This window comes from Notechis scutatus, chromosome 2, assembly GCF_049901735.1.
Source record: "Notechis scutatus isolate UNSWTSFEM ecotype Mainland chromosome 2, rNotScu1.2, whole genome shotgun sequence".
NCBI lineage: Eukaryota > Metazoa > Chordata > Lepidosauria > Squamata > Elapidae > Notechis > Notechis scutatus.
Window position 1 is genome coordinate 107,704,467 of NC_142010.1, and position 72,089 is coordinate 107,776,555.

A 72,089-nucleotide genomic window follows, 5' to 3' on the forward strand; every position below is an offset into this window, starting at 1 on the left:
TATTTATTAAAGTTATAGTCACTCCACTCAGCCATTGAAGGGTAGGCAGGCAGGATGGATAACCAAAGGCCAGTATTATCCAAACCCTGAAGAGACCCAGGAAGCAAAATAGTTGGATGACAAGATTCAAGTATTATTTTTCATTCAAGATAAACAAGGAATCAATTGCAATTCCACTGTTTTCTTGTTGCTTCATTTTATGATATAGTATGTCAATCAGTTTATTTACATTCCATTTCCAGAATGGACCTGCTTTAATTAAGCAATATATACACACCATAATTGGTGAGATGTAGGTAACAGTAAGTTATAGTAGAATTAACACCTTCCATTGAATACCATAAACGCAGGAATTCATAGGTTGTTGATAGCTGAATGTGAATGGTAGTAAGGAAAGAATCAAAGGTGAATTTAGATAAGAATTGAGGGAGCCTTGGTGCTCTCTGAGTCCACTTGTTTTCTTGCAGACATTTCATTACCCAAACTAGGTAACATCATCAGTGCTACACTGATAATGTTACCAGACGCATAGCACTGATCATGTAGCACTGATGATATTACCTAATTTGGGTAATGAAATGTCTGCAAGAAAACAAGTGGACTCAGAGGGTTCCTCATTTATGTGGAGCTTGTGCAATATGGGTGGTAATACAGCATCTATGCTTGTTGTTCTTTGCTAGAAGGGATTTCTAAGAAACTATGAACAAATTCAATTAATTAATATATTGACCATCATCTTATCAATGGAAACAACTACAAAGAGTTGTATTGTTGAAAGTAAGATAATTAGGAAATTTTAGGAACTTCTTGGAGTGGGAAGTTAAAAATACCTTCTAGAAAAAGACAGTAACAAGCCACTTCTGAAATGTTTTGCCAAGAGAATAACATAGATGTGTCTGTTTAGTAACTATGAGTCAAAACTCATTTTGAGAGAGATTTTATGTTAAGCCAAGTTATTTTCTGCATCCTCTAAAGAAATAAACAGTCTCTTATTTCAAGCCTGTAACTATTTACTAAACATACTGTATTTATTAAATTATTTATTACACATAAAGATGGCACCCATCTTTAAGCATTTTGTGTAGTAACAAAAAATAGAATAAACATAGCAGAAAAAGACGACTGATTGAAAGCATAGCAAAGGCACCATTAAAAAATCCACTAAAATCTAAAGATAAAATACACATACTGGCTTCCTCTAACATCCGGATCGTGGCACATGGAGAAACAACAAAATCTTCTGGGTTTTCCAAAACACTGCATAGGATTTGGGTTTTAAAGCTAACCACGTGGACCTTGAATTGCACCATCTAATCTTCCTCTTCCTCCTACTGCAGAAAAAGCTGTTGGGGGTAGAAGCCAAAGAATGGAGCATTACAGTGACCATGGATGGCAGAACTACGTCATGCCTAGAGTTGGAGGGTTCAGCTAGCTAGAGGTACCTGGGTGTCACCGGGTCATTTCAAGTCCAGTCTTTACCAAGGAATTTTACTGGGTGACTGGGGCAGGCATCCTTGAGTCCAAACTGCCCCCTGCCCCCAGCTTGTTTGGGAAAGCTGGAGGACACAATGTTATAGATGCTACTTTTAGCTTTTTGAGCAAAGACAGCATGTGAAAGTAAACACTGTAATTAGGGTAATCTGTTTCTGGGTTGGAATCTGGGCTTATACGTTTTTCTATCTGTGATCTAAAGCACCTTTGTGGGGTGGGGAGAGGAAATGGTGTGAGGGGGGAGGTGTGTGTGCTTAGATGCAATTTTTGCAATCAACGGACACTGACACACACATGTGAAGCTCCATTTGTGCAAGCAGTGGCCATGCCTGCCACTCACACAAGTGGAGCTTTATGCGTGCACAAATGGAGCTACACATATACGTGCTTGCTTGCCACCTGTGTGGCCCATTTCCGAATGGATTGTGGTCCAGTACTGGATCACGGCCCAGGGATTGGGGACCCCTGATCTAAAGGCATGCTCCTGGCTCTACTTGCTCTTTTTTTTTTAAAAGAGTTTTTATTTTTTAAAAACAAACATACACATATAAAATATAAAAACATAAAACCACCTTCCATTTTATATACATACAGTGTATCAGTTGGTTACAAATCTTTTGTGCTATCCTTTTGTAGTCATTACTCACAGTTTATATCAATTTTCACATTTTCAAACTAACATATGCTTATATATTTATCAGTTATTAATCATCCATGACTAACTATTTATTCCATCATTTTATACGAGATATTCCAAATTTTATCTTAAAAGTTATGTTATACTTTCAACCAATGGTTATATATGTCTATATTATATTTTATATCAATCTATTGAATTTCTATCACAGGATTATCTAGTCTATTATATTACCATGTCTTTTTGTCCAACCATTGATAAAACAAATCCCATATCATATGGGAAAACAATTTTAGATCTTCTTGTTCTCTAATTTCAAATGTCAATTTACTCATTTCAGCACAGTCCATAATTTTCTTAATAACTTCCTCCTGCATAGGTATTTTATCATTTTTCCAATTCTTAGCAAATACAATCCTAGCCGCCGTTAAAACATTTACAATCAAATATTTCAGCTCTTTGTTGTATATTTCTGGTATAATTCCCAATAAAAAGATCTCTGGTTTAAAGTCTATATGTTGTTTTATCATTTTTTCCAAACATGTGTGGATTTTAGTCCAATATTTCTTTGTGTCCGAGCATGTCCACCACATATGGTAATATGAACCAGGTATCTGATGACATTTCCAACATTTATCCGATTTATTCTTGAACATTCTCACAAGTCTCGTCGGGGGTAGATGCCACCTGTAAAACATCTTATACAGATTTTCTTTATATGCAGCTGACATTGTCATTTTATAATTTTGAGACCACAATTTTTGCCATTTTTCTAAATCAATCCCATATCCAATTTTTTCCCCCACAAGCAGTCATCGTTTCTTTAACTTGTTCCTCCTCCAATTTAAATTCTAATAAGTGTCCATAAAGTTTTTAAATTACCTTTTCACCAGTACCCATCAAAATTTTATCTAAATCAGTCAACTTATCTTAAATACCTTCTGTTTTAACATCTTTGTCAAGTCTAGACTGTATTTGCAAATATGAAAACCAGTTCATTTTTACACCTTGTTCTTCCAACGCTTGCATAGATTTAAGTTCACCCTTTTCATTCAATATCTCACCATATCTGTTTGTTCCTTTTTATATATTATTGGATAAGAAAAAGCTTCAATGGTAGATATCCATAATGGAATTTTTAAATAGTATTGTCTTTTTATCTTCTCCCAGTTCAAAAACAATGCCTTCTCGAATGTAATGTCTTCTAAAATACCCCTGTGTTTTAGTTCCCTGTGTTTTAGTACCCTGTGTTTTAGTACCAAAGGAAGGCATGCCATACCAACAGCAAGTCATGCCCTTCTAAGGTCAATAGTCTATTGTTCCTTAATGTTATCCATTCCTTTACTCACATCAGATTTGTCGCCTGGTAATACAACTCCCAGTTGGGCAAGGCAAACCCTCCTCTTATTCTTGTATCTTGTAACAGTTTTAGTTTTATTCTTGCTTTTTTGCCCTGCCAAATATATTTCAGCATAATTCTATTTAAGTCTTCAAAAACCTCTTTCCCTAGTTGGATTGGAATTGTCTGGAATAGATATAAAATTCTAGGCAATACATTCATCTTAATTGTAGATATTCTCCCAATCAATAATAATTGTAAATTTTCCCATTTTCTCAAATCTATTGCAATCTGCTGTTTGAGTTTAAGATAATTATCCTCCTTCAGTGTGCTACATCTTGGTGTAAGGTATATCCCTAAATACTTAACCTTGTTTGTGACCTATATTTCTAAAACTTCTTTCAACTCTTTCTTTCGTCTTGCTAACATATTCTTTGTTAATATCTTTGCTTTACCTTTATTTATTTTCAAACTTGCTACTTTTCCATATTCTTCTATTTTTTCTATTAATTTAGGTTAATCGTAATCAATTTTCTTTTATCCATATTAAGCTTTGTGAGGGGGTTTTATTGCTCTAGTACAGGGGTCACCAATCTTTTGGACCTCAGGGACCACCAAACTCATAATTTTAGATCCCAGGGACCACTAACTGGTTCTGTGGGTGTGGCCTAATTTGTGGGTGTGGCTTGGTGTTCATGTGACTGGCTGGACATGGCTTGTATGTAAATATTATAAATATTTATATAAATATTGATTTTTTTATTTAAAAAGTGCAACTTTTACCCCAAATCAGGCAAAGCAGGCAGGCAGATTGAGTTGCTCACAGAATCACAGATTCATTCAGAAATCTATCTATCTGCCATTGGCTAGCTCAGTCTGTCACATAAAATTTGCTTGCAAGCAAACTCACAAAATTAACTCACAACACACCATGCATGTAAATACTGATTTTTTTTTATAAAAAAAGAGCAACTTTTACCCAAAATCAGGCAAAGCAGGCAGATTGAGTTGCTCACAGAATAATTCAGTGATCTATCTATCTGCCATCGGCTAGCTCATTCTCTCAAATTTGCTTGCCATGAGTCTGCACTGAATTTGCTTGCCATGAGTCTGCACTGAATTTGCTTGCAAGCAAACCTTCAGTCCTAAGGTTCAGCTGTACTTAAAAGCAGAGCCGAAGATCTAAAGACTATCTAGAAAGCAAGAAATCCAACTATTTCCTGCTTCCTAGCTAATCTAACTCTCCCTGCACAGCAGAACAGATGATGGTCAGAAAAAGGAAAAATAGAAATTTAGCAGGCAAGTTTACTGGGTAAGGAGTGAGTGGGGGGGAGGGTTCCTGCGGGCCATGTGGGTGGCGTAGCCTTGTGTTTCTGCACAACCTGGATTAATTGCTTTGGGGGGGTGCTCTGGGAGTGAGATTTCTCTGCGGCCCATCAAAATTTTCTCATAGCCCACCAGTGGGCTGTGGCCCACCAGTTGGTGGCCGCTGCTCTAGTAGGTCTTAATTCTCGTTGCTCTCTGGGTACACCACCTACTGCACCTTCTTTTTCTTTTTCAATTACTGCTATACACTCCTCTTGGAATTCAATTAATGACTCTTCCTTTCTTGCTTCTTCCTCCTTTCCTCTGAAATATTCTAAGTAGAATAGCTCAGCTTTTTCAACTGTGTCAATTCTGTGTCTTTGTTCCTGCCAGGTGAACAAGAGGCCTTCTGGAATCAGCCATCTGTAGTTTACAGCTTTTTAAAGTAACTCTTTGGTAAAAAAATAAGTATTCTCTTTTCATCTCTCTTACTCTTCTTGGTACCTGTTTCAGCACCACGATTTCTTTATCTTTATACTTTAAAGTTTTCTCTCTTGCCACCTGCAGTATCTATGCCTTGATAATCTTTTTAGTGAATCTGATATGAACTTCTCTTGGTAGACTGTTTCTCATTGAATATCTTGTGTAGACACGAAACACTTCATCCATCCCCTCCACCATCTTCTCTTTAGTTATCTCTAATGCTTCTGCCAGTATTTCTGTCATTATTTCAGCAAGATTTTCACCTTTTCCTTCTTCTACATTTTGAAATCTTAAGTAGAATTCTGACCTATCAATTTCCCATCCTAATGGTTCGCACCTGCCCTTCTAGACATTGCCCAATCAAATATCAATATCTCCAATTTTTTTGTCCCTTTGTGTATCTTCTTCTTCAATTTTTTAAAATCTGTCCTCATATTTTATCATCTGTTGAATATTTTCTACTTTCTCATCTGTCTTTTCAGTTCTTTGCTCAATATTCTCCACTCTCTTTTCTCCCTTCTGAATTCCTTGCATAATCATCTGTAATGTCACTTCCTTCTCTTTCTCCTGTTGTAAGATTGTCTGTATTGACTGTTGTCCTCCAGATGATGAAGAGGCTATTTGTATTGAGGAAGCTGGGGCTGTTGTCTTTCTGCTCATCTTGTAGTGCTTATCTGTAGAGAAAGAGAGAGAAAAAAGAGGAAAGGAAAAAGGAAAAAGAGGAAAAAAGGAGCGCAGGCAGGCAATTGCCACTCCAAAAAATAAAAAGGGAAAAACAAAAATCTTCAGGCACTTATGTACCTTAATCCAATTACTTCTCTTAATAAGAGAGAGAGAGAAAAGGAAGAGGACAAAAAAAGATAAAAAATTTAAATTCTAGTTCCTGGAATAGAAGATTGAGATCCAAATATAAAAATCTACCTGGGTGGGGGGAGTAAAAAAGGAGGTGAAAAATAACCTAGTGTGAAGCCAGTCACATCACTGCGACTGAGTATCCAAGGCTCTTTAATAAATCAACTCAAAGTTTCTAGTTCCAGTATTTTCAAGGTCCCTTCAATCTTCTTTGTTTCAACTTCAACTCCAGGCTATAATTATTTATAGTTTCACAGATGGGCACCTGCATAAACAATCTGCCATGCTCATCCCACTATCTTTTCCAGTGCAAAGCTCAGAGTCCTTGAGTATAGCACAAGTACATGAACAAACAGAAGAGAAAAAAGAAGCAATATATCCAAGCCTCTAGATGGCAGCACTACTTTTTTTCCTCCACTTTCACTCCCCCCTCATGTATTTAATACCAGGAACAAAAAAAGAAAATGAAATTCTTCCTTTTTTTAAAAAAAAAAATCTCAAATAAAAAAGAAGAGTCTTAATCAAAACACTTTCAAAAAATTGTTAAGAAAATAAAAACAAAAATAGAAAATTTAAAAGAAACCAGTCCATTTTAAAATTCAGAAGCTTTACCAATTCAAAGTTTCAATAAAAAGGGGAAAAAAACTTTCATTTTAACACGCTTAATTTTGCCGCTTAAACTCTTTTCTCTTCACTTTTAATTTCTCTTTAAATCTTTCAGGGTGTTCTCTTCAAGCAATAATAAGTAAAAATTCATCTCACCAAACTGACATACTTTCTTTCAATCTCTTCCATTCCACAGCAGTCCCAGCTTCAGCAGCTTGAATGGCTGCCTCTCCACCTCCGGCAAAAGGGCTTTTCCTGGATCAACCAGGGACTTTGTGATGTCCCTGGGATTGACAGGACATGCCCTTATCAATCACCATCTCTATGGGACAGTTTAGGTCCGCCGGGACCATCCAGCAGTGGAGGTATCGACGGCAATCTTGGAAGATCAAGATCACGCATCGTACCACCGCGACACCAGCTCTGCCCCCCTCTACTTGCTCTTAAGTCCATTCTCCCCTCTATCATTTTTAGCCAGGGGTGGGATTCTACTGGTTCTATCCAGTTCTATAGAACCCTTGTTAACTTTCTATGTAGTTTGGAGAACCAGTAGTTAGAAGCAATCTCCGTTTGTTTTTTTCCACCCTTATTGCATTCTTGGCAGAAAGCCTAGACTTGCTGTCTCTGGAGCTTATGAGGCTTGGCTTTCTTAAAGGGGAAGGGTTATTTTAAGATTTTTACAGTGCTTTTGGGAGGAAATACTTTCCTGGACAATCAGCACTTTGAAGAAATAATTGAATAATGAAGAAGAGCTTTTAGTGACAGGGAACTGTTGCAGCAGATCCTGTTTCCAAATCAGGACACAAGACCACGAAAGGTTGGAGAATACAGGTTTTTATTTGTGCACAAGGTTCAGAGCATTAGAATGGCAAATTCTGAACCCCTGGCTCTTCCTGAGGCGTCACTTTTATACATTTCATAACCTCAGCCTAGCCCGGGGCGTTTCTTATGTTAAACTATACCAAAAAGGAGAAGTACATATCTGTTATTTTCCAGACCCATCCTTATTCACTGAAACATGCTTACTTCCAGTTCCTCAGTTCAGCAATTTTGTGGTTTTGCACAATATTTCTATAAGAAGCAAGGTAAGGGGTCAGAGGATTTCTGGTAAATGCATATTTTGTTTTTGACCTTCCAAGTTGCTTCATTCCCCCCTTTGAAACTTCACTTAAATCAGGGTCGTCTGGGTCGTCCTGATTACTGTGGAGTTTCACACATGGGGACAAGCTCTTCACAAGTTTTCAATTTCTCATATTCCCATAATGCCATAGCCCTAGCAGTAGCCTTCCTCTCTACTAACATAGAAAGACTGTTGGAGATTGTTCTGACAAAGATTAATGCTGTTGCAAAAGTAGGCAATTACAAATCCTTCTCAGATGAGTTTAAGTTGGAAAAATGAACTTTCTTTAAACAATACAATTTATAGTTTGTTCCCCTTGCGAAGCATATCTGCGGTTTAGGTATTCTATCGAGACAGGGAAGTTCAACCAAACTGAACAGGAAACTCCTAGCTAGGCAGCTGAGCAAGAAACATGTTGTGGTTTCTTCAACTCAGATAAGCACTTTAAACATATCAGCTTTTAAAATTGGAGACTCCTCTAGGTCATCCAGTCCAACCCCCTTTTTGATACATATAATTCTTTAAAAGAATTCAAAAGAACATCTTTCCACCACACACACTATCCCTAACACATTAACATCTGTTTTACTTGTTCTTATTTTCAGCTGTACATAGAGGGTCAGCTTCCGGAGTGACACCAGTAAGGCCTCTTCTGCCCTGTATGTTGCCTGCCCGTTGCCGGTAGGGCAGTTATAGGGGGCGCTTCTTCAAGCGTACCACTCATTAGACTCACCCATGAATCCCCTAATTGACTTAAATCTCCTATATTATTTCTCAAACTAGTACTTATGACAGGGGGTCAAAAGTACTAGTGTTTCCAAACATCATTTCAAAAGGAGATAACCTAATTCCTTTTATTACTTTTGATTCTTTAAACTTTGATAGTACTATATCTCTTAGAAAGGGAATCAAACAGGAAAGAAACATTAGAACCCAGAATCCTAATACAGCAGACTTTATTTAACCCTTCACCAACCCAATTTGCTACTCTCCAAAAATTTTATTAGGGCTAGCTGGTTTTGCACAATGTTATTTTCCACACTTTTCCTTTGCTAGGTTCCCAAGACTGCAGTCATCGCCTTTAAGTATGTAGTCAAATGTAATTGTATGTCCATTAGCTCCCAGAGTGCCATCCTCCATCTACGGGTAGGCCCCTTCAGAGTTTCAAGCACCCAGGGGCATCACTAGTATCTAGGGATTCAAAGGCTCTTTGCTTTCCAAGCCTGAATTCATTCCCTCGAGAGGGATTCCCCTATGTTGCTTTATGAATCTCATTACACAGGGTCCAAACCACCCAGTGGGGAGGCTAGTATAGGCATATTTTTCACATTCCCTATACATAACTTCTGGGGTAGTCCAGGTTCTATAATTTGCTTCATGATTCTTACAATAGCACACTTCACTACTAGTCAAACATTATTCTTTTTTATTAGAACTTCATTCAGTCCAGTCCCATTGGGCAAAACAAAATAGCCACCCACAAACCAAATTTGTTGGATTCCATTAATCTCCCATATTTGATTCCACACACACGTATGCAAAACACACAAACGTCTTGTTGAAGCTATTTTAGACAATTTCTTCCTCCCTTCATCCTGTTGCATGGTGTTAAGGTTCTTTCAACACCTAGCTGACTTGCAGTAAGTTATACTTATATATCTGCAAAAAATGCTTTCCCCTGTAATAAGTTGCATAATAAATAAGCTTATTTATTTATTTATTTATTTATTTATTTTATTTTATTTGTCAATTGTTTACAAGATAATAAGTATAAGTATACATAGTTATGAATACATGAAATGAGTACATATAAGAAAAATAAAAGAAAAATAAAAGAAACAATAGGACAGGGGCGGTAGGCATGTTGGTGCGCTTATGCACGCCCCCTAGAGACCTCTTAGGAAAGGGGTGAGGTCAATAGTAGACAGTCTAAGGGTAAAGTTTTTGGGGTTTGGGGAAGAAACTACAGAGTCGGGTAGAGTATTCCAGACATTGACCACTCTGTTGCTGAAGTCGTATTTCCTGCAATCAAGTTTGGTGCGGTTAACCTTGAGTTTGTATCTATTGTGTGCTCTTGTGTTGTTATGGTTGAAGCTGAAGTATTCATTGACAGGTAGGACATTGCAATGTATGATTTTATATACCATACTTAAATCAGACCGAAGATGTCGTAATTCAAGGTTTTCTAGTTCTAGAATTTCAAGTCTGGTGGCATAAGGTATTCTACAACGAGTAGAGGAGTGGAGAACTCTTCTTGTGAAATATTTCTGGACTTTCTCAATTGTGCTAATATCAGATACGTAATGTGGATTCCAGACTGATGAGCTGTATTCGAGTATTGGTCTAGCAAATGTTTTGTATGCTCTAGTTAGTAGTGTGATATTACCAGAGAAAAAGCTACGTAGGATTAGGTTAACAACTCTTAATGCCTTTTTGGCTATGTAGTTGCAGTGGGCTCTAGCACTTAGATCATTAGAGGTGAGTATTCCAAGGTCCTTTACAGAGCTTGGATCATCAACAAGATCTTGACTATTCAGCTTGTATTTTATTTTCTGATTTTTTTTGCCAATATGTAAGACAGAGCATTTATTTGTTGACATTTGAAGTTGCCATTTGTTTGACCATTCTTATACATAGTCAAGATCTTTTTGAAGTGTAGCAGTATTGTCTGTGGTATTGAACAGCTTTACATCATCAGCGAAAAGAATGCAGTTGCTCTTAATATGATCACAGAGGTCATTTATGTAGAGTATGAAGAGAGTTGGTCCTAGAACACTGCCTTGGGGGACACCACTGTTGACAGGTACAGAATTTGATAGGACACTCCCAATTTTGACGATTTGTTGTCTGTTTGACAGGAATGCTTCTATCCAGTTATGCAGTTGTCCAGTGATACCATAGGATTTTATTTTTAGGAGTAGTTTGTCATGTGCCACTGAATCAAAGGCTTTACAGAAGTCTATGTAGATTGCGTCTATTGCTTTGCCCTGATCGAGTTGTGTTGTCCATATGTTTTTGCAGTGTAAGAGTTGCAGATTACAGGATAGTTTTTTTCTGAAACCAAATTGTTTATTGGAGAGTAGGTTGTTTGTCTCTAAGTGGAGGATGATGAATTGGTTAATAATTGATTCCATGACTTTACAGGTGACGCAGCATAAGGAGATTGGTCTGTAATTTTCAACTAGGCTGGGGTCTCCCTTTTTGAAGATGGGGATGACTGTGGCTTGTGACCATAGGTTAGGCAAGGAGCTGGTCCTGAAAGATTTTTCAAAGATTATGCTTAGAGGTTTGGCTATGGCAGTGGATAGCTTTTTTAAGAAGTAGGCACATATTCCATCCGGTCCAATAGATAGAGATGGTTTTAGATTGCGTAGTGCTTTTTCAACATTGTCTTCTGTAAAATCGATATGTATTAGATCATTGTAATTATCTGTGGTTCAGTTAGGAAATACCGGGCATGATGCATTGCTGTTTACAAATACTGAGCCGAAGAATGTGTTAAAGATGTTGGCCTTAATGGTGTTGTCATTGCAGTCTTTACCATTAGGTCCTATCAGGGATGGGATGGACCTTGAGTCTTTTAGTTTGTTGTTTACAAAATTGTAAAAAGCACGGGTGGAATTGGTGCATAGAAGGTTTTCCTCTTGTTTAATGTGATAATTGGTGCATTCAGTCTTTATCTGGTGGCATAAATTTTTGTATCGGCTTTTGAAATTGGCAATGTGATCAGATTTGTTTTTCCACCAGAGTGATCTCTTTTTGGATTGAAGTTTCCTTATTGTTATGGGTAATCTGTTTTTTTGTTTTGTTTTGGGAGTTGTTGTTGGTACATATAGTTTGATGACTCTTTTGACTTAAAGTAAAAATATGTTGTAATGGTCTTCAACAGTATTGCATCCAGTGAATAGAGATTGACAATCAAGGGATGAGAGATCGTTGTCTATAAGATCATAGTTGCCTTTTTTGAAGTTATAATTGGGAATCATTGTTGTGATTTTTGTGTGGGCGTATGTTGAGACAAAAGTCAATCATATTTTGGTCACTGCTGGAAAAGGGTTCTTTAGTTTGTATTCCGTAAATTAAATTCAAACTATTGCAGAAGATGAGATCGAGGCAGTTGTTTAGTCTAGTGTTGTTGGTTACTAGTTGTTCCAGTCCCAGATTTGTAACAGCATTGTGGAAGGTTGTGTGTATGGTTTCAGTTGTACATTCATTTAGGGTCCAGTCAATATGAGGTAGATTGAAATCACCAAGAAAGATAAAAGGGTATGGGCAGGATGCTGCCCATGTTAGTAGTATATTTAGCTTGTTTACATGTTCGATGTCATAATCAGGTGCTCTGTAACATAGTAAGAATTGAATTGTGATATTTAAGGATAGTTCACAGATGATGGTCTCAGGAAGAGCAAGCTCCTGGGTAACTTGGATATTTTTTAGATGTAAGGACTTTTTATAGAAGACAGCAACACCACCTCCTCTACGAATTTCATGATCTGATCGGTAAACATGATAGTCTCTTACTGTGGTAATGGAGTCAGGGAGAGATGCGTTGAGCCATGTTTCACAGATAAATATAATGTTGAATTTAGCCATATTTAGTAGGAGGAAAAATTCAGGTATTTTATTCGCAAGGCTTCTTGCATTGAGTAGCTTGCATTTAAGGCCAGCAGTAGTTGGAATTGAGGTAGTTAGGGACGTGCATGCCTAGTCTTGGGTGATGGTAGATTGGTTGAGGTAGGGTTGTGGTTGAAGGTTAAAGCTGAGTTGCGGGTTGTGTGACTTACTTTTGATACAGTCAGCATGGTAGTCAATGTACAGGTCCTTCTCTCCATTGTCTAGATGTTTTTTGAGTTCAGTGCAGAGTACACGGGAGCGGGCATGTTGCTGTATGGTTAGGTCAGGGCGACAAAAGAGGTTCTTATGGTTGGTGTTGGTTTTGGAGAGTGAATTTATATTTCTACTAGTTATATTGTAAGCTCAGCATTTTTCCTACATGCTTATCTTTTGCTTTACAAATTAATATTCATCTCCCAACTCTGGCTATCGATGCTGGAGTTAGCTTTTCCCATTTAGTAGGGGCTAGCTGCAATCACACCATTGGTCATGGTTTTGGTCGTGTTGCTTTTTCAAGGTTCCTAAATTGTTCACGTGTTCGTAGGCCACTTTGGTCGCATACAAAGTTTCTCTCCTTCCCTTCTATTGAAAGTCCTCACTCAATGTAATTTCCCAACTTCCACCATCCAAACATTCAGTATTTACACCAGTCTCAAGACAGTTATAAGATCAGGTGAATTTAGCAGTGGGATTTGTTCTGTGGTTGTTATTTTATGTTGGGGAAATACATCGGCAACTACTCAGTCCCAAAAAGAAAAGGAATGTACAGTTTGTTCCCTCCAGGATTTTATCAAAACCCACTATCCTGCCTTAAATTTGTGTACAACAAAGTCCAAGGTGATAGTTGTGCAAGGACCCCTTTCTGTCTTAGAAGAGAGACTGGGACAATTCAAAATATATTTTCTCACAATTTTGTCTGTTAGCTCAGTTCTAGACAAACCCCCCTTCCCACAGTATGGGATCCCCAACAACATCTCATCTCTCCTTCCACTACTTTGGCACTTTCATCTATAAAGTAGTGCTACACAATCATGTTGGTCCCCTTCGCTCATTCCCCCTCTCACCAAGAATTGAGCAAGGTTGCTTATGGAGAGGACCAAATTAGGGTCTTCTGTGAGGATTCCCTCATACTTTAGGATACGAGAATTGGTTAACCATCCAGGAGCTCGTTGCGGCAGGTTGGGTTGTAACCACCAAAACCCTCTCCCCAAATGTGGGGTTTCTTCTGTCTCATACTAAGAGAGCTGTGGCGGCAATAGCTTGAATACATACTGGCCATTCCAGTATTACAGGGTCCATTAAATTGGATAGGAAGGCTACTGGTTTTAAGAGACTTCCCCATATATTTTTTTCAATTGCCTAACAGGCCCTAAAACTTTCTGAAGTCTCTCTTAGTTCCTCAATTCTAGCAGGAGTTATTTTTCTACTCCCTGCACTAATCAAGTGTCCAAGATATTTGAGCCCTCTCTCTACATACTATAATTTCAAATTTGATGTGGCATGGGTTGATTTTTTTTTTTTTTTTTGAAATTTGAATTCTGGCTAATGTGGCATCCCAGAGGGAGTATGCTTCAAGATGTCCAGGATGTCCCAGTATCCACTAAAAATTCAATTTCGCAATTTCTTGGTCCCACTTGCAATTTTATCCAGTGCCCTTGGTGGAACCTCAGATGCAATGACTCCTGACATATTTTATTTTTCTATCATCTAATTTTCTCTGTTCCTCCCCCTCTTTCTAACTTTAGTAAATCACACACATTTCTCCATGAGAGCCTTCTCATGTCCTCATACATGCAATTTCTTTATATGAAAGTACTCCCCTGTTAATCTGGGATGGGGGTCAACACACAGATATTTACACCAATGTTTATTTCTTTCATCATCAACGTACTCACACATTTATACTGTAAACAGACTGTTTGCATAACCAATTTCTCACACAAAAATTTCATTTCATTCTTTCATCCTTCCTCCAAGCAAATCAATCTTTACTTACAATTCTTTTCTGAGAGCTTTTTCACACAAGTCAATGAGCTCCATTTCTCTCTCTTTCTCTCTCTCTCTCTTTTTTTACTGTTGAGGGTCTCATCCTCCAGGTTTGGAAATGATTACACACAGACACATTCACACACACAACATTTCCAGACCCGGGGAGGTTTTGTCCCTTTAAATCTCCACTTGTTTTGTTCTTTAGCAATGGGTTGTTGCCACTTCCCCTTTTCTTGAGTCAGGACTCCAAGAGCCATATTAGTCTTTGAGTCCACATACAAATTGAAAGATTTCTCATGGTTGGGAAGTACCATAACAGGAGCGTGAGATGTTAATTATTTTTAAGTCTAAAAAACCTGTTTTTGTTCACAGGTCCAAACAAAGGGTTCCCTTTCTCCCCCCTTTGTGGACTCATAGAGTGATTTGGATAGCAGGGCAAAATTTTCACAATAGCCTGCTGCTTAAAAAAACTCCTGTTGGTTGGTTCTGCAATTCAGCACACAACTTCCCTTTTCTCATGTCCTATAGCTCTGTGGCCCTAACTTATAGTATAACCTAAGTATTTAACTTGAGGCTTCACTAATTGGGCTTTCTTTCTTATTGCGTTAGTGAACTTCTCACTTTTACTTGATGTTACACTCATTGTGAAGCACGAGATTTTTACTACCTGTCTCTGCCCTGGGTGTTCTGTCCCTTATCTTTCTAGTTTGGATCTCCCAGACGACGCTGGCTTATTTTTAAAGATCAAGATCTATAGAGACCTTCTTTCATACCCCATTTGCACCTGGCCAGGGCTCTCATGAGCAAGTTTGAACTCCACTTTTCTTTTTAAAGACAACTTTTACTGTTTAACGTGTCCCCATGGGCTCCCTGGAGAACACGGCCCTAATCTTACCAGTTTCAGATAGAAACTCCTATGCCTGTTTCCAAATATAACACTAACCTTACCTATTTCTCAGTCCTTAAGGAGTTTCACATATTTTCTTCTTTAGCCAAAAGTATTTTACTTTCTGCTGGGGGCTCAGGACCCAACCTACATTTGCTTGTTTCCCCCAGATGATCCCACCTGTATTGTGGTTCCTCAATTATGTATTTTGCCATTTTTCAATGCACAAATTTATCATCCTGTTTTTACTTAAACTTTTAGTCCAGGGGAGTAGGTTTTCCTCACTCCACTGGCTCAATAACTACTCTAAAGGGTATTTTCACGCCCTTACGTGTTAGAGTCACCCCTAAGGGTTCGCTCTACCTCCTGCAGCAAGAAAGTTAGCTGCAACAACTACAAGAATTCCACATTCTTGTCAAGATTCCCTAACCTGTGTAACTGCCCCTCCTATAACCTTGCCTTTCCCGGCTTCCTCCCAGGGGTCTTCGGAGGCCCCTCTGAAAATGCCCTCCTCTTCCACCTGGTCCCTCTTCCTTATTCCTTTCAGGACATTCACCCTTCCAATGTCCTTCCTTTTTATAAAGGGCGCATTGGTTGCATCCTAACCCTGGTCTGCCGCCCCTCGGCAGACTAATTCCCCTACCCTTAGGGGTCCACATCATAGCTGCCGCCATTAGCTCAACTTTTCATTGCATTTTTTTTTGTCTTTCTTTCACTCCTCCTCCTTGTCCCTATTCACAAAGGCTTTCCTTTCCACTTCCATGAGCTCACTCATGGGTTTACCTAGGGCCCCCTCAAGTCGTTGCAACTTACGACGTATATCTGGGGCACTCTGCGAGATGAATGCCATGGTTAGCATTCAAGCATTTGCCGGGTCAGTGGGATCAATGGGAGTGTACATACAGTAAGCATCAATAAGACGGGCATAAAATGCTTCGGGGCTTTCAGTGTGCCTATGGGAGGCCACCCCAACCCAAATGTTGGCCACTCTCCCTCACAGAACACCTGCAGTTTATGCCTGCTCCACTCAAGGCCATAATCCTGAGATTCATACACTTCCTTGAAATGTTTTAACATACACCCCAATGGGGTTAGGGGCACACTTTCTCCACCTCCCATGAGCCACCCAGGTCACCAGACAAGACAATCGGGAAAGGGATTGGAGAGGAGGGTATGGGGTCCCTCCTCCTCGGAAAACACCAGGGATTTACACACAATCACGTCCGACCCAGGGAGCCGGATACACACAATCTCCAATGGGAACTGCGGACGCCACTCGTTTTCTACTGGCCCACGATGCTGGACACTCACAGTCACCAATGGGAACCACAGTAACTGTTAGGGATAACATTGGTTACCTAACTTAGTTTGGCTAAATATAATATATGTTTGTTAGTTTAAATGTGTGTGTCACTTTAAACTGTAAGCCAAGTATTTGGGTGCGGTTGTAAATCGCCATAAGAGGGAGCAAGAGAGCTCACTGTTCGCCGGCTTTTACTGGAATGCTGACAGAGAAGGATTGATGGTGATTACTGCGTGCGTTTGCTGAGAGAAGAAAAGAAGGTTTGAATTTGCTTCATATCTCTGACTGCAAAAGAGATACATCATTGGACTGATTGTTTGTGAGTTGAACGACCTATTTTCTACACTGGACTTTGCAAACTGAATAACCCTCGGACTGTCTGAACTTAGTGTATGACATATGGACTGCTTTGACTATGCTATAACTCTTGCTGGAATAAAAAACTATTTAATTGCACAGTGTATCTGTCTTACTGATTGTAAAGCTACAACAACGCTTTATCTCACACACACTCTCTGTCTGCTAGACTGCCGTTGCACGTTCTGCTAGGGTGTTGTATCCCTAACACTGGTTATGGGCCCAGGTGCACAGTCAGTCTAACCAGTATAACAGGCTTGTGAGTGAGAGTTTGTGTAGCAACACAATATTGTAAACAGAAAGCTGTGTTTTCATTAATATAGTTTTACATCCAGATAAATGATGGCAGGAGTCAATGTACAAAGTTTGTCTCTCATATCCAAGCTGGATGGAACAAACTATGTTTCATGGTCCATGAAATGTAGCCTACTTCTAAGAAGAGAAGGTTTGTGGGATTTAATACAAAACCCACCAGAAGTAGATGCATGGGATCCGGAGGATGAGGATGATGCCCAGAAGATAAAAGAATATCAAGTGAAGAATGAGCAAGCTCTCTGCATAATAGGACTGACTCTCTCTGACCAACAGCTTGTCCATATACGTGGGGAAGAGACAGCTGCGAAATGTTGGGAGAACCTAAGGAAGATTTATGTTCGGGACAGTGTAGGAGCACATATAAATCTTACACGGAAACTGTTCAGAACACATCTTCAGAAGGATGGAGACATGCTAAATCATATAAACTCAATGAAGAGAATTTTTCAAGAACTGCATGAAAAGGAACTTATCTTCACTGAACTGCACCAAGTTTATATCATTTTGTCTTCATTAGACCAGAGCTACGATGATTACGTAACTTCGCTTGAAGTGTTGCCAAAAGATAGTTTATCTTTAACTGACATTACTGGCAGATTAATTGAAGAAGCCAGGAGACGGCATGAAAGGGATCAACTCAGAAGTGAACCATCACAATGTGAAGAAGAGAAAATATCTCCGTCAGCGTATACAATTAGAAAATGTTTTAATTGTGGAGCAAAAGGACATTTGGCTAGATTCTGCAAGAAAGCAAAAAGCCAAAGAGCCAGCCAGAATGCTAAAAAGCATCAAAAGAATAAAGAAAGCATAGAGTTAGCCATGTATAGCAATGAAACTGTGAATAGTAATTTATGGGTGATAGATAGTGGAGCATCTCACTGCATAACAAACGATAAGAAAAAATTTGTTAAGATGTCCACAAGTTCACAGCAAATATCGTTAGCTAATGGATGGAAACTTAAGGCTAAAGGTGAAGGTATAGCATATTGCAATAGCATAAGAGAAAATGTAAAAATGTTATATGTACCACAACTTAAGTTTAATTTACTTTCGGTTAGAGTTTTGGTTAAACTAGGTTATGTAATTACCTTTAGGGAGACAATTGCATAATTGAAAAGAAGATAAGAAAGTGACTGCAACTTTAAGAGGTGAATTGTATGTGTTAAATGATAGTTTAGAGGTGGCTAACACAGTTTATGATAATGTTAAACCTCACAATGAGTGCATACATCTGTTACACAGACGTTTGGGGCATATAAATTTTAAAATGCTTAAACAAACTGTAGAACAATCTAAGGGTATAAAACTGAAACCTTGCAGTAAGTATTTGCAATGCAATGTATGTAGTGAAGAGAAAAGCAAGGTGATATCAGCAAATAGAGTAAATGGATTTAAAACCAAGGAGCCTTTAGAGGTAGTATTTGCTGATATTATAGGTCCTAAAAAACCAAGTGTGGGAGGTGCTCGATATATTCTTAGTATAATGGACCATTATTCTAGATATGGTTTCTGTTATCTAATGAAAAGTAAAACTGAAACTTATCAAAATTTCTTTAATTGGCTTAAATTCGCTGAAAGGAAAACTAAAAGGAAGTTAGTTACACTTATTACTGATAACGGTACGGAATTTACAAACAATAAATTCCAAGATAAGCTGAAGTTGGCAGGTGTAGAACATAAGAAGTCTGCACCATATAGGCCACAACATAATGCCTTTATAGAGAGACGAGGCCAAACGTTACAGGCAATGGCTCGTACGATGATCTCAGATTCAGGATTACCTGATAATTTGTGGGGAGAAGCAATAATGTGTGGGAATCATATACTGAATAATGTGGTTAATTCTACAACTGGTGAATTACCATTCACACGGTGGCATGGCAGAAAACCTGACCTAAGCTACTTGCACACATTTGGAGCACCAGCATGGGTGCATATCCCTACACAACTGAGAAAGAAAGGGCAACATAGGGCAAAAAGATGGATTTTTGTAAGATATGAATCTAACCATAGATCATACAGATTCTGGGAACAAGGTACATCTAGAATTTACTGTAGCGCTAGTGCACAATTCCTAGAACATGTAGGATGGGATAAACTGGAACAAGATTCAAGTAAGGAAGTAATTATAGAATCCTACAAAAGGCCAGAGAAAACCAGTAATAAGAAGAGAGCAATTAAAGAGGAAGTAAAGGAAGAGCATATAGGACCAGAGCAGGAAGAAATACCAGAACAGGAAGAAGTAGATAATCAGGAGCAGGTAGAATATGTAAGTCCACCTGTAAGCCCTGTAATACCTAGACGTTCTACACGTGTAACCAGACCACCTGATAGGTATCAAGCCAGTATAGTTTGCCAAGTGAGTAAAGTTCCTACTAGTATAGATGAACTTAGGATGTATCCTGCAAAGGATCGGGAGAATTGGCAAAAGGCAATGGAAAAGGAATTAAATTCATTAAAGGAAATGAAGGTTTATGAAGAAACCAAATTACCTCCAGGTGAAAAGTCCATTGGTTGCAAATGGATATTTAAGTTAAAAACTGGTAAGAATGGGACTGTTACCCATAAGGCAAGGTTGGTAGCTCAAGGATATAATCAAACGGCATCTGATTATGATGAGGTATTTGCACCAAATTTAAAGGCTACAACTTTAAGAGCAGTGTTAGTGTGGGCAGCTAAGAAGAATTATATAGTTAACCATTTAGATGTGGAAACTGCCTATCTGCATGCACCATTGCAGCACACTATATATTTAAGAAAACCAGTAGGTATTAAAGATGGTAAAAATAATAATGACTATTGGAAACTGAAAAAGAGTCTCTATGGATTGAAACAATCTGGTTATGAATGGAACCAATATATTGTAAAAGAGCTAAACAATATTGGATTTAAGGCAGGTTTAGCTGATCCATGTTTATTTAAGAAAGAGACAAATGGAAAGGTATCATTATTATTGTTGTTTACAGATGATATTGCTTTAATAACTAAGACTAATAATGAAGCTAGTGAGATAATATCATTATTAAGTAAGAGAATAAAATTAAAGCATTTAGGAGAAATCAGACAGTATTTAGGATTGAAAATAGACAAAACCAATAGTGGGTTTAAGATATCACAAGTGGATAAAATATACCAATTGCTCAAAATGTATAAAATGGAACTGTGTAAACCGGCAAAGACTCCAATGAGTCAGGAATTTTGTCGTACTGATGCTCAGAGTTCAAAATTTGATAAGACTATTTATCAGTCATTAATAGGAAGCTTATCATATATAAGTAATTGGTCAAGGCCAGATATTGCATATGGAGTTAATCAACTGGCAAGATTTAGTGCTGAACCAAATGAACGTCACTGGCAAGCGCTAAAGCGTATATTAAGGTATCTTAAGAAGACAATGAATTATGCATTGTATTTAGAGCCAAAAGATGATTTGATTTTGAGTGCATATGCTGATGCAAGTTTTGCAACAGATATAAAAACAAGAAAATCAACTTCTGGTATGGCTATACTATTAGGTAAAACACTGATTGGTTGGAGGTCTATTAGACAGCAACATATTAGTATGTTCACAATGAAGGCAGAATTTTCATGTTTATCATTACTATGTACTGATATAATTCTGTATAAACAGTTATTATTAGATATGGGAGTAACTGTTAAGAATGCCATTGTTGTGTATGAGGACAACCAAGCAGCCATACGGTTGGCTACAAATATTGCTGTAAAGACTAGATCTAAGCACACTGACCTTAGATATTTGAATGTTAGACAATCTGTGAAAAATAGTCTGATAAGATTGGAATACTGCATAACTGAAGAAAATATTGCAGATGGATTTACAAAAGCCCAAGGTGCAGTGAGGCACAAGGAGAATTGTGAAAATTATGGGTTGAAATTGTAAATAAAGATATATATTATGATGTTACCCAAAAGGGGAGAATGTTAGGGATAACATTGGTTACCTAACTTAGTTTGGCTAAATATAATATATGTTTGTTAGTTTAAATGTGTGTGTCACTTTAAACTGTAAGCCAAGTATTTGGGTGCGGTTGTAAATCGCCATAAGAGGGAGCAAGAGAGCTCACTGTTCGCCGGCTTTTACTGGAATGCTGACAGAGAAGGATTGATGGTGATTACTGCGTGCGTTTGCTGAGAGAAGAAAAGAAGGTTTGAATTTGCTTCATATCTCTGACTGGAAAAGAGATACATCATTGGACTGATTGTTTGTGAGTTGAACGACCTATTTTCTACACTGGACTTTGCAAACTGAATAACCCTCGGACTGTCTGAACTTAGTGTATGACATATGGACTGCTTTGACTATGCTATAACTCTTGCTGGAATAAAAAACTATTTAATTGCACAGTGTATCTGTCTTACTGATTGTAAAGCTACAACAACGCTTTATCTCACACACACGCTCTGTCTGCTAGACTGCCGTTGCACGTTCTGCTAGGGTGTCGTATCCCTAACAGTAACGATTCACGTAAGTCACTCCTGACAGATCCTCCCACCTTTACCTAAGAGAGGGTGATCAGTCCTCTCCTCCATCCCTGCTTACAGGGAGGGATTATTTTCCCAAATTCAATACTTGCCTGCAGGCGTCTCCCTTCTCCACCGGACGGCCCGAAGATGTCCTGGTCTCCTCACCTTTCACCTGTGGTTCTTGGGGGTGTCAACCGCCGTTGCCAGAACAGGGTAGTCTCGGGAAGTCCCTCGGATTCAAAGGACTGATGGTGCATGGGATGTTCCCTTCAACTCATCCAGTCGCTGGCACCCGGGGTGGACCCTCCAGCGGGCCTCAGGGCCCCTTGTGTCCTGGCGGAGTAGCCATAAATGTTGCAGCAGATCCTGTTTCCAAATCAGGACACAAGACCACGAAAGGTTGGAGAATACAGGTTTTTGTTTGTGCACAAGGTTCAGAGCATTAGAATGGCAAATTCTGAACCCCTGGCTCTTCCTGAGGCGTCACTTTTATACATTTCATAACCTCAGCCTAGCCCAGGGCGTTTCTTATGTTAAACTATACCAAAAAGGAGAAGTACATATCTGTTATTTTCCAGACCCATCCTTATTCACTGAAACATGCTTACTTCCAGTTCCTTAGTTCAGCAATTTCGTGGTTTTGCACAATATTTCTATAAGAAGCAAGGTAAGGGGTCAAAGGATTTCTGGTAAATGCATATTTTGTTTTTGACCTTCCAAGCCGCTTCAGAACCAAGATGAGTGACATTCAGCAAGGCTTCTTGGCTAGCTAGAAGGATTGACATTCAAGCGTGTGTTTTCATACCCTTTCTGAGTTTTGCTCTAAAACTGGTTTTTGGTGAAGCTTAATTCTGTGCTTGGTGAAGTTTAATCCTGTGTTTATTGATGGGATAGTTTTCCCTATTCAGCTTCAACAAGCAACAGCTACTGTTGTGATTTAATTATTTGTATTGTGTTTGAATTTTTTCTTGCCTCATGATTTCTTTTTCTATTTGGGAAGTGGGTCTTCCTTCACTGCCTTAATACTATCTGGCACTGTCCTTTTGGGGGATATTTCCAAGAGGCAGGATGCAAGCTTGGCACTGATTTTTTTTACTGCCTTTCTGGGGGGCATGTGACCTTTCCTTAAATCTGGGTGATTTCCTTAGGATATCTTGTGAGGTGAGTGAGATCAGCTGGTATTTTAAATGGTGCAAATGGATCTAAGGATTACTTTTCCTGGGTCTGCTTTTTCTGGAGAGCTTAAATGACCTCTCTGCTAAAGGGTTTCACTTTATGAGCAAGAGCTGGCTGTTTGATAGTTATCACTGCATTTTAAATATTTTAATTCCTCAAGATGCTCTGGCACCCTGCCTGATTTGTAACTCCAGCTTGCAGGTATTTTTAAACTAATGATTGGTATTTAGGGCAGCTTTTTGCAAGCAAAGAAGCTTTTTGTATTTTTGTACAGGTAATCCTTGACTTACAACAGTTCATTTAGTGACCATTCAAAGTTACAATGGCACTAAAAAGTGACTTATGACCATTTTTCACTTATGACCATTGCAGCATAACTGCAACTGTTGTTCTTGGTTCTGATCTGGTTCAATAGCTTGTGATCCAATGTAAGAAGGATGGTGAGGAACAAAGAGTGAAAGGGTGCAGAAATATTCATCCAGAATTGAAAGTTGGGCTCCTGGGGAGAAGGAACATCTTTGGGACTGAAACTCATGTACTGTAGATACAATAAGAAGCATCAGTTGGGTCTAGGAAGGGTCACCAATCTGAAATGTTAAAGGCTGCATGATTCTGCAGCCCTCAGTAGGGTGGTTTCTCTCTCTCTCTCTCTCTCTCTCTCTCTCTCTCTCTCTCTCTCTCTCTCTCTCTCTCTCTCTCTCTCTCCTTCCTTCCTTCCTTCCTTCCTTCCTGCTATTGCCTTTCTTCTGGGCTGTTCTTATTCTATGATACTGTAGAACTGGGGTTGCTCTGAGCATCCTCTTGTTTCTAAGCTGCCTCATTTGTTTCTGTTGATTGCATGTATTTTTTTTAAGACCCTGCACAAAGATTAAAAAGCACAGTCCCTGCCTGCAGGCTTATTCTCTGATAGGCAAAGTACAATAGAACAGGGCCAAACTGGGAGAATCCCACCACTGGGTGTGTGTGTATGTGTGTGTTTCAGGTGGGCTTCCTAGCTTTAGAAGGAGATAGGGAAAGAGGAAGGGACAGAAAGAGAGAGAGAGAAAGAGGGAGAGAGGGAGGGGCAGAGAGAAAGAGAGGGGGATACAGAAAGAGAGAGAGAAAGAGAGGGAAAGAGATAGAGGGGGGAGAGAGAGAAAGTGAGAGAAAAAGAAGGAAGGAAGATACAAAAAGAAAAGAAAGAGAAAAGGGAAAGAAAGAAAAAGGGAGAGAGAAAGGAAGTGAAAGGAAGGAAGGGGGATGGAAGGCAGGGGCAGAAAGAAAGGGAAAGAAAAAAAGAAAGGAAGGAAGGAAGGAAGGAAGGAAGGAAGGAAGGAAGGAAGGAAGGAAGGAAGGAAGGAAGGAAGGAAGAGGGAGAGAGGAGAAAGTAAATGAGATATATGGATGGATAGATAAATACATGGAAGGAGGGAGGGAGGGAGAGAGGAAAAAAGGAAAGGAAGGAAGGACATAAACCCTGGCTTCAGAAGACTTTGAAGCAGCACAGCAATCTAGGGCTGGCCTACAAGGGTCATCTAATCCAACCCCCTGCTCCAGCAGGAGATCCTTACAGAATCAAAGAATAGCAGGGTTAGAAGTGTGTGTGTGTGTGTGTGTGTGTGTGTGTGTGTGTGTGTCAAACATCAAAAACAGGCCAAGTAGTTCTGTGGAGGTCAGTCATAAATTAGAACACTTGCTAAGCAACTGGCCATTAAGCAAGGACCTGGTCATTTGGTTTGCCAGTCACATGGCCACCTGCCCAGGCCTCGCCCTGCCCTCTCCAGGGCTCCCCAGGCCTTGGAAACTGGCAAAAAACACTGGTTAAGCAACTGGCCATTAAGTGAGAACCTGGTCATTAAGCGAGGACCATTTACATTTGGTTTGCCAGTCACATGGCCACCTGCCCAGGCCTCGCCCTGCCCTCTCCAGGGCTCACCAGGCCTTGGAAACTGGCAAAAAACACTTGCTAAGCAACTGGACATTAAGCAAGGATCTGGTCATTACGTGAGGACTACTTACATTTGGTTTGCCAGTGACATGGCCACCTGGCCACGCCCACGCCAGTCACATGATCACCTAGCCATGCCCAGTCAGCAAGCCACTCCCACCCCAGTCACATGACCACCAAGCCACACCCACAAATTAGGCCACACCCACAGAACCGGTTGTTAAGAAATTTGAATCCCACCCCTGCTTGTAGCACTTTGAGGATCAGGTGGCAGGGAGCCCATTCTTTCCCAACAGAAAACATAGTACATAAGGTACTGATCAGATAATTCTTGCATTATTTTAAAGAGTTAATTTTTTAGAAACATAAGTACAGCATATCATTTGGAAACTTGTCCGATTTGTTTGCATTTGTCTCCAGGTGCAATTGTTCTTACAAGTCCCAAACTGAAAAGGAAAATGAAAGCAAATGTAGACAACATTTTATTTCACTCCTGCGCAACTCCTTGCTTTGTGAGTTCACTGGACTTCATAGGTATAGGCTGTTTGTCAGCAGTAGTGGAATCTAATTTTCCCCCTTACTACCAAGAAACTGGAGTGTGACTAATCAGGTAAAACTTTCTGTTACTAAAGAATCCCAGTTCTGCAAGTATTTCTTGGAATTGCTGGTGCCTTGTCGCTTGCTCTATCTTCTTGCTCTATTAAATGCATGCAGTGAAATCTTTACTGGCACTATTTTTAAACAACAGTTTGCTGGTATGTGAGTATGTGGCTGAATGTTTTGTATTTGCTTGTAGAAATTGAGAAGACCTGGGTATGGGGTCCTCACAGTGGGCCATCTGTTTCTAATCTCATTAGACAAGTGAATTCATTTGGCCCTGAAGATATCAGGGCCCTGGGCCATATGGGACTTGAAAAGTAATAATCAGTTCCTTGAATTTTACCTGGTTGCTGACTGGCAGCCATTAACTTAGAAATAAGCTACTAAGATCTTCCTGAAGAACAGCCGTTAAATAGGAATTCTCTGAGGGCCAAACCAGCAGAAGTTCCATAATTTTCACATTAAAAAGCAGCTACAGGTTTGATGATCACCTACCTGTACTTTTTTTTCAGCACTGAATGTTTATATTTGGTAGATTGCAGACATTTGGGTCAAGGATATGTTAGATATTTACATAAAGTAACTTATAAATTTCATTTGTTCAGTTGCACTTTCCTGGATCTGGCATGTCAGTTCTTGCTATGGTTTGGGTCTTCAAACAACTTCCTTAAGGAGATGCCAAAGCCTAAACTTTTGCAACTGTTGCCCATGTCCATGCTTGAGAACAGCTTGGATTAAATGTTTAATTCTGTTTCCAAGATGTTTGCATTTTATTCCCACAACAGTGGTCTTGTGAGGTAGACTGGTCTAAGACAGAGGGAAATTACTCAGCGAAAATCATGCAGTGAATTATACCATGGTTGAGAATGGACTTGAATCCAGACTGTAATCCAGCACTTTCATAGTCATAATTCTGCTTCCTGATATAAAATCTCTTTGCATGTTTTCCCCAATAGCAGGCTGAGATCCAAAGGAGATGTTTGCTAACTGTTACTTAGCTTGTTTATCTCATACGTATTATTTCACTGTGGGTAAAGTCCTTCACCCAGCTGATTACTGTGATAGGAATGCCCTTTATCATCTGATCACTGGTTACTGCCCTCTATGCACATTTAATATATTGATAGAGTAGAAAACCAACCTCCCTCCTCCCTCTCTATCCCCTTCCCCTCCCTCCCTCCCTCCCTTTCTTCCCTTTTTCCCTTTCTGATCCAAATATATAAAAATGATTTTAAAATATGCTTATCTTTTATTGGGCCATTGGCAGAAGCATCAGACAGAAAGGTATCAAGTATGCGGGAGTCAATGTAGGAGATACCTAGATTGTGTAATCACCCATAATATGCCTTTACCAAGCTATGACACAAGGCAGGAAAGCACAGCAATTACCAAATTCTACCTAGTCAAAAATCTTTACTTGCAAACAGATAAAACAGATAATTACAATTAAACCCAATACAACAATCATCTGGGGCAGTGGCTTATAATATGTTAGAGTACAGCTATATCCATATTTACTAAGGTGATATAAGCCCCACCACACACTAGTCAAATAAAAAGGTCTCTTTATGTTTTTAAAAGATCTTCAACCCTTGTGGACCCTTATATTACACCTTACATTGCATTGTCTATATATTATACATACATACATGTTGTGACTCGGAGGTTTGAGCCTGCTCTGTTAGAGGACACAGACTTGGATAATGAGGAAGAGGAGGATTTGGCTCTGAGGTTTGAGCCTGCTTTGCTAGAGGACACAGACTTGGACAATGAGGAAGAGGAGGATTTGGCTCTGAGGTTTGAGCCTGCTTTGTTAGAGGATTTGGAATTACCTTCCTCCCCAGAACTTTCCTCTTCGGCAAGATCTTCCTCCCTGGTTGTGCCTCAGGTGTTGGCAGATAACCAGGAGGACGTATCAGAGCCTCTGGCTCAGAATGATGGTTTGATGCGAGGCAAAGATGCAGGCAAAACCGTGAGATGCAACGCAGAAAGAAAGGACAAATCAGAGACTGAGATGAGAGACTGACACGCCCCACAGGGAATAAAAGTGGGTGTGTTAGCTCTGGTTTTTTGTTCAGGACAACGTGTTAATTTGTGAGAGCAGCTCCGATGGATTCTGTGTGTGTGGCGACAGCCTGTGATTTATGTTCTTGCTTTATTATCGGACTTGGCAGGCAGCTTGTGTGAGACTGCCAAGGACTTGCCTGGTTAAAGGAATTTAATCCTGTCATTACTGGTCTTGTCTGCTTGTGTATATTCCTTTGGAAACTTGGACTTCTCACTTTGTTGGCACAGGTGAGACAGAACACATACATACATACATACATACATACATACATACATACATACATACATACACACATACCGTGTTTCTCATATAATAAGGCCGGGTCTTTTTTTTTTTTTTGAGTCCCGAAAAAATGGCTAGGCCATCTTAATTCCCCCCCCCCCTTGCATCTTCGGGCGGGTGGGAGGCGACGGGGCACTTCGTATCGGGGTCAACGCAGGCAGCACCATATCCGGGTGTGCAACAAAAGTACTTCCTAACGGCAAGCCCCCCCCATTCCCCCCCCCATTTCGCATGTTTTAATATAGGGCTTAATTTGGGGGGAGGGGCTTAATTTCATTTCATGCCTATAAAACATGCTGGGACTTCCTATTGGGGAGGCCGTATTGTTGGAGAAACAGGGTACATACATACATACATACATACATACATACATACATACATACATACCAGTGTGTATACACACACACACACACATATATGTATGTATGTATGTGTATATGTATATATACATTTTATTAAAATTAAATTTGTGTATCAGTGGTTGCATGACCTCTGTAGATGCTATATGCTAAATAAATAAATAAATAAATTAAACCCTTATGGAATGTGAAATGAAGGAGGAAGCTTGTCCCAAAGGTGCTTTTTGAAAAGGCAACTGAGCTTTGATTTTCCTTGAAAACATTTCACTTCTCATCCTAGAAGCTTCTTCAATTCTGACTGAATGGTGGAGAATGGAAGGTTTTATATTCCTTGTAGTCATCTGGTCGTTATCACTCTTTCTGAGAGTCATTGAGTCTACATATCTGTGCCCTCAGAATCACCTGCATAGTACAAATGGGTGTGGAGCCTTCTTGGAACTGCTGAAATAAGTGTGTTGTAAACAGGAAATAGGGATTGTTGTATCCCTCCTGTTTACAACACAGTCATTCAATCACTATGCTCCACACAATGAATAAACTCTCTCCCTATTTTTGACTCTGATTGATTGATAGGAATCAATTTAGGTATAGTGAAAAATCCAATGATATTTGTGGCATGTGAATTTTCTGGCCAGGCTGAATGCTTTTGACCTGGTGTGAGTGGGCAGAAAAAAAGGGGGGAAATGAGAAGTTCAGATATGGCCTTAACAGAATAACAAAATTGGAAGGGACCTTGGAGGTCTTCTAGTCCAACCTGTTCAAGCAGGAAACCTTATTAACATTTCAGACAAACGGTTGTCCAATCTCTTCTTTAAAACTTCCAGTGTTGGTGCACCCACAACTTCTGGAGGCAAGTTGTTCCACTGATTAATTGTTTTGTCAGGAAATTTCTCCTTAGTTCTAGGTTGGTTCTCTCCTTGATTAGTTTCCTTCCGTTGTTTCTTGTCCTGCCCTCAGGTGCTTTGGAGAATAGGTTGACTCCCTCTTCTTTGTGGCAGCCCCTTAGATATTGGAATAGTGCTATCATATCCCTAATGCTTCTTTTCTTTAAACTAGATGTACCCAATTCCTACCCAAATGTTCTTCATATGCTTTAGCCTCCAGTTCCCTTATTATCTGGTTTGTTCTTCTCTGCACTTGCTAGAGTCTCAACATATTTTTTATATTGTGGCAACCAAAACTGGATATTTCCAGTGTGGAATTACCAAGTTATTATAAAGTAGTAATAACACATCACGTGGTCTTGATTCTGTCCGTCTATTAATGCAGTCTAGGACTATGTTGTTGTTTTTTTGGAAGCTGCAGCATACTGCTAGCTCATATTTAAGTGATTGTGCACTAGGCCTTGAAGTACAGAAGCTCTATCCTGGGGGCAAAGTTGCTTTGGTTGCTAACTAGGATTGTTGTGGGGCAGATGGAAGAAGCATTCTAATTGTCCAAACATAATAAATGGGTATTGAAGTTTAAAGTCCAGGAGGGAACTTCACTCCCTCAATTGCTGGTGCTTTGACATATAAAGTGTGTGTGTGTGAGAGAGAGAGAGGTGGGGAGAGAGAAGGAAAATAGAGAGGCATGTCACATTTCAGTCTTTGCCCCTCTGAGGCATCAAGGCAGCAGGTGCCTTAGGAGAGTCATATGGGAAATCAGTGGCTAGAGAGAGAGAGAGTGCTTCAGGCCGTTGGAGTGTGCAGGTGCTGTTTCCTGCTTCCAGAGGAAGAAAAAGGTTGAAGATGTCACCTGGAGGCTTCTAGGGACAAGAGAAGTGACAAACAGACAAAGGGATGTTCTTCACCCAACACCCAATGTGGATGGGGACAAAGAGTCATGGTTGCCTGCAGATAGATAACCGGACACCTTGGAAAAGTCCCACACAGGGACAGAAGACTGAGAGGGAGGTGCATTACACAACTTCAGTTGTGGAGGGATATCTGTCAAGATCCAAAACAAAAACAAAGAATGATTTCATGTGCGCACCAACACCAGTCAATTCCCTTATCTTCTTATCTTTCCCTTCTTATCTTTCTGAGTGAAAAGCTGAGGGAGAGGGAAAAGGGAGGGGGAAAGGCGGGGAGATGGTTGCTAAGGGCAGATTGAATATTTGCTAACAATATAGCTCTGGGAGAAAGGTAAAGTTAGGAGAGTTTTGACATTTTGCTGCAATACTTTCACTTTGGTTTAATTCTGATAATAAATTGCTGTGTGTGCATGAAGTTAGCTGTAAAAGTACCCTTAGTCACGCAACAATCTTGGCTACATACATGCAGTAATTGGGTTAGTGGGAAAAATATTCTGCAATACTATTTGCTGCAGTTATCTAATTTTAATATAGATTGAAAATGTATATTTTAATTAAAAGGTGATAGATAACACATGTGTTATCTATCACCTTTTAATTAAAATATACATTTTCCCCTGGGAAACAAGCATAGTAATTTTAAATGCAAACTCTGCAGAAAATTCATTATCTTACTGCATCTATATTTCCTGTAAATGTCAGAAATCTCTGGAAAACATTCTCTCTCCCTTTTGCACTGAATGTCTTCCATCAGTTGAAGGTCACCAACTTAACTCAAATCAGAAGACTAACAGTGATAGAGAAGGGGAATAAAGTGTTATAAAATAATACAATAAAATTAATTACATTTGCCAACATGTCATATCCAAATCCAGGAAAGAGATTAAAGTCACAAGAATCATCCAAAGAACCACAGTGAATGTAACTGTAAATCACTGAAACAATAAAGTGATCTTTGAAAGAAAACTGGAAAAATAAATAAAGTGATCTTAAAAAAGAAGAAAGGATCTTAAAAAAAAATAGCAGAATTTGAAATTCTGATACAAAATCAAGAACACAAATTAGGATGTATTTGCAAATTGCTAGTGAAATGCAACATGGACACAAAACAAATCAAAAGTGCTATAGTATAATTGATATTAAAGTTCAAAGAAACAATCACAATGGCCCAATGGGAAGAGTTACAGAAAAAAATCTATAAAAGTTAATCTGAACTATAATGTAAGAGAAATTTGATGTAAATATTTTACAGATGATGCTTAAGTCCATCAATGATTGCCAAGAGAATCATTCCAAGACAGAGAAGGCACTTAACAACAAATGTTGGAAATGCCATAACAGAGATGGAAAATTTTATCACGTGTGGTGGTTATGTTAATAATAAAAGCTCAAAGGAACTAGAATGAAATACATCAAAACATTAAAAAAAAATCTAAAACTAACATTTGAACTGAAAGCATTTTATTAGGTATAATTCCAGGAAACATAAAGGTAAAATGCACAGTTTACTATGATATAGGCTGACAGCTTCAAGTACAGGCTTCTAATCTGACTGAAATATTTTGTTTTGCTATTGTCATAAGGTGACTTACTTCACAGCTAGTATCGTGAAGTTTAAAAGATATGAATTGGTAGTACCAATAGATATTTTTATATGTTAAAAATACTTAAATATCTTGACAATCATTTGAAGTGAACAACTGCTTATATTCAGTATTGGGGAAACCAAACTAATGAGATTTTCCTCTGATCAGAGATCCAAATGAGAAAAAGGATAAACTACCCTCAACCTGCAAGAGACAATCATATTGTTCATTTTCTTCTACAAAATTTTGTGTCACATTTTTTAAAAGAAAGGCATTAATTCAGAAGTACAGGGTAAAGGATTATTTGGGAATAATTTTATTCACAGATTATTCTAATTGAGTAAAATGGGGAAGGAATACTTAATGTCTTCATTTCTCAACAGGAAAAACATACATTGCTATTTCAAGGTGGTGACTCGGTTTCTGAAATGCTTTCCAATGAGATTCTAAGCAGAAGCAATTGGTGTTAATATGGCAACTTTCCAAAACTTACTGTTTGCTTTCCTACTGTTGAATGTTTTAAGTTATATTCAAGCAGGTAAAATTTTCTATTATCTCAAGTTTATTTTATGGCTACAATATTTTTATACTGTCTTTTAAAGGACATAGGTGAGATTCCTTCAATTGCATTTCCTTTACTCTTACTTTGCTTTTCCTTTTATTGGAGAAGGAAAAAAGAGTAATTTCCATTTCTAACATTAAAGTTACAGCTACAGGGAGGAAGAATAGCCTGCAACTTTATGCTAAGGACCAAATGTCAAAACTCATGATTTTTGGAAATTATTACAAACATAATGTAAGTCAAATCAATAAAAACAATTCAGTTATAGGATACAGACCACATATATTTTTATGTGCTTGTTTGCTTATATGATTCTTATAAGGCTTTAAAAAGGAGAAATATTACTTAACTAGCTCGATACCTATGCTTTGCTACGAAACTATATGGTTGGGCTTAGTTTTGGGGGAGGAAAATAAGGGGGGGAAATTCTGCCTCTGCCTTCCAACATCCATCGGTATTCATCTGGCTAGTGTCCTTTCAGTGTGTGAGAAAGTTGAAGACTGTTTGGAAACTGAAACAGTATTTGCTGTGTGAACAAGAAGGAGACAGCAAGAAGCCTGGGCATGGCTTAGCTCAACTGCTCTGTTTTTGGTGCTGTGAAACTAAAACTGAAAATGAAACTCCTCTGGTTCTGTTTTGCATTTGGAACAAATTTCTTTTTAGGTGGGGAGGGGGAGTAGAATTCCTTAGCATCAGAGCATGTTAATAATAATATAGGAAATACTAATGCTCTGATGGTCATTTTGAAAAAGCCTTTCTTAGTGAGCACCTTAGAAGCCAAGAGGGACCTAGGTGCCAAATTTGAAGTTTTTAGGCTTTATGGTTCTGGAGATTTTGTGATGATGATTGAGTGGTATTTCGCTTTTATATAGACAGAGATAACTTGTGGCTGAAAAACTAGATAATCTTGTTCATTGTTATACATTCAGGAATATATGATAGTTATTGTTCAATTTTTCCTGCTTACAAAAACACCCTATATATCATTGGAGATGACAAAGAAACAACTCCTTAAATCCAACTTACAGGAATATATGTACATTTTAAGGATAGGACCTTGAGTTCAAGAACGAACAAAGCTTATCAACACATTAAGGAGGACAGGTGCAAGAACACAAAAGGGAAAGTAGAAAACTGCAAATGTCAGTTAAAAAAAGTTTTATTTGGCCCAAATGAAATTTCTTCTATTGGCATTGGGGATTCTTTCGCTTTCTTCTTTGTTAGAAGAGGTTCAATAACTCAGATCCATTTAAGGCTTTAAAGGCTATAGCCATCACCTTGAATCAGTGGTGGTATTCTACTGGTACAGGCCAGTTTGGGCAAACTGGTAGTTAAAAAACAGCTACCGGTTCAGCTGAACCGGTATTTCTTTTCTTTTTTCCTCCAACGATCAGCTGTTCCAACAATCAGCTGTGCCAACATCCCCCTCGCTGTCTTATTGTTTCTCCCAGGAGACTTCTTGAAGCCCAGGAGGCAAAAAGGGTCACAGAAGGTTGGTTTTTTTTTTGCTGCGCAGCCCCCCATGCCCTGTTTTTTGCCTCCTGGGCCTCAGGGAGCAAAAACGGGCACCCAGGAAGCTTCCCTGAAGCCCAGGAGGCAAAAAAAAAACCACAGAGTGCAAGGGGAGGATGCTGCGGAAAAAAAAGCGAAGCCCACCCAATCACATGGCCATGCTCACCTAGCCACACCCACCTAGTCACACCCACAGAACCGGTAGTAAAAATATTTGCATCCCACCACTGCCTTGAATTGCACCTGAGATGAAACTGGAAGCCAGTGCAGCTCACACACCTGTGATGAAATCCCTAAAATTGCATACACCACCACATTCTAGACCAGTTGTAGTTTCTGGAAAATCTTCCAGGGCAGCCTGCATAGAGCACATTGTAGTCAGTAAATAATGGCTGACTTCACAACTCACAGTAAGCATTTTTGATTGTGGCTTAGAGTTTGTGTGAATCCAGGCACTGAGGTTTAGCATAATATGGAAAGAGCCTATAAGTTATTCAGCTAATCATATACAATTTTAACTGCCATTTTTTCCTAAATCCAATTAATGGCTGTTATGAATTCAATTTATCCATGCTTCAGGCAAAGCAGAGGTGACTATACTGAACAGCAGCCATTCTCCCAAAGTTTAGGAAAGCTTTCCTATTAGCCGTATGGCCTGAACTACTAAGCACTGAAGCTTTTTCTATCCAAATATATTTTCTGGCTGTAAATAGTATTCTTAATTCCTAATAATTTAGGTTTGGTAAATGAAAATCATACAGTGCAATTGTTTGCATCTTCTGCTTTTTTTTTTTCAGGGGATAATTGTTTATCATGTTCAAAACCCAACATTGCAGAACTTGGAAAAGGCATTATGATTAAATGCAAGAGTAAGACACCCATTCATTTCATAGGATTGAAATTCTGCACCCTCAAGGGAGACAACTGTTTTGCCAAAGTCATCATCAAAGAACAGAATGGAAGCTGGACTGAAAATGAAACAACTTTGAAATTGTACAACAGTTGTACAGCTTTTCTAAGTATTTATCCAATAAAGATATCACATGAAGGAAACTATATATTAAATTATATAACTGAAAATGGTATGGGTAACCTGACTATACGTCTAGAGGTGTTTGGTAAGTTTGAGCCTATGATCAATGAACCTCAAGAAACTAGATTTGAATGTGTATTGGTCAAAATTAATTGCTACAGCAGCTGCCATTCATAAAGTTTTACTATTAATACTGTCTTTCACCATAAACATCTACACGGGGGAGGAGAGGGGAGGGATGGAGCCAGTGAATAAATGCCCATCGCAACATTCAAGCCAGCCCTTGGAACGGAATATGAGCGAATGAGCCATTAAAAGGGAACTTGGAAAAAAGATTATATAGTCTTGAGGAAGATGAAAGGGTGAGAAAGAAACTCAAAATAATCCTGGTTGTATTTTGCTTAGTGAGGCAGAAAGACATTTGAAGGGAGCAAATTTAAGAAATAAGTGTGGCAGGGGTTCTGAGGTGCTTTTTGTTATAGGTGGTAGAATAACAGAATCCCCAATCTTGTTACAGTTTATCTCTAACCGTCATATTTAAAAAAATCAACATGGTGTCATTCTGTATTATTTTCTTAGGCTTTCTTTTCTTTAGGACTGTGATTTTTTTTTTCAAAGTTCCTTAACAGCTTATTCATTTTTTTTCTTATTCTCAATTTTGGTTCTGCATTTCTTCATAAACAGCATAGATGTTGTTAGCAGGTATATATTAGGAACAGACAAAATGAAAATTATATTGGTATGTTAGACCTTAATTTGTCCACAGGAACAAAAGGAGGTATGCCTATCTAGTCCTTCACTATGGTTTCCAGGAATGTCAATCAGATACTTCTAGAAGCTTCTTATCAGACTTCTCCATTCTGCCTATTTACTAAGCAAATGTTTAGATCAGGGGTGTCAAACTAGATTTCTTTGAGGGCCGGATCAGTATTGTACTTCTCTGCAGACTGGGCATGGGGTGGGGGGAGACAGGACAGATGCCTCCTGTAGGACCCTGCCCACCTAGATGGGGCATAGGGGGCTGTGCATGGCCCCTGCACCCTGTTTTGGCTGCAGGAAGAAGTCCAGGCTGAAAATGTGGTGTGTGTGTGTGGCGGGGGGGCAAGCACAGACCCCCGTGCCCTGTTTTGGCTGCCAGAGGCACTATGGGCCAGTCCTTTGCTATTTCCAGGCCAGCCCCATGGGCCAGATTTAAGCACCCTGCAGGCTGGATTTGGCCCACAGGCCTTAAGTTTGACAGCCCTGGTTTAGAAGTATGAAGCAAACAAACAGAATGTCATAAACATGAATTCTTTGAAATATAGTTTCAAAATGCCTTTATAGAAAAGACTAGGTATTTTTTCTAGTGATTAAATCATCAGGGTAAAACCAGAAAACTCTGAATTCTGATACAATTTTTTAAAATTGTAAAATCTAGAATTATATTCATTTGTTTGTTTTTATCCTGTCCTTATTTTTTTTATAAACAGCTCAACATAGAGAATACACCTAATACACCTTCCTCCTCCTATTTTTCCCCACAATTTCATCCCCTTGAGAGAGCAATTAGTTGGGCAGCCTATAATGAATGAATGTTCTTTTAAAGTCCAGAATATTACCGAGCAAAATAGAACATAATATTAAGTGCAAAAAGCTAATTTTAAATCCCCCCCAATCAATTATATGCTTTTGGCCTGCCAATTATGATGTCTCTGGGATTATCCTGTGGGTGTCCAAAGCAGTCACATTACTCTTTTTTTAACAATGCAATGAAAATAATTAGACTTTAATGATAACTGGCTTGGATCTGTACATTCCTGAAGAGAGACAAGGGGTGGGAGTGTCACAAATATAACTAGAAAAATAGTAGATCTTGGAGGAACTGCTATCCAAAGTCTATGACTATGAGCAATGTAGTTCTGTTCTGATTAGTACATTTTCATATTTTGCAGCACCATATACAAGGCCTCAAATAATGAAACAGGAGGACATACTTATTTGTACAGCATCTGGAGGTTACCCAGAGGAGAAGTTCTATTGGGTTTCTAAAACTGGAACTAATCTGATCCATAAGGCAACATCTCAGTCGGTGAAAAATGAGGATGGGTCATTCAGCCTAAGCAATATCCTTCAGCTGGAATCTGCTCCCTCTGAAACTGAATATTGCTGCATTTTCAACCAGACAAGAGTTCCTAACAGACAGCCAGGTATGTTTCATTTTTTTCATTGTCACACCTATACTTCAGATTGTCAACAACCATCACTACCAACCAAGGAACATAGGTAATTAAAGTTACAAAGTATTAAAAGAACAGTTAGCACAAGGTATTTTTTCACAAGATAGGTGTTTGTTCAGATCCCATTAAGATCCTACTGTTTTCATTGAACAATTTTGGGTGGGTAATGAGCATTTTGGAGTGTTTAAATGGAAATGTAATTATAAGATCTTTGGGGGTGAATTAATAAAAATGTGAGATTGATGCTCGGGGGCCAATCACTGTGTTGCATTGAACTCTTGGCAAGCTACTGTCTGAAGTTCTGTCTAGAACTCCAGCAGCACATGAAGTCCACCACATTGTCATGTTACTTGTCCCATGTATCTAATATTCAATATAATAGAAGCTCTATTTGGTTGCTATGATTGACAAAAATTAATACGAAGTACTTTTGTTGACAGACCTGGGAGAAGAGATTCTTTCCACAGAATGGGAGAAATGATTTTAGTTTGGTGTCACATCAGGGGCTTGTAGCAGTCCCACTTTTGGGAACCAAATAGCTTCCTTATATGTTGTCTCCTTGATGAGTACCGTATACTTTGCTAGATAACAGCATAAAGTTTGAATCCAAAAACCTAAGCAGAATCAAAGTTCATACTTGGATTTAAAACCATAAAGAAAACCCAGAAGTGGACTAATTTGGAAGAAGGTAATAAAATATTTCTATGCAGTTTCCAAGAAAATCATATGGACATGTTCATGAAATGACCAGGAATTCAGCACTTCAAGAATATACTACCTTTTTAATTGTTCAGATGGAAAATTAACTCCATTTTCTTTTCTTTATTTTATACAGTCTCTGAATGTATGACACTTGAAAATGCTAAAACTTCCACGATTATAACAGAAGAGACCACACTGAATATGACCGGGGTAATAGTCATTGTGATAATTGTTATTTCATTGGTTTCCATTTTATTGGCTGTAATGTGGTGGAGGAAAAAGAGGAAAAATTGTCTTCTGCAAGGTAAGGGCAAACTAGAGATTAATATTTTTCAATACCTAATGACCGTTTATTTTAACCATTGCTATAAAGCCAGACATGGCACAAAAAAAAAAAAAGACATTGGAACTTTCCTATTTGGCACCATTATTTATCATCTCTGGGACCTCATACTTAAACATGCAATTTATCCTCATACTTAAACATTCAACCTGTGGTGCCTAGAAAATATTGAAATATATTTGAATGGACCCAATGTTAACTTCCTTGGTTTGAATCCAATAAATCACTAAAACATGAGCTGCAAGTATCCTGTCACAGTGGTCATGGGAAACTCCAACCCTTTTCACTGCATTCTATGTCTGTGTGATTTTTTCTTCTTGTATTTTATCTATTAATATCAATTCCTAATAATTGAAAATGCTTGGGAAATCTTATAATATGAAAAAATCTTGAGATTATATTTGAATTTATTTTTCTTGCTAGGAAAACAAATCTCAGAACAAGGCAACAGTAAACTATATTTATATAATTGTTAAGAACACTGCATGGCTGTCTGAATATAGGTTATCAGGAGTTTAATTAAAAAGTGAAATTGGCCTGCTTTTTGCCTTAAAGAAAAAGCATGGGTCCATAAAAAAATTTCAAATACTCAAACCTTGAGAATGAATTACAAAACATATTTTATGCTACAATATATATCATATATTTTAAGATCTTATATTTTATTTTATTTACATTACAGTCCATTTAAAGTTTGTTCACTGCCAGAATCACTGGGGTGAGGGGAGTACCCACATAAATAAAATAAGAAAGGTTAATTAAAAATTCACAATAAAAGTAGACTTTTTGCCTCATTAAAAAAACTAGAAAAGTTTATAATACTCATTAACTGTTTTCTTGGTCTTGTTGTTAATTTCACTAATTGTTATTCCTTGTTTATTGTGTAGAAATAGCAGTCATGCAAAGAATTCACTTATTAGAATAGAGAGTTTTCCCTGCTTTCTTCCAATTCAAGGTAAGTATATACGTTTTCTCTTTATAAATCTATAGATATATTGACATGCCTGCTAGTTACTAACATAGTCAACGACATATGGAGTAATGGTGGTGCAGTGGTTCGAATGCAGTACTGCTCGCTACTTCTGCTGACTGCTGGCAGCCTGCAATTTGGCAGTTTCTAGCCAAATTGCACTCACTCACCAGGCTCAAGGTTGACTCAGCCTTCCACTCTTCTGAAGTCACTAAAATGGGGACCCAGATTGTTGGGGGCAATATGCTGACTCTGTAAACTGCTTAGAGAGGGCTGTAAAGCATCCAAGGACACACAAAAAAGTGTCAAGACTTAAGTCAGATTCATCTTTTGAGATTAACTGAATAAAAAGCAATTCAAACAACTTAAAGGCAAATAGTTTATTGTTTTATTTATAATAAATAAAATAATTGCATACAAATAAGTACATGGCCTTCAGCTTTATGAGTCTATTAATTCTTTTTGTTCATTCCTTTTTTTACTTACCAGGAAAAAAAATTGGAAGAACGTACTTGTAAACTCGATTGCAGAAAATACGACTTCAGCAACAGAGGGTCAACGCCTGGAACGCCCTACCCAACTCCATTGTTACAGCCTCAACCCTTCACAGCTTCAACCTCAAACTGTCTACTGTAGACTTCACCCCATTCCTAAGAGGTTCTTAAAGGGGACATGCATAAGTGCACCAGTGTGCCTACTGTCCCTGTCTTAATGTCCCCATTTATCAGTATCTACTTCCTTTGTTCATGTTTATGTTTATACCTAAACTTGTTATCTTGTACATGTTTAACAAATGAAATAAATAAATGAATAAAATATCCAGCAGAATAAAAGGAATGGTCTTTAGGCATTAGTCAAGATTTAAATTCTATTTGCCTCTAGTGATTTAAACTCTACAGTCTTCCCTTCAACTTCAGATATGTAATGTGAGCTAAATGGTAAATTGCCTTGGAGAAGTTAGATTCATGTTCTTTTCTGAAAACTATGGACAAAGTAAGATTTACAGATGTAAATAATAATGAAGATGTTGAACATTTTAATTTAAGAAGTTGCAAGTAGATACTGATTAAAAATTGTGGACTACAAAAATTAAATGTCATCATGAATTTACTTTAAAAAACTTGGCACTAGTCTCTTTGGTCTTTTCGTCATTCTCTAAACAGCTCCTATGTTATTTTGCTGAATGCCCAGTCAGACTTTTTAAATGGCTACTACTACAGTCTACAAACAGTAAGAAAAAAATCCAAAACTTTGCATTATAGAGGTTCTTCTGAACCATTTTGGTTCACTCACGATTTGGGATGCATTGCCCTCTCAATCTCCTCCTCTTCCCTCCAAAAGCTGCCAGCAGGGCAAATATTTTTCCCACCTCTTGCCCCTTACTCCCTTCCCTGCCTTTCCTAAACTGCCAAGAACTTAGCTTTTGCCCTACTCACTTCCCAAACAACTTTGGCCCAGGCCAAAACAGTCCTGTGTGTTTTAGTTTACACGAGACTTCTCAAAACCATTCTTACATGTTACTGAACATTGATGCTTTTGACTTGACAATGAGAAGAAATGTTACCTAGCATCAGGACTTCTAAAAAGGGGGAGGGGACGGACAGACAGACAGACAGACATTGGATTTGCAAAGAGAACATATGGGAGCCATGATCTGATTCCAGTGCAATAAAAATGGCCCTCCATGCTGAGGTGTAGAGAACAGCTTCAGGGACAGAAGCTAAAAATTCTCATGAACTCGTTTGAATCTGGACTGTGCCACTTGTTGGATTGTTGGCTTCTTCCCAGGCTTCATAGACAAACAGTATTCACAGGAATGGAACCATGAGCTGTAAGAGAAGGAGTAGCAGAGCCTGGGGGAACAGAAAAAGAATCAATCTAGAGCAGGGGTGAGCAAACTACGGCCCGCGGGCCACATCCGGCCCGTTGGTCTTTTTAATCCGGCCCGCCGAAGATTGGTACAGAATTAAGGTTTGATGTGAATGTTTGAATGATTGCATTCATTTGATTTTGACTTGTAATGACAGGCATTTTGACACCAGGTGGCGGCCCATCTGTCAAATTTTAAAAGTCAATGAGGCCCCCGAGCCAAAAAGTTTGCCCACCCCTGATCTAGAGTCTCCGTGTAAAAACAAGTCCAATCCCTTTTGAATTTTGTTAATCCTTATCCTTAATATTGCTAACCATTAACTGACTAGATTCTTGTGCATACACATGAACAATAAATCAGTTTAACTGGAATTTAAGTCTAATAGGAATAGAAGCTGTCAAGATGACCCTTCTGTTAACCTGTATTTCAGGTGACTCATTCTTCATGGAATATTTTTATCATGGAAGGTTGAATGTGATTTTGATTAGTATGCATATTTAAGAAATCTGAATGATGTCAACTTGGGGTAGATAGACAGTTTATTAATCAATTAGTCTTACCATCCTATCAAAACAATTTGGAGTACAATTCTTTTTGATGCTGTGCAGTGTCTCCAAATTTTGTAAAGTATTCCTGGATTCAAAAAAATCACACAGAATGAACATGTTAAGGAAAATTGTGTGTAAATTGTATATTTTGTGGAGTAATGAATCTTTTTTTAAAAGAAAAATAAAACTGTTTAAATGTAAATATACGTGTATGATTAAATCACAGATGAGAGGATGGAATACTATTCTAATGATTGAATATGTATGTTAGCTTATCTAATCTGCTTCAAATGTTGGCTTGGTGCAGCAGCAGTAATAGGTGGTGGCGATTCCCGCACCTGGAATAGCTGATTCCAGGGGCCGATCCAACAGCCGATAGATGGCAGTGAATGGCAGCAGCAATGACCACCGAGCAGTGACAGCAGCAGCAAGTGGCAATGATAGGTGGTGATAGGTGGTGGCAACAACAGGCTGTTCACTGCTGCTGCCTGTTGCCGCTGCTGCACCAACCCCCTCCCTCCCTCCACCACAGCCTGGTCTGTTACACAATATTCACTCCATAAGATGCACAGACATTTCCACCCACTTTTTGGAGGGGGAGAAGTGTGTCTTATAGTGCAAAAAATACAGTATACCATGGGCTGTTTTTTATATTTATTGGGACATTCTGCTTCTTAATTACTCAGTATTTTTTCCCAGCAATTTGTTTAGGTTTAGATTCTGTACTAAAATGTAGTAAAGAGGTGGATTCCCAGTAGAGAGGGGGCTCATTCCAGAGGATTATGAGGCAACTCAGTGCAAATGTTATATGTGAGAGAAAGAGGGTGAAGACAACCCCTCCTTAATAGTTCACAGAGTATATTGTAGTTGCAGAAAATAGAGGAAAATTCAAAGGTATAATAAGTACAGATTAGGCCTGACTCAAAAACAGTAACTGTGAGAGGGACTTTGGAATCCTGGTGGATGGTCACTTGAATATGAGCCAGCAGTGTGCAGCAGCAGCCAAAAAAGCTAATGCCATCCTGGGTTGTATAAACAAAGTCATAGAATCAGGATCACATGAAATGTTAGTGCTGCTTTATAAAACCCTAGTAAGACCACACCTGGAATACTACAACCAATTTTGGCTACCATACTACAAAAAAAAATGTTGACACTTTGGAAAAAGTTCAAAGAAGAGCAACTAAGATGATCAAAGGTCTGAAGACTAAACCATATGAAGAATGGCTGCAGGTTTTAGGTTTGGCTAATCTAAAGAATTAAGGGTGACAGGATAGCAGTATTCCAGTATTTAAGGGGCTGCCACAAAGAAGAGGGCGTCAAATTATTCTCCAAATCACCAGAGGGCCGGACAAGAAAAAATAGTTGGAAACTAATCAAAGAGAGAAGCAACTTGGAATTAAGGAGAAACTTCCTAACAGTGAGGACTATTAACCAGTGGAACAGCTGGCCTCCAGAAATCATGGGCATTCCATCATTGGGTGTTTTTAAGAAGAGACTTGATAGTCCCTTGTCTGAAATGGTATAAGTTCTCCTGCTTGAGAAGGGGGCTGGACTGGAAGCCCTCCAAGGTCCCTTCCAGCTTCTATTCTACTCTATTCTACTCTACGCTACGCAACGCAACGCAACGCTACGCTACTCTACTCTACTCTACTCTATTCTACTCTATTCTATTCTACTCTACTCTACTCTACTCTACTCTACTTTATTTTTTTGTCAAGTTTTTTATTTTATGTTGCTTTTTTTTAAGCAAATTTTATTAATTTCAAAGACAAACAAATCATCATCAACCATTACATATCTGAACCTTTTTCCATTATAAATTTTACAAGTCAGATAAAACCTTATTTTATACAATACAATTCTATTTTAGGCCATTTCCATATGAGCATAAAAATACCTCTTATCCAATTTCTCTTTACTTCTCTTTACTCTTATTCAATTTCACTATTATTATTTCATCTATTTCTTTCTGACTTGATTACCATTATTCTCATTCTGTATTTCTACAAGGTTTTATTAATACTCTCAAAAACATAAACACACAACAAACAAACATATAAAAAATCTTTTAGGAAAGTAACTTGGCCCCAGGTACCTCTCTTTATATGGGCTTCAATTATATTCATGCTCATCTTACATATCATTACCTATTTTGTTTACCATTCTATATCTTCTATATAAACTTCTCCACACATTTCACTCTTCATAATTCTATCTTATTTAATCCATCTTAATTTAAATCATTATATCTGTATCTTTTGCCCATTCTTTATTATCCCTCTATCTCATTCCTTATAAAAAAAAAAAAAAAAAAAAGAATTTCTCCTGAAATCACTAATCAGAGTATGATGCCTTTCTATCCTCCCCCTAAATTAATTAGATTAACATTTAAAATAACACCTAATACCCAATCTGATTCTGCTTGGTACATTCTATCTACTAATTTTTTTCTTTTAATAACAATAAAAACAGAATGATAAATCCAAAATGATTAAATACATAGTTAAATAATAAATCTAAATATTAAATCTTATAACATTCCCATTGCCTTTCCCTTTAATATTTTATTACATTTTAAAATCAATCATTGTTAAACATTTCAACATTTTAATTTCTTATTAACTCTTAAGCCATTCTAATTTTCTATTTCTAATACAGATGTTACAATACCATCTTATGTACCTTGCAAAATCTTTTTTAAGGAAATTGTACTTTACCCTTTGTCCCTAAAAAAAATTCCTCTTTTCCCATCTAATTTCAAAACTTTGTGGCTTTTCTCCGCCTTTCCCCTTTCTTTCTTCCCCCACCAAATCTTCCTACCCCCTTCTTCTAGCCTCTGCCTTGCTGGCATCCCTTCTCTGTTGTGTTCCCTTTTTCTTTTGTTTACTATCATTATATTTATTTTGCATCTTATTTTTCTCTTTCTTAAATGTTTTTTTAGATCTTAAGTCCTTCATTTTCCTCGCTTTCTTCCTTCCTTCTTTCTTAGTTAAATTTTGGAATTCATTAAAGATGGCGTCTTCATCTTCTTCTTGTTGTTGTTCTTCTGCCTCCATCTGTTGTATTGTTTGTTGATAGTTAACCAGCGCCATTTCTAAAAATAGGAAGGCTTTTTCCATACCATCTTTACCGGCTGCTTTTGTTTGCTCATATTCTTCCCTCAGTTCCTCAAAAGAAAAAGCCATTATAGATCTTTTCTTTTCTTTTCTTTTTTCCCTCTTTCTTCTTACACCAACCAAGATATTTCAAAAAAAAGTAAAACAATCCCAAAATCCACAATCCTCAATCAATCCAAGCCAAGACAAAATTCTCCCTTTCTCTTCCAGGGGTAGTATCAGACAAAAGAAAAAAGAAAGTCCAAATCTGTATTTTGAAGCCTTATTGGAGTTCTATTTCTGTCTTCAAATCCTTAAGGCATCTCCTCCAACAAAATCAAACCAGATGAATATATTTTTTGTCCTCTCCCTTCCGACTTATCCCATAAAGCTAGTTTTACCTGAAAAAAACAGGTTTCTCAATGTCCACTTATTAATTCCGTCGGGAAGGAGAGTAAACTTTCCTTTCAGCACCACCAAACTGCCGCTTTTTTCCTCTTCTAGAAGGTATCATTCAGAAAGTCATAATTTTCAGGAGTTTTGTTAAATATGTCTTAGAGTCCTGGGAACCAAGAAAAACTTTCTCTTTTCAAAAACTTTCTCCACTTCCTCCTGCGCATTCTTACCCGGCTGCCAGCTTCTTTGTGGTGGCCATTGCGGACCGCCGCTGCACCGTCTTGGGAAAAGGGGGTTCTGCCGGCCGGGGAGGGGGTCTGCAACACCCCCAAACCCCTCTCTGGATCCCCCCTATCTTCAGCTGCCCCTGCAGGGCAGCCTAGCTCCGGACCCGTCCGGATCGGAGCACCAAAAGCGGCTAGCTCAGCAGGGATCGCGCAGCATATCAATGTGTGAACAGTGTGATACCTGGGTATCATACATTTAGTACAAATAAATATAATATTATTACTCATTGTTATTACATTTCATTTTCATTGTTTCATATTGTTTAAACATGTCTAATACTACCACCATTCAATTTCTAAACCTCCCTCTTTTTATTACATATATCTTGTTATATTAAAATATGTATATTGTTGTTCCCCTCTTATTTCTATTTCTATTCTACCTTTTATTCATGTCACCATAGTAGTCAAAGACGTTTCTTTTCTGTCTTCAATCTTTCACCTGCTTTAGTATTCATATTTCCCTTTTTTAACTCTTCACATCTGTATATATTAAAGTTTCATCCTTCATTCTTTCATTGTTCAGTAATTCAATATACAATTCTTATACCAATTACAGTATCATTTAAACATATAGGATAGATCTATTCATATTCCTTCCATTCATCCAATCCATGTAATTCCACTATTAATACATTCTTTCATTATCTAATAATTCATTGTTTAATTTTATCATTAATATCTATATTATTATTAATTTTATTATTTCACTACTAATCATTATTACATCATTATATTATTTTGATATGTTAATAATACCATTATTCATTCTCTAGTTTTCCTATTAATGCTTAGTTCTTGTTCATAATTCCCATATTTGACTCTAGTAAGAATTATTCTTTCATTGGGTAGTTTTTTTAAAACATTATTAATACAGTCTTCAAAAACTCACCCAACCATAGAAATGGATCTTGTTTAATCAAAGGTGTAAATATGTGTACATTTTATTACAGAATCTAAACTGTATGTATGTATGTATATGTATAGCATATGTATATCTATATCTATATTACATATACACATACATATCTATCTAACTATCTATCTATATGTACACACATACACACACACTCTACATATATTTGTTAAGGGAATTTCTTGACCTTTACAATAGAGCATTGCAAAAATTTACTTGAGGACCATTTCAATACAGTAATTAAAGGCATCTGGCTAGAAACTAGGAGACCATGAGTTTTACTCCTGCCTTAGGCATAAAGGCAGCTGGATGATTTTGGGGGAGTCTCTTTCTCTTAATCATAGGAAAAAATGCAGTAATAAACCCATTCCAAAAATGTTGCCAAGAAAATTGCGAGTACTTGTTGCCAGGAGTCAAGGCTAACTTGAAGGTGCACGCAGGGACTTATTATTCCCAATTTGCACATATTTCAACTGCTTTTGGAACTGTAGGTCTATCATACACTTAACATATGATCTAATTATGCAAGTAAATAACTTGTAGGTTTTCTTAGCAAAAACAAAAACAACACAAAATCCCAAAACAAAAGTTTGTTAGAATATATTATTTAATTGTTTAAATATATTATTTATGTTAAATTTATAAATTTATTTTAACTCTGAGTTAATGCCAATATATTGGCATTCTATGTACCACTAGCATTATAGATTGCCACAGCATATGGATAACACTCAATTCACCTTGTGTGGATCTCCAGCCAACATCATTTAATGGCCTCCCATGTAAGGGAGATAAAAGGGCCTGAGACTTACAGGCAACATTTTTGTGCTACTGTGACCATGTAATGCAGGGGTGTCAAATTGGATTTCTTTGAGGGCCTAATCACGGACTGGCTGGGGAGAGATAGGATAGACACCTCCTGCAGCACCCTGCAGGCCAAAAATAGGCCATGGGGGGTCACATGGGGCCCATTTTTCCGCATGGCCCATTTTTAGCCAGCAGGGTGCTGCAGGAGGCCATGGAGGTAGAAAATGGGTCATGTGGGGGCCTCACGCAGCCCATTTTTGGCTGACAGATACACCGTGGGCTGGTCCTTTGATATTTCCAATTCGGCCCCATGGGCCAGATTTAAGCACCCCATGGATCAGATCAAGCCCACAGGCCTGATTTAATGGAACACTCTCCCCCTTGATTTCCAGAAATTGTTAATGACAGAGCTGTTGAGGGCCTTTGGGAAATGTATGGTCACTAATACATAGCAACTTTTATGGCTGTTTTGATTTTAATTGGTATTTATGCTTCATTCTGTGTTCATATTTTAGAGTTATAAATCATTAGGAGGTTTTTTTGTGTGAAATATGGCAGTATATAAACACAACAAATAAACACAAGTATATGTAGCTTCACACCATGTGTTTGTGAATTGATATATACGGAAAATGTAGTGCATGAGATCTACCTAAAGCAGCCATGGATGTAAAAAGAGTTCCTTTGGGAGATTTCACCTGATGCAGTTTGTCAAAACTGATGACTTTGAAGAAAAAAGAAGGCATAGTTTCCACAACAAAAGACAATTCTCTAAAATCAGAGGAACTGAATGAGTGAAAGGCACTCTGGCTTATTTCATTTACCTGTGAGAAAAAGCCAACCTGGCACTGGCCAAGCCTTCTTGGAAGTTTCATGTATGTATGAACTGTACTCCTTTGTTATCTTCCTGTATAATGAATGTTCTATCTGGGTATTCAACCTTGGTTCTTCTGGAACTGCAATCTAGATCAGGGCTGTCCAATCCCCTTATCCATGGATCAGCACCAGTCTGCAGCATGCCTGCATCTGGTCCATGCAAACTGCTGTGGTTCGCTGGCAGCCGGTGCAGACGACAGAGGTATTGGACGGTGAGGATGAAAGGGAAGGGAGTTGGTCAGGGAGTCTGGCGAGGACTTGGACGAGGGTCCTGCATCCGATGCAGGGATGGGGCCAGGACCATCTGAGAGTGAGGTGCTGCCTTTGGAGACTTCGGAGTCTGGCAACAGCGAAGCAGAGGGCCCCAGGGAGCCTCTTCCCAGTGTGCATGTGCGCAGGGCTGCTAGAAGGAGAGAGCAGTTGAAGTAGCAGGGGCGACTCAGGAGTAAGGCTGGAAAATGATTGCCTCTCCCATCAGGGATAAAAGTCAGTCCTCGGTGACGTGCTCTTTGCAGGAAGCAAAGAGGTTCATTAGATTCTGATTCCTCATTAAAGCCTTGTAAACTCTAGTTTGTTTTTGCTGGAACTTCTGTCGGTATATAGTCTAATTAAGTGGACTTCTGTTTCTTGGCAGCCTTCTACAACCCTGAAGGCATGAACTTATCTTAGAGAGCTGTGTTTAATGAGTTTTGGCTGGGAATGCAACAAATTCCCAGCGTCGCATTAAAAAAGGTTTGATTTTACACTCAGTTTGTGTTTCCTTAACTTGGATGAAGCCTGGGTCAGAACACAAACAAGAGAAGTTCCATCCATGAGATGCAGGCAGCACATGAAACTGTGTCCCTGGTGCCCAAAAGATTGGGGGCCACTGATCTAGATTATGAGCATCTAAGATTACCACCTGTAGGTCAAGCTACTGTGTATACCAGTAACAGAGCAAATTCCACACTTATTCTCTCTGATGACCTTACCCAGTCAGGTAGTAAAACATCTGCAGGCAAACAACCATGTTCTCAGAGCAGCAAAGACTCCACAGTTCAACTCTGAGTTACATATATACAAATATGGACCATCTAAGATTGTATGAATGTGGTTAAGATCACTATTTTTGTTAAGAAGGTGGACAATGAATTTTGGGAAAAAATATTTGTCTCTGGATTAAAAAAAGAACAAGAAGTACTAACTTATCATGAAACTTCCTTTAGGATTCCCACTGTCATAGATCAACAATTAAATCATTCAGTATGGATTACTCACTATGTAAGAAAATGAACGTTATTTAATCTTACTTTATTTGGCATTTTGCACTTCAAGATGCTAGGTGGCTGGCAAGATTAAATATTTATAAAGTGTTTTTAATTTTTTTGTTTTTTGCTCTGCTGAGCACATATGCTGAGCACCTCTACAGAAGCCGATCAAAATGACTGAATAATGCTTTCTGAGTAGATCTTTGCTATTTGGTACATTAGGGCTACCAGGTATAGGCTGCAAAAAAACTAGACAACCACTAGAGGGCAGTAAAACAATTTTTATGTCTGGACATCTGCTACTTCAGATTTGGTAGCTTGACTATCTGCCCTATCTAAAGCTCTTGATATAGAGATACTGAATGCTGTTGGTTATGTGGAACTTTATTATGTAGCTTCATGTGGCCCAAGTTGGTCCAGGAAGGAAGGAATGATCTTGGATACAAAGATGATTAGATGTTCTGAATGTGTGATATATTTAATAGTGTCAATCATGAATCTTTAGGGGAAAAATAGATATGGAAGAAAAGGAAGTTTATTTATTTATTTATTTATTTATTTGATTTGTCAATTGTTTACAAGATAATAAGTACAAGTGTATACATAGTTGTGAATATATGAAATGGGTACATATAAGAAAAATAAAAGAATAAGAGAAACAATAGGACAGGGACGGTAGGCACGTTGGTGCGCTTATGCACGCCCCCTACAGACCTCTTAGGAAAGGGGTGAGGTCAATAGTAGACAGTCTAAGGTTAAAGTTTTTGGGGTTTGGGGAAGAGACTACAGAGTCGGGTAGAGTATTCCAGACATTGACCACTCTATTGCTGAAGTCGTATTTCCTGCAATCAAGTTTGGTGCGGTTTACTTTGAGTTTGTATCTGTTGTGTGCTCTTGTGTTGTTATGGTTAAAGCTGAAGTATTCATTGACAGGTAGGACATTGCAATGTATGATTTTATATACCATGCTTAAGTCGGACCGAAGGCGGCGTAATTCGAGGTTTTCTAGTTTTAGAATTTCGAGTCTGGTGGCGTAAGGTATTCTATAACGGGTAGAAGAGTGGAGAACTCTTCTTGTGAAATACTTCTGGACTTTCTCAATTGTGTTAATATCACATACGTGATAAGGATTCCAGACTGATGAACTGTATTCGAGTATTGGTCTAGCAAATGTTTTGTATGCTCTGGTTAGTAGTGAGATATTACCAGAGAAAAAGCAACGTAGGATTAGGTTAACAACTCTTAATGCCTTTTTGGCTATGTAGTTGCAGTGAGCTCTAGCACTTAGATCATTAGAGGTGAGTATTCCCAGGTCCTTTACAGAGCTTGGGTCATCAACAAGATCTTGACTATTCAGTTTGTATTTTATTTTCTGATTTTTTTTTACCAATATGTAAGACAGAGCATTTATTTGTTGAGATTTGGAGTTGCCATATGTTAGACCATTCAGATACATAGTCTAGATCTTTTTGAAGGGTAGTAGTATTGTCTGTGGTATTGAACAGCTTTACATCATCAGCGAAGAGAACGCAATTGCTCTTGATATGATCACAAAGGTCGTTTATGTAGATTATGAAGAGAGTTGGTCCTAGAACACTGCCTTGGGGAACACCACTATTGACAGGTACTGGATTTGATAGGGCGTTCCCAATTTTGACCATTTGTTGTCTGTTTGACAGGAATGCTTCTATCCAGTTATTCAGTTGTCCAGAGATACCATAAGATTTTATTTTTAGGATTAGTTTGTCGTGTACCACTGAATCAAAGGCTTTGCAGAAGTCTATGTAGATTGCGTCTATTGCTTTGCCCTGGTCGAGTTGAGTAGTCCATATGTTTTTGCAGTGTAAGAGTTGCAGATTACAGGATAGTTTTTTTCTGAAACCAAATTGTTTATTGGAGAGTAGGTTGTTTGTCTCTAAATGGAGGATGATGGATTGGTTAATAATTGATTCCATGACTTTACAGGTGACGCAGCATAAGGAGATTGGTCTGTAATTTTCAACTAGGCTTGGGTCTCCCTTTTTGAAGATGGGAATGACTGTGGCTTGTAACCATAGGTTGGGCAAGGAGCTGGTTCTGAAAGATCTTTCAAAGATTATGCTTAGAGGTTTGGCTATGGCAGCGGATAGTTTTCTTAAGAAGTAGGCACATATTCCATCCGGTCCAATAGATAGAGATGGTTTTAGGTTGCGTAGTGCTTTTTCAACGTTGTCTACTGTAAAATCGATATGTATTAGATCATTATTGTTGTCTGTGGTACGGCTAGGAAACATTGGGCATGATCCATTACTGTTTACAAACACTGAGCCGAAGAATGTGTTAAAGATGTTGGCTTTAATGGTGTCGTCGCTGCAGTCTTTACCATCAGGTCCTATCAAGGGAGGGATGGACCTTGAGTCTTTTAGTTTGTTGTTTACAAAATTGTAAAAGCACGGGTGGAATTGGTGCTTAGAAGGTTTTCCTCTTGTTTAATGTGGTAATTGGTGCATTCGGTCTTTATCTGGTGGCATAAATTTTTATATCGGTTTTTGAAATTAGCAACGTGACCAGATTTGTTTTTCCGCCAGAGTGATCTCTTTTTGGATTGAAGTTTCCTTATTGATATGGGTAATCTGCTTTTTTTTTTTTTTTTTGGAGTTGTTGTTGGAACATATAGTTTGATGACTCTTTTGACTTCAAGTAAAAATATGTTGTAATGATCTTCAACAGTATTGCATCCAGTGAATAGAGATTGCCAATCGAGGGATGAGAGATCGTTATCTATAAGATCATAATTGCCTTTTTGAAGTTACAACTAGGGATGACATCGTTGTGGTGATTTTTGCGTGGACGTATGTTGAGGCAAAAGTCAATCATATTGTGATCACTACTGGAAAAGGGTTCTTTGGTTTGTATTCGGTAAATTAAATTCAAACTATTGCAGAAGATGAGATCGAGGCAGTTGTTCAGTCTAGTGTTGTTGGTTACTAGTTGTTCAAGACCTAGATTTGTAATAGCATTGAAGAAGGTTGTGTGTATGATTTCAGTTGTACAATTATTTAGGGTCCAGTCAATATGAGGTAGATTGAAATCTCCAAGAAAGATAAAAGGGTATGGGCAGGATGTAGCCCATGTTAGTAGTGTATTTAGCTTGTTTATATGTTCGATGTCATAATCAGGTGCTCTGTAACATAGTAAGAATCGAATTGTGATATTTAAGGATAGTTCACAGATGATGGTTTCAGGAAGGGCAAGCTCCTGGGTAACTTGGATATTTTTTAGATGTAAGGATTTTTTATAGAATATAGCAACACCACCTCCTCGACGATTTTCACGATCTGATCGGTAAACATGATAGTCTCTTACTGTGGTAATGGAGTCGGGGAGAGATGCATTGAGCCATGTTTCACAGACAAATATAATGTCGAAGTTAGCCATATTTAAGAGGATGAGAAATTCAGGTATTTTATTCACGAGGCTTCTTGCATTGAGTAGTTTGCATTTAAGTCCGGCAGCAGTTGGGATTGAGGTAGTTGGGGGCGTGCGTGCCTAGTCTTGGGTGATGGTGGGTGGTGGGTAGTTTTGGGTGATGGTGGGTGGTGGTAGGTGGTTGAGGTAGGGTAGTGGTTGAGGGTAAAAGTTGGGTATTGGGTTGCGTGTCTTACTTTAAAGTAGAGTGAAAGTAGAATGACTGCAGAAAAAGAAAGTATGAATGCAGTATATAAAAGTATTTGAAGATAAATTAATCTAGCAACAGCATGAATGGGAAAGGACCATAATAGAAGAAAATTGGATAGCTGCATGAAGTGGGAACAATAACTATAGAGTAATAAAGAAATGTATTGAGATATTCTAATGAGAGCCTTTGAAAGAATTGAAAGAAGCTGTATATGAGGAAATAAGAATATAGAGTAGCCCTATGGTGAGACAAGCAGAAAATAAATTTAATAATAATACCTAATAATAATCATGTAAGATAAAAATTAGACTGAGAAAGGCAGTAATGTAGTCAGAAATCAGGAAACAATAAGATTAAAAATGGCCCACAAAATGAGTGATTTTGAGGGAAATAAGTTGCTTTGGAAACTGGTGAAGTGGGCTAAGCAAGGAGCCTCCATGAAAGCTCATAGAATTAAAACTGTTGAAATAATTTGGGATAAAATTATCCAACAGTGGGGATGCTGGAAACTTTGTTTAAGGAAAAATGTGGGAAAATATGTCAAATTGGAATTGAAACAAAGGGGTAGAAATGAAATAAATGTTATGAAACATTGAAAATAAGGCTGTGGGTAGGTGAGATAGCTGGAAAATGTGCTTATTTCATTTTAAGAACTTCTATGGCCATAGTATTAATATTAATAGTATTAGTATTACTTGCATAGTAATCTTAGGATGCTCCAAAAACCAATAAACATTTCCCCAAATTTGTTTTTAAAGTGTTTTTATTAATGATGTTTTAAATACAGATGTGGTTTGAATATGACATCACTGTGTGATTTATTTAATGATGTATATAAAACCTTCACCTTGGCCTGATGATTGGAAGAATACTATCATTGTTTCCCTCCCTAGCAAGTATGAATGCAAAAATTACTTTGGATTAGTTTGACATGTATACCTGGGAAGATGTTTGACGGAACTCTGAAAATTGTGATGAAAAGGACATGACAAAAGGACAATAAGCAACACAAAGGGAAATTAGTCCTCCTTCAATCTATTTTACAGACACTATGATATATCATTGTATGTGGGTGTGGAATAAAGTGGGAGCAAACTTGGCTTATGAAGGATTAGCGTGAACGTTTTTGTGACTTTGCTAAAACAAGGACTAAGGCTTCATTTCAGATCTGAGCTATCCCTAATGAGTTTAGAATAAAATAGAATAACGGAGTTGGAGGGGACCTTGGAGGTCTTCTAGTCTTCTAGCCTAGGCAGGAAACCCTATACCACTTCAGACAAATGGTTATCCAATATCTTTTTAAAAACTGCCAGTGTTAGAGCATTCACAACTTCTGGAGGCAATTTGTTCCACTGATTAATTGTTCTGTCAGGAAATTTCTACTTAGTTCTAAGTTGCTTCTCTCCTTGATTAGCTTCCACCCATTGCTTCTTGTCCTGCCCTCAGGTGCTTTTGAGAATAGTTGACTCCCTCTTCTTTGTGGCAGCTCCTGAAATATTGGAAGACTGCTATCGTATCTCCCCTAGTCCTTCTTTTCATTAGACTAGACATACCCAGTTCCTGCAGCCGTTCTTCATATGTTTTAGCCTCCAGTCCCCTAATAATCTTTGTTGCTCTTCTCTGCACTCTTTCTAGAGTCTCAACATCTGTTTTACATCTTGGTGACCAAGACTGAATGTGTTGAGGTATTCCCCGTTCGGAGAATGAGTGCATTCAGGGAAACGTAGTGAGACTGATGTTGAATAACACACAACCAGCATACAGATACGCTGAATAGTAAAATGTAGGTTTTACTTCCAGTAAACGGGTAAACAAAATCCAACAAACAGTCCAAATCATACATGGTCAAAGCAGTTAGTATCAGTCCAGGGATAAACCAAAAATGAAGTCAAGAATCATACACAGAGTTCAGTAAACGGAATTTGCTAACAGCTGCAAGACTCACAGCAATCTGAGCAAAATGACGATCAGGCAATACGGCAAAACAGGAAATGCAAGAAGAAAGAAACCAGGTTTCTGGCTCCATCTTATGGCCATTGGAGGAACCTCAGCCAATCACAATTACAGCATTCTCTTAAAGATACAGTATTAAATGACTATCCTGGTTTATATATTGCCAAACCAACTGTTAGGTGACTATCATTCCTAACAGAATGCAGTATTCCAAGTGTGGCCTTACCAAGGCATTATAAAGTGGTATTAACACTTCATGTGATCTTGATTCTATCTCTCTGTTTATGCAGCCTAGAAGTGTTTTGGCTTTTTTGGCAGCTGCTGCACACTGCTGGCTCATATTTAAATGGTTGTCCACTAGGACTCCGAGATCCTTGTCATAGTTACTACTACTGAGCAAGGTACCATATATAGGGTATCTGTGCATTTGATTTTTCTTGCCTAAATGTAGGACTCTACTTTTTCACCATTGAATTTCATTTTGTTAGATAGCGCCCAATATTCATTTTGCAGATGACACCAGTTTGGTATCATCTGCAAATTTGATGAGTTCTCCATTTTTTTCTTGTCCAAGTCATTGATGAAGATGTTGAAGAGTGCTGGGCCTAAAACAGAGCTGGCAGTGGGGTACTCCATTGCATACTTCCCTCCATGTAGATGCAGTTCCATTGAGGACTACAATTTGAGTGTGGTTGGTCAGCCACTTATGAATCCATCTGGTGGTGATACTGTCTAACCCACATTTTTCTACTTTATTTAGTAGTAGGTTATGGTCTACTTTATCAAATACCTTACTGAAGTCCAAATAAATTATATTGACAGCATTCCTCTGGTCAACTAATTTTGTTACTTTGTCAAAGAATGCAATAAGATTAGTCTGGCATGATCTGTTTTTAACAAGCCCATGTTGGCTTTTGGTTATTACTTAGTTTGCTTCTAGGTGTTTGCTGATTCGTTGCTTGATTATCTTTTCCAGCATCTTCCCTGTTATTGAGGTCAGGCTGATAGGTCTGTAGCAGGGAGAAATTCAACAACCTCAGCCTACCTTGGGAGAGGTGCTAGAGAAGATTTGAATCTGTAAAAAATTGCCCCGATTGCTATTACTATTATACCCAGTATACCAAGTCATGCCCACTGGTACTGTTTTTGATAGGTTGGACTGTTTTGTGTAAAGACAGATGCAAAAAGTGAGTTAAGTAGTTCTGCTTTCTGAGCACGTGTTGTTTGTATCTTCTCAGAAATTTGCTTTTATGTGTGGATAGTTATTCATACCATTAGATTTGACTGTATATACTAATGTGGGTTTATACTAAACCAAGCACTTGTTTGGTTGAAAATCACATGATCATCCAAATGGGAAGGCAATTTTTGCTCTGTGGGTAAAAGAGTAACTGGTTTCAGTTATAAAAAAACAACTGTTGAAAAATGCTTTGGATCCTTTCTATGTATTTTCTCTTGCTGCTTTCTCCTGGAAATGCAGGATCAAAAGGTAAAAGTTGTCCAAAAATTATTTTATTGCTTTTTAACCTTCACTGAGAATTAATAACATGAGCTAAGTTTAAAAAAAGACTGTTTATTTGTCTGGATCTTGCTATTATTTATGATATAAAGAGAGAAACCGTTTCGGCTAACTATAGGGGAAGAAATCAGATTTGGGTTTAGCCTATTGATATAAATCAAATTTTCCTTCGGATAATATAAATACTCAGAATGTTCATATCAATTATCTCAGAATTTGTAGACTTTGTTTATATCTTAGTATGACTTGTAGAAGTATGTTTTGTGCATTTTTTTTTTTTTGCAAGATGAGTAAACAGCAGAAAAACCCAGTCTAGCAACTGGTTGTACCTAAGTAGGAGTTGCAATAAAATATGGTGGCATTTTGAGAATCGTTGTTCAAAATTCCAGACAATCTTCTTTCAAGTTATTCCATTTTATTTGGCCAAAACCACGTGTTAATGATTACTTTTGTTTTACCTCTGCCTTAGTGCTCCATAGCTGTCATGGCATCTGTGCAGTCTTGGCAACGCACATGTAAAGTAGAGAATTTCAGTGTATAAAAGCAGAAGTTGTCTGGAAAATGCATAAATATATTTGTCTGAATGTGGGATACAAAGTAGGATATTCAGGTTTGTCTGAGAAATGTCTATAAATATTGTATATTTAAAAGTTGAGAAGATTCCTTTCCATATGTACCTAAAAGTAATGGATAGAAATTATGCTATTAGTTTTTGTGGTGTCAAAGAGTCTTTTATTACTACAATCCCACTGAAATTCCTTTTTGTATACTAACTAATTTCTGCAGTAAATTTCTATGAGTAGCTATGGTTTGCAGAGATTGTTGCCTTTCTTGGATTATTAAATTGTTTCATTAACTTGTCTTGTAATTTTTAATATTTTATGCTTTATCTTTTCTGTTGGTCTTGGAAAGCAAATAATATTAACTTTCTCAGATTAAGCTGTCAAATCCAATGAGAAAAATCAAGTTGGTATAAAACACCTATACATTGCTCCTTAAATAAGCCACATTTTACTTGAGCTTGGCCAACTCTTGCCATGCAATCCTAAGGGAAAAATGTGTTTCATGGTGACATATGCTCTGAGTCACCTCCTCCCCTTCAAATACGGATCTCTGCACAGCTCTGGTCGCTATGCTGAAACATTTAAGGAATCAGAGAAATTTGGTACTGGTATTCAAAGATGTATGTTGGGGAACAACAGTTCTTTATGTCAGAATTTCTGCTCTATATTAATTCCAGCATTCAAAATTTGTAAAAAATCCTAAAATGTATCTTAAAAATATAAACATTATATTTTTGAGATCTTTGGGATGTTAAAGACTAACTCTTGAGTATACTATATTTATTATAGTATATAAAAAATAGTATTTACCGAATGCACTTTGAAAGTGATAGCCACTGCTTTTAGAGCCGTTCCACAATTCAAAAAAAAAAAATTTCTTAGCAAAACTATGCAGCAGAACCTCTCATTCTATAATATAGTGACAATAATACAAAGCTAAATGAGACAAAATGACAAATTAAAATAGGCTTGTTTATTGTGTCTGCCAGCTTTCAGGAGAATAGGTGGTGATATTTAGCATGTGGCATTTGCAGAAAGCTACAAAACTGTGATAATGCTCAGTAGCTAGGCTGTTTCTAATGTGAAGGAAGACTGGAACTGCAGTACCCTAACCACTGCACCACCATGGCTCATAATTATGATAAGGCTTTTAAACTGGGATGGTTCTAGGGTGAAGGACTAACTGGAACTTGCATTGTGAGAATGCCTGGAAGAAAATTGGGATTCTCCTCAGTATCAAGGCTGGAATACAACTGAAAGGATCCTATAATGAGGCTTTATCTTCAGGGTTTTGTATTTTTAAATAGACCTGGAATAGGAACTGGCACACACTATAACACTTAAGATCCATTGACATCAATATGGCAAGGGCATAAATAGTATTTATTTATTTTATTTGGTTTGTCAATTGCTTACAAGATAATAGGTATAAGTAAAAACCTAGTTATGAATACATGGATACATATAAGAAAAATAAAAAAATAAAAGAAACAATAGGACAGGGATGATAGGCACATTGGTGCGCTTATACACGCCTCCTACAGACCCCTCTTAGGAAAGGGGTGAGGTCAATAGTAGACAGTCTAAGGTTAAAGTTTTTGGGGTTTGGGGAAGAAACCACAGAGTCAGGTAGAGTATTCCAGACATTGACCACTCTGTTGCTGAAGTTGTATTTCCTGCAATCAAGTTTGGTGCCGTTAACCTTGAGTTCGTATCTATTGTGTGCTCTTGTATTGTTAAGGTTGAAGCTGAAGTATTCATTGACAGGTAGGACATTGCAATGTATGATTTTATATACCATCACTTTCACTCAGGAGATCTTTTTCTTTCCAGATAAAATGGTGAGTCAGGAATTGATGGTTCTTATTGCTGAAGAAGGTCAATCTGTCAATCTCAACTGCAAGTTTATGCATGTGATTGAAGGTCTGTATCTGAAACGAACCTTTGGAGATGTCACAAATGTGCTTTATGTTACTCAACATGGTAAAATCAAGAAAGAAGATTCTGCATATGAAAATCGCACTGAGTATTTTGAGATGAACAACACAGTCACAATCACACTGAAGCATTTGAAAGAGAATGACAGTGATGTATACATGTGTACGGCAGGCATGGCCATAAACAATGAACTTGTGCAGAAGAATAGCTCTCCTATTCTTTTGGCAATAAAAGGTAGGTATAGAGAAAAAGATCGTGTGGATAACAGTTTAATTCTCACTTACAAACCATTAACCATTTTTTCTCCATTTGTTACTTGGATTCTAACTGCCATTAGCCATATTTTCTTAGAATTCTATGAAATGTAAAAGCAAATGGGGAATGTCTGGATACAAATTAAAGTGGTTTTTAAAAAAGTAATAAGCTTGATGATACTGGGGTTGGCGAAAGTGATAGCTCATAAACTACAATTCTAGACTTCAGTATCTTTACATTTAGTTTTAGACCAATACAAAAATGTGTTTGTTTGAGTCAAGCACCTACAAAATCAAAGTATAGTTAAAAGATATAAAAATGGATTGTACTAAGAATGAAAATCAAATAATGTGCACTGAGCAAACAAGTATACAAAATAGACATGTAGTATATATTTGAAATATATATATTTCAGAATGCACATATTTGAAAAAGTACAGAACCAAGGAAAGTTTGTTTTAAAAAGAAAATTTCACATTGAGGTGACAATGGGATGGACTGAATTTTAAACTGCAAAAATGTAGACTCTCAAATAAATTGAAATTTTATAGACCAGAAGATTCAATCCAGATCCTGATCCAGTCATTCAGATAAATTGCTTAATTTATCTCATCTTTGCTCATAGAATTTCTCTAGGAGTTTACATAATATGTAAGGATATCACCATGCACGCACATGTGTGTGTACACACACACACACGCACACACATACACACACACACACAAATACATCCATATATACCCATTACAATTTTCCCTTGTGTGATAAGCAAAAATGAATAATAGATAACAATCTTTTAAAACAATTAAATGTGTCTGAGATGTTAAATCCCACAATTAATAATGTAATTTTTGTGAATTGTGAGAGCTGAAGGCCACAGATCAAAGGGATATCCAGGTTATGGAAAGCTGGGGTCCAATAAAGCAGCCTTTTTAAAGCACTTTTTAAAAGATGGCTTTCAAATGAACTGGAACTACAACTCCCAGACTTTTCAGTTGGTATGATGAGAGGAAATATTATTCCTTCATATTTGGAGGCTGGGAAAGGTTGGCGTAAAGCAGGGGTGTCCAACCTTGGCAACTTTAAGACTTGTGGACTTCAACTCCCAGAATTTCTCAGCCAGCAAAGCTGGCTGAGAAATTCTGGGAGTTGAAGTCCACAAGTCTTAAAGTTGCCAAGGTTGGACACCCCTGGTGTAAAGCCTTATGATAAACCACATGTCCCATTTTCTTAGCTACAGAAGCTGCAGAGAAGAAGTTTGAATTTCCCTGGATGCTGTTTAGTATTATCTCTTTGTTAATACTCTTGCTTTTTATGCTGGGATTTTATATCATCAATCATACCAATGTAAGTATGGCTAATATCAAGGTATTATATTAACTAAGTTCCATCCACTTCCATTCTTTTCTTCCAAAAATTATGTACATGTCAAGAAATGTCCCAAGATAATAATTATGCCAGGGGTAATTATCCCTGCATAATTGTAGGACATTGGATATTTGTAATACAAAATAATTCCCAATTTAAAGGTTTCCAGGTTTCTTTACTGTGGTTTTTCTATACCAATGTAAGGACTGCAGTGAATCCATATAATCACATAAGTGCAAACTTAAAAGAAAAGCCTAGTGATTCAGCACAACATTCATATTTGCTATATTGTGACCTTTAAAATGTCTAGCTATGTCCTCCTTCCTATAATGGATAATGCTGAAAATTATTCAGTGCAAGACCAGCGAATTAAAAACATGTAGCATTACAAATCTATTTTACAGTTCCTACGTGTTTATTTTGGTTTTATATAATTCTTCAATTTTTATTTTTTATTTGTTAACAGTTGTGTTTATTTTTTATATCTTTTTATGTTATGTTTCAACAGACCTGCACCTAGCACACAGAACTGAGACTTTTAGGTAACTTGGAAATATAAAAAACAAGGGGTAATGCATCTTAATTATTGTCTTTTTAAACAGATCAAGAAATCCTTCCAAAAAAGACATGCAAAGACAAAGCAAAATTTTATCTATGAAGACATGACATACAGTCTGAGGCACAAGAAATCTGAGCCTAAAATAAATAAATATGCCATGTAATATTGAATGCTGAATAACAAAATATTCTTGAAATTCCAACAAAAATATAATTGTTCCATTTTTTTTAAAGCGATCAAAAAATGTACACTTTTGAAAGTTAAGGTTCAAAAGCTCCATTCAGGTAGCCCCATTATACGTGTGAAGGGCACAAATTGTGTCAAGAATGGTACCTACTAATCCCACCTCCTCTGATTTTAACACATGTAGCTGGATGTCTGAAGAGAGCCAAATTTGCATTCATTTGCATGGGAAAATAGCTCTTAGTGCAATTAGAGACTTTGATTTATTAGAGCAGTGATCGCCAACCAGTGGGCCTTGGCCCACTGGTGGTCTGCAAGAAAATTTTGGTGGTCCGCAGAGAAATGTCACCCCCAGAGCAATTAATCCAGGCTGTGCAGAGACACAAGGCTTGCATCACTTGCATGGACTGTTTCTTTCTGCTTCTTTCTTCTGCTTTTGGCTGCCCACAAGGAAAGCAGCAAAAGTCTTTCTCTCTCCCAAACTCTGCCAGAAATGAGTCTTGGGACCCTGCAAGGCATCCTGCTCCAAGAGGCTGCACTGGCAAAGACTCATTTCTGGCAGAGTTTGGGGGAGAGAAAGGAAGACTGCTGCTGATTCTGCTGCTTTCCTTGCATGAAGCCAAAAGTATCTCTGTCTCTGTCTCTGTCTCTGTCTCTCTCTCTCTCTCTCTCTGTGTGTGTGTGTGTGTGTGTGTGTGTGTGTGTCTCCCTGAAAACGGAGCTGGAAATGGTATCCTGCGATCCCAAATAAAGAATGATCGGTAGGAAAACAAGGTGGGGAATTTCCCTGCAGACTTTTTAGGGATTTTCCCAGGGTCTCTGTCTGCAGGAAAATCCCAAAAAAGTCTGCAGGAAAATCCCCCACCCTGTTTTCCTTCCGATTGCAGAATAACGTCTCTCTCTCTCTCTCCCCCCCCCTCCCCTCCCCCTGAGAATGGAGCTGAAAAGCAGGTTAGGAATGTGGCTGCCTTGGAGGGTGTGTGTCAGAGGTGGTATTCAGCAGGTTCTGACCAGTTCTGGAGAACCAGTAGCAAATGTTTTTATAAAGTTTTTATTTTTTACAACAAACATGCAAACAAGACATAAAAACATAAAACCATCTTTCAATAATATACATAGAGTGTGTCAGTTGGTTACAATCTTTTGTGCTATCCTTTTTTTTTTGCCATTACTCACAAGTTGTATAAATTCTCACCTTATCAATCTAACATGTGCTTATGTATTATCAATCATTAATCATTCATTTGACTAAACTATTTTTCCATCATTCTATGTGAGATATTCTAAATTTCATTATAATTTAATCTTATACATTCATCAAATGGTTATATATTTTATATTGTATTCCATATCAATCTATTAACTTTTTATTGTAAAGCTTCCTAATCTATTTCTTTACCATGTCTTTTTATCTAACCATTGATAAAATAAATCCCATATCATATAAAATTGTTTGTCTTCTTGTTCTCTGATTTCAAACGTTAATTTACTCATTTCAGCACAGTCCATGATTTTCTTAATAATTTCCTCCTGCATAGGTATATTTTCATTTTTTCCAATTCTTAGCAAATACAATTCTAGCTGCTGTTAAAACATTTACAATCAAATATTTGAGCTCTTTGCTGTATTTTTCCGGTATAATTCCCAATAAAAATATCTCAGGTTTAAAGTCTATGTGTTGTTTTATCATTTTTTCCAACCATGTGTGGATTATAGTCCAGTATCTTTTTGCATCCAAGCATGTCCACCACATATGGTAATATGAACCAGGTATCTGATGACATTTCCAACATTTATCCAATGTATTCTTGAACATTCTCATCAGTGCCACCTGTAAAACATCTTATACAAGTTTTCTTTATATGCAGTTGACACTGTCATTTTATAATTTTGAGACCACAATTTTTGCCATTTATCGAGGTCAATCCCATATCCAAAATTTTTCCCCCAAGCAATCATCGTTTCTTTAACTTGTTCCTCTAATTTAAACTCCAGCAAATGTCCATAAAGTTTTTTAATTACTTTTTCATCAGTACCTGTCAAAATTTTATCTAAGTCAGTCAACTTATCATAGATTTTAATATCTTTATCAAATCTAGATTGTATTTGCAAATATGAAAACCAATGCATTTTTACACCTTGTTCTTCCAACGCTTGCATAGATTTAAGTTCACCCTTTTCATTCAATATCTTGCCATATCTAACTGTTTGTTCCTTTTTATATATTATTGGATAAGAAAAAGCTTCAATAGTAGATAACCATAGTGGAATTTTTAGATAATGTTGCTTTTTTATCTTCTCCCAGTTTAACCTTAGACTTTCTACTATCGACCTCACCCCTTACCTAAGAGGTCTGTAGGGGGCGTGCATAAACGCACCAACATGCCTACCATCCCTGTCCTATTGTTTCTTTTATTTTTCTTATATGTATCCATGTATTCATAACTATGTTTTTACTTATATCTATTATCTTGTAAGCAATTGACAAACCAAATAAATAAATACAATAAATAAATAAATAAAAACAATGCTTCTCGAATATAATGTCTTCTAAAATACCCCTGCGTTTTAGTTCCCTTATACCAGAGGGAGGCATGCCACCCTAACAGCAAATCATGTCCTTCTAAATTCAAAAGTCTAGTATTCCTTAGTGTTATCCATTCCTTTACCCACATCAGACTCGTTGCCTGGTAATATAATTCCCAATTGGGCAAAGCAAATCCTCCTCTTATTCTTCCATCTTGTAACAGTTTAAGTTTTATTCTCACTTTCTTCCCCTGTGAAAATTTTGAGTAGTTCGGAGAACCAGCAAATACCACCTCTGACTGGAGATTTTACAGTATCCTTCCCCTGCCATGCCCACCAAGCCACGGCCACAGGACTGGTAATAAAAAAAATTGAATCCCACCACTGGTGTGTGTGTGTGTGTGTGTGTGTGTGTGTGTGTGTGAGAGAGAGAGAGAGAGAGAGAGAGAGAGAGAGAGAGAGAGAGAACATCACCACCAGCCCTCCAAGGTTAGATCAGATTTCTCTCCCTCTTTCCCTCTCTCTCTTCTCCCACAAATGTCAGAAAGCCACCATCAGTCAAAATTCATATCAGTGGTCCATGGGATTTAAAATTATGAATTTGGTGGTCCCTGATGTCCAAAAGGTTGGTGACCCCTGTATTAGAGGTCTTGGAATCTTGCAACAAAAATCAGGGAGTCTTGCTAGACCGCAGATTAAGCAAGAATTGACACCATACTTGAGTTGCCAAAAGAGCCAATGCAATTTTGGGCTGCATCAATACAAGTATAGCAATAGCAATAGCACTTAGACTTTTATACTACTTCAAAGTACTTTACCAGTTTTACACAGTCAGCCTATTGCCCCCAACAATTTGGGTCCTCATTTTACCCACCTCAGAAAGATGGAAGTCTGAGTCAACCTAACATCAGACCAGAGCAACCAGAGCATCAAAATCACAGAAAGTAATTTTCTCCAGTTTTTGTGCTGGAGAAACTAGAAAGCATGCATTCCGAGCTTTCAGATTCCTGCTGGACTCCATCCTCAGGGAACCCCTCTGTGACACATAGACACAGAGAAGTTTCTTGAGGATGGACGCCAAGATGAATCTGAAAGCTTGGAAGACAAAACCTCTGCTCCCAGTGATCGGCCCAGATTGGATCCTGTGGTAAAATACATCCCAGCTGAAGAACTGATGCCATCTGGGTGTGAGGTCAAAGAAATTTGAAGCAGGATATATCGTGGCATAGTCATTAGACGATGGTGCCATATTCCATGCTGCCCTGAAAACAACCCTAGAATAGAGGTGGAATTGGCCTTAGAAACCAGCAGCTAGAATTGTATTTGCTCAAAATTGGAAAAGTGATAAGATACCGATAGAGGGGAAAATAATTGAAAAAATATTTGAATGTGCAGAAATGATTAACATTAGAAATTAAAGAAAAAGAAGAATCTGAATATTACATGGTATGGGACTTGTTTTATAAATGGCTAGAAAATAAAATTAATTAAAAGGGATTAGACATAATCATAAAGCAATAAGAGAAACTAATGTAATAGCTATACTGAATATTACATATATTATATATACAGGAATGTGATTATTATTCTATGGTTATACTGTTAAGAAGAATATTATTAGTAATTGTTAAGCACATGAAATATGTACTTAATCGACACATAGTTGAAATGGAATGGCTCTATTGTATGCTAAAAAATAAAAAAATAAAAAAAGAAATAATCCTTCTTGCTCAAGGTAGGAGCCTTAAACTATCCCAGTCCAGTCTATTTTTGAAAACCTCCAGTGATAATGTTCTGTCAGAAAAATCAGCCATATGTAGAATCACTCTAGGAAGAGTGAAACCACTCTTTATGATTTGTAAAGGATGGAGAGTACACCGGTGCAAAATAGTTTGACATTTGAAGCACTCTGACTTTAAACCAGGTGTTCTAAGTGTTCTGGGTATGCAAGAAAATGTGGCAATGACATTTTGAATGTTTTGACTGTTCTGAGCGGAGTGATTATGTTTTTGTTGTGTGGGCAGCGAATGCTTTCTTTTTTTAAAAAAACACACTTCTTCCAGTTTTGCTAATATAGCAATTCCAATTAGTCATGTCTTTACTGCTATTACTTTGACTAGATGAAATAACGGAACAGAATTTAGGGAGGAAAGAAGCAATTAAGAACCTGACCGCACAGGAAAATTGCTCAAAGTTTTACACCTGCCAGACTTCTTGGTAATTTATTGCTAACTTTAAAGCAAACAAACAAACTAAAAATCCCTATGCCAGGGGTGTCAAATTCGATTTCATGGCGAGGCGCATCATGGTTGTGTTTGACCTCAGGAGGCTGGCGTGGGCATGGCCAGCTTGACATCACTCATGTCAGAGAGTCCTGTCGTGGCCTGAGCACTCTGCCAGCAAAAACAGGCTCCTGAGCTCTGTTTTCAGCTGCGATGACCTCCTGCCAACAAAAACAAAGCTTGAGAGGGCTGCATGTGGCTCTCCTAAGCTCCATTTTTGCTGGCAGAGGCACTGTGGGCCGGTCCTTTGCTGTTTCCAGGGTGGCCCCACAGGTAAGTTCTAAGCACCCTGTTGGCTGGATCCGGCCCCTGGGCCTTGAGTTTGACACCCACCCTGTGCTATAGAGAATCAACATCCATAAGACGGGTAATGGAGTGCATGAATCTTATAGGATGCTGTACTTAATTTTCCAGGCAGATCAAATGTGCTGCACATATACATGGTGATCATAAACTCATGTTCTACAAATGTAAAGATTTGCCCAACATTTATTTGATTTTGATTTATTAAACTTTTATACTTTGTGTCTGTATGAACATTCTTGTATTCATTCTGAGCTTTGGAATATATTCAAAATGAAAAATATGCCGTAGTGGCTAGAGGTGGTTTGTCAAGTTTCAGTTCATGTGCAGTGCAGTTCATGTGCATATATAAGTTTTCAGGTCATAATATTAATATGCAATTAATATACTCATGCAATTTAGAAACTTGTGCTTGGTGAATTAATTAGATCAATGAAGTTTCTCTTTGTCCTTTAGTTTGTTGGATAAGCACATAAAAGGTGCATTTTAATGCTTTAAAAAGGGTTTTAAAATAATCACGAGCCAAATATTTTGCAGATTGGTTGGTAAGCAACATATGGCATGGACTGCCACCTCTAACTAATCTTGTGGTACTGTGGTGAAAAAAAAGAGAGGAGCAGCTGTTGAAGGCTTTTCAAGTTTCGTTCTGCTGGAACCTCGTCAATGTTGTTCTGAGCTTGAAACAAAACACATTTTCATTTTGTGCACAACATACAAAGATACAAAGAACACTTTCCTTTCTACTACTCACAATTCCAAAAGTTCAAGGCAATTCACACGCACTATGAAGAGGATAGGCAAAGTCAGGGTTGATTCAAGCATTACCAATCCTGATGGTTGTATAAGAGGTCTATAAGGAACGTGCATAAGCGCACAATAGTGCCTACCATCCCTGTCCTATTGTCCCCATTTATTTGTACCTATTTCCTGTATGTTTATTCTTATACCTATTATCTAGTAAACCGGCAAAATACTGTGGACATAATATATTTAGATTTCAGCAAGGCATTGGACAAAGTAGACTACAACCTACTTCTTAGTAAGCTATAAAAAAAAGTGGAATAGATAGCACCACCAGTAGATGGACTCACAATTGGCTGACAAACTGTACTCAACAAATAGACCTTAATGGGTCTAAGTCTACATGGAGGGAAGTAAGCAGTGGGGTGACACAAGGTTCCATCTTAGGCCCAGTACACTTCAATATCTTCATTAACAGCTTAGATGAGGAAATAGAAGGGGAACTTACCAAATTTGCAAATGATACTAAGCTGGCAGGAATAGCTAACACCCAAGAAGATAGGTTCAAGATCCAGGTGGATCTTGACAGACTAGAACACTGGGCCATATCTAATAAAATGAAATTCAATATAGAGAAAAGTAAAGTCGTACACTTAGGCAAGAAAAACCAAAAGTACACATATGGACTGGGTGAAACCAGGCTCAATAGCAGTAACTATTGTGAGAGGGATCTTGGAGTCTTAGTGGGCAACCAGCTAAATATGAGCCTGCAGTGTGCAGCAGCAGCCAAAAAAGCTAATGCAATCCTAAGTTGTATTAACAGAGGGATACAGTCAAGATAAAGGGAAGTACTAATACCACTCTATAAAGCCTTAGTAAAACCACACCTAGAGTACTGCATCAAGTTTTGGTCACCACATTATAAAAAAGATGTTGAGGCTCTAGAAAAAGTACAGAGAAGAGCAACCAGGATGATTAGGGGACTGGAGACTAAAACATACGAAGAACGGTTACAGGAACTGGGCTTGGCTAGTCTTCTCTTGGCTAAAGAGAAGGACCAGGGCAGACATGATAGCAGTCTTCCAATATTTGAGGGGCTGCCACAGAGAGGAAGGGGTCAATCTATTTTCTAAAGCGCCTGTAGGCCAGACAAGGAATAATGGATGGAAACTGAACAAGGAGAGATTTAACCTGGAAATAAGGAGAAACTTTCTGAGAACAATCAACCAATGGAACAGCTTGCCCTCGGAAGTTGTGGGAGCGCCATCACTTGAGACTTTCAAGAAGAGATTGGACTGCCATTTGTTAGAAATGGTGTAGGGTCTCCCGCTTGGGTGGGGGGTTGGACTAGATGACCTACAAGGTCCATTCCAACTCTGATTATCTGTTATCTTGTAAGCGATTGACAAACCAAATAAATAAATAAAAATAAATAAATAAATATTATATCTAGGATCAAGAATTATTATCTGTCTTAATACTGGTTGTTAGGAAATATAAGTGGAAGCCTGCTGTTTGCACCTAGGTTCTCTTTGTGACTTTGCTTTGGCATTTGGCTGGTCTTAATACCTGAGTAAATGAACTTTTGGTCTGATTTAGTGGGATCTTTATGTTCTCGTAAGCTCCAAAATAGCTGTAAATTGCATGGACTTGAAACACAGATAGCAAACAAGCAAAAATCCTGAAAGGTGATGTACAACTTGAAAACAACAGGCCTGACCAGAATAGGACTTCCTGGGTTCCGAACCACCGAAGGTGACCACAGAGCCCACTTTCTTATTTCAATGTTTAATCAGGAAATGTAATAAGGGAACCAAGTACTGTGTGGCTGAGATATTTATGAAGATATTTTCAAAATTACTGTTTGGTTTGGTTCAGGCAAAAAGATCATGACACCTGAGTGTAGAAATACACTTCAAAATGCACCTTCTCAGATTGTGCAAATTGTGCACAGCAAGGATGTGGTCAACAGATACTTGAAAATAATGTGGTTCAAACTCAAAAATACAAATCATTTATGTGCTAAACATGCTGCCAGAAAATGTTCATAGGTAATTCTTTTTTGGCTGAATTTGCATATATCTGCTTGTGGATATATGTCTATAACATGGCCTTAAGAACTTTTTTCAAAGACAAAGGTGAATGTAACATAAATTAAACTAAACTAAAAACACCAAACTAAAAACAGTTAATTAAATTGACATAACAGATTACTAGGGATTCTTGGTTTAACTTTCAGTCCAGGACTTATAATTGGAGAACAGGGGGTCTACCCAAGGTGTTTTGTAGAGTATAATTAATAAATCACAATTGTATTATTTAAATGCTAGAGGATCACAAATACCTATTAAACTTTAACTGTAAGGATCCCATTTGTTACCACATCCTCCTTTTTTAAAGAAGTCCAAAAGAAAAAAAAAGATTTCTGATTGAAAAAAAGTTTTAAGTCTAGTCAGTCTGAAGATGCTAGGCCTTCTTACGCACAATACTGAATCAAAGACATAAATTACACTAAAGTCTCTTTAAAAAGAAATTTTATTGATAAGAAACCACCAAAATCAATAGGCATAGATGAAAAAAAATAAGAGTCAATGAGTATGTATAAACAAAGGAACAAAGGGTATGCCCATCTGAAATTAAGATAGAGCCTCAAGGAAAATATTTTTAGGGAATTGGGGAGGACCTTGAACATACCCAAAATAAAATAAAAAATAACCAATTGCATTTTTGATTATTTATTGAATATGGAAGCCTAGGTGCTTTGACTTTCCTTTCTGAATCCTGGAAGATTTCAGTCCATCTTTGAATGGGTTCAGTCTGTGTTTTCCTCACCAGGAAGATGCTAAAAACAAAACTCTTGAACAAACTCTTCCTTAAGAAATACTATTTAACTACTTGTCCTCTTTGGCTTTCACATCAGAGATAGAAATAATTAGGCAATTACAAGACAAATTGATATTTTGTTTTGTCATTATAAAATTTTTGATGTTTCTTTGTTTCATATAATATAGATGCGTCAAGATACAGCTTTTTTGTTTCAAATAATTCCCTATGTCAATACAATTGTGGGAAGAAGATAAGAACCATAATGTGGTATAGAACAATATTCTTAAGATGTCGAAATTGCTATCTCATAGAGCTTAAACTTTAGTGAGCCTTAGCAAAGAGGATAATTTTACATCAATAGAAGGGATGTGTCATTTTAAGCAATGGATCTTTGTGTTCTAATAATAATAATATGAAGCAATACATGGTCTACAGTTAACCATAAGCTTAAATTTTAATTGAGTTTATGTCACTATTAATATATAATTATTAATCATTATTTTCTGTATTGTTCTTTCTTTTTAGTTGGATTTCTTTTCTTAGATGATAGATAGAGATATGAGAGAGAGAGAGAGAGAGAGAGAGAGAGAGCATACACACCCAAGTCAGCTGTGTATATGTGTTGGGTTTTAAGGGGCCACTGGAGTGTCCCTTGTCAAAGGACACATTACTGTCATGTTTGTTTCTCAACAACCTTTCCTCCAATATTATTGTATGCACGAAGGCCATATGCAAATGTTATACTCTTCAGTAACATCAGTCAGGGCTGCATTGTTTCTCACAATGGCATCCAGTTAGATGCCCTCTGTTTCTAACTTCCCCAATCTGTGAAACAAAACAGACAAGCCAAGGTGAGGACAATGTGACAGGTGGCTGTAAATCTAGTCTGAGTTTCAACTGGCAACGATCTTGTGGTGTTGTATTCAAAGCCACATTTTCTTCCTTCTAGATTTCCAAAAGTTTTAACAGTTATGTGAAAGACAGCAGTTCAAAAAGGAAAGTCTCTCCCCTCACTCTCTCTCTCTTGTTGATTGATATCTCAGAAAAAAAGTTCTGACCCTAAGAAGAAATATCTAATTCTACCTAGAAGGGGGCCCAATGTGCACCTGTTTTGTCACTGTAGCTGCATAATAGGAAAGGTTTTTTTTTTTCAAAATTGCAGGGAGGGGGGAGAGAATTTCAGCATATGCAGCTCATTCTGTCATGACTGAGAAGGGCATTGTCCTAGGTCAGTCGTTTCTCCATTGTGTTTTAAAATGTGGGGGTGGGAGAAAGAGAGGGAGGGAAAGAGGGGTTGGAGGGAAAGAGAAACGGAGAGGCAGAGAGAGGGAGGGAGAGAAAGAGAGAGAAACAGAAAGAGGCAGAAAAAGAGAGAAATGGGAAGAGTGAGAAAGAGAGGGAAGGAAAGAGAGAAACAGAGAGGCAGAGAGAGTCTGAATGCACCAATTACCACATTAAACAAGAAGAAAACCTTCTACGCACCAATTCCACCCGCGCTTTCTACAATGTTGTAAACAACAAACTAAAAGACTCAAGGTCCATCCCACCCCTGAAAGGACCTAATGGTAAAGACTGCAATGACGACACTATTAAAGCCAACCTCTTTAACACATTCTTTAGCTCAGTATTTGTAAACAGCAATGAATCATGCCCAGTATTTCCTAGTTAAACCACAGACAACTACAATGATCTAATACATATCGGTTTTACAGAAGACAATGTTGAAAAAGCACTATACAACCTAAAACCATCTCTATCTATTGGACCGGACGGAATATGTGCCTACTTCTTTAAAAAGATATCCACTGCCATAGCCGAACCTCTAAGCATAATCTTTAAAAAATCTTTCAGGACCAGCTCCTTGCCAAAACTATGGTCAGAAGCCACGGTCATCCCCATCTTCTTTTCCCACTGCTGCCTCAGTCTTCAGTTAGGGTAGCTGTGCGTGTGGTTGCTTTTTGCTGATATGGCTGCTGTTGATGCTGGCTGGCTAGGGTTGCACTGTGATCTCTCCTGAGGCTCTTCTCTATCCTTGCAATTACTTTGAATACTTACGTATGTTAAACAAAAATGTATAAATAAAAATTAAAAAAAATAAATAAAGTGGCAATTATTCTCATATCCCTCATTCATCTGTTGCCATCTGTTGTGGTGGTAGTGGTACCTTGGTACTGTGGTGGCACAGTGGTTAGAATGCAGCATTGCAGGATAATTGCAGGCTAACTCTGCTGAATGCCAGAGTTCGATTCTCACCAGGCTCAAGTTTGACTCAGCCTTCTTTACTTCCAAGGTCGGTAAAATGAGGACCCAGATTATTGGGGGAAATATGCTGATTCTGTAAACAGCTTAGAGAGGGTTGTAAAGCACTATGAAGCAGTATATAAGTCTACTGCTATTGCCTTCCTCCAGCACTCTTTTAAGCATCTGTTTTGCTGCTTCATTCTTTGGAAGTCCTCT

General features: G+C 37.9%; 2 protein-coding genes and 1 long non-coding RNA gene across 6 annotated transcripts; 2 read left to right on the top strand and 1 right to left on the bottom strand.

The window, feature by feature from the left end:
* Positions 1-2,041: 2,041 nt before the first annotated feature.
* On the bottom strand, positions 2,042-7,311 carry LOC148132165 (uncharacterized). Its single transcript, XR_015747646.1, has 3 exons — positions 6,870-7,311; positions 5,848-5,929; positions 2,042-3,135 (listed from the first exon to the last, which is right to left on the bottom strand). It is a non-coding gene; the product is annotated as an uncharacterized LOC148132165 (long non-coding RNA).
* Positions 7,312-25,130: 17,819 nt separating this feature from the next.
* Positions 25,131-40,023, top strand: LOC113412125 (uncharacterized). Of its 3 annotated transcripts, none has more exons than XM_087955694.1 (7): positions 25,131-25,198; positions 31,959-32,113; positions 34,447-34,767; positions 36,614-36,868; positions 37,734-37,904; positions 38,831-38,898; positions 39,403-39,728. In XM_087955694.1, exons 2-6 carry the CDS (start codon positions 32,047-32,049, stop codon positions 38,866-38,868), a joined length of 852 nt encoding a protein of 283 aa, XP_087811820.1. In that variant the 5' UTR covers positions 25,131-25,198; positions 31,959-32,046; the 3' UTR covers positions 38,869-38,898; positions 39,403-39,728. The 3 variants fall into 3 exon arrangements, with proteins under 3 accessions (XP_087811820.1, XP_087811819.1, XP_026523339.2); XM_087955693.1 differs by having other exon boundaries at positions 25,134-25,495; XM_026667554.2 differs by lacking the exons at positions 25,131-25,198; positions 38,831-38,898 and adding an exon at positions 25,299-25,495 and having other exon boundaries at positions 39,403-40,023.
* Positions 40,024-55,844: 15,821 nt separating this feature from the next.
* LOC148132166 (T-cell antigen CD7-like) lies at positions 55,845-65,229 on the top strand. Of its 2 annotated transcripts, none has more exons than XM_087955695.1 (4): positions 55,845-56,058; positions 58,485-58,823; positions 60,079-60,191; positions 60,815-65,229. In XM_087955695.1, the coding sequence occupies exons 1-4, from the start codon at positions 55,995-55,997 to the stop codon at positions 60,932-60,934; spliced, it is 636 nt and encodes a 211-aa protein (XP_087811821.1). In that variant the 5' UTR covers positions 55,845-55,994; the 3' UTR covers positions 60,935-65,229. The 2 variants fall into 2 exon arrangements, with proteins under 2 accessions (XP_087811821.1, XP_087811822.1); XM_087955696.1 differs by having other exon boundaries at positions 55,874-56,058; positions 60,085-60,191.
* Positions 65,230-72,089: the final 6,860 nt, after the last annotated feature.

What these genes read in the sequence shown, in the direction of transcription:
- LOC113412125 (XM_087955694.1), top strand. Translation starts at nt 32,047, where the DNA reads ATGGCAACTTTCCAAAACTTACTGTTTGCTTTCCTACTGTTGAATGTT. An exon ending in TTTAAGTTATATTCAAGCAG is followed by an intron (nt 32,114 to 34,446) that starts GTAAAATTTTCT and finishes TTTTTTTTTCAG; the next exon opens with GGGATAATTGTTTATCATGT. An exon ending in GAAAAATTGTCTTCTGCAAG is followed by an intron (nt 37,905 to 38,830) that starts GTAAGGGCAAAC and finishes TTTATTGTGTAG; the next exon opens with AAATAGCAGTCATGCAAAGA.
- LOC148132166 (XM_087955695.1), top strand. Translation starts at nt 55,995, where the DNA reads ATGCTTTGGATCCTTTCTATGTATTTTCTCTTGCTGCTTTCTCCTGGA. An exon ending in TGGAAATGCAGGATCAAAAG is followed by an intron (nt 56,059 to 58,484) that starts GTAAAAGTTGTC and finishes TTTTCTTTCCAG; the next exon opens with ATAAAATGGTGAGTCAGGAA. An exon ending in ATATCATCAATCATACCAAT is followed by an intron (nt 60,192 to 60,814) that starts GTAAGTATGGCT and finishes CTTTTTAAACAG; the next exon opens with ATCAAGAAATCCTTCCAAAA.